Source organism: Pelobates fuscus, chromosome 2 (genome assembly GCF_036172605.1).
Source record: "Pelobates fuscus isolate aPelFus1 chromosome 2, aPelFus1.pri, whole genome shotgun sequence".
Lineage (NCBI taxonomy): Eukaryota > Metazoa > Chordata > Amphibia > Anura > Pelobatidae > Pelobates > Pelobates fuscus.
The window spans coordinates 318,530,681-318,602,769 of NC_086318.1; the positions used below are offsets into that span (position 1 = coordinate 318,530,681).

General features: G+C 43.9%; 1 protein-coding gene across 2 annotated transcripts; it reads left to right on the plus strand.

Annotated features, from left to right (window-relative positions):
* Positions 1-30,057: 30,057 nt before the first annotated feature.
* Positions 30,058-39,643, plus strand: OSTM1 (osteoclastogenesis associated transmembrane protein 1). 2 transcript variants are annotated; one of them, XM_063443532.1, is made up of 6 exons: positions 30,058-30,919; positions 33,574-33,691; positions 34,972-35,078; positions 35,954-36,088; positions 37,337-37,502; positions 39,074-39,643. In XM_063443532.1, exons 1-6 carry the CDS (start codon positions 30,572-30,574, stop codon positions 39,127-39,129), a joined length of 930 nt encoding a protein of 309 aa, XP_063299602.1. In that variant the 5' UTR covers positions 30,058-30,571; the 3' UTR covers positions 39,130-39,643. The 2 variants fall into 2 exon arrangements, with proteins under 2 accessions (XP_063299602.1, XP_063299603.1); XM_063443533.1 differs by lacking the exon at positions 39,074-39,643 and adding an exon at positions 37,613-37,653.
* Positions 39,644-72,089: the final 32,446 nt, after the last annotated feature.

The following is a 72,089-nucleotide window of genomic DNA, read 5'->3' on the forward strand; positions in this document are numbered from 1 at the left end:
CGCACGGACGAAGACTGAGGATGACGGCGAAAGATGTGCTTTTGATAGTGTTTATTTATATGTGTTTTTATATTCAGGAAGGTAGAGGTACCGACACTCCTAGCTGTGAGGTATGCATTAAGACTACGAGAACAGGTAACCATATTTCCCAAACCCTAATCTGGCATTCACAATACGAGTGTAAAGGAGATGTATCGAGATGTAGATACTTAAATATAGACTATAGTGTGTGCCATTTAGGAGTAGGAGAACCTAAGTGCTTCAGTCCGGAGTATCAACCTCGTACAATTTGGTTGACTCTCAGGAATGGAGATCCTCAGGGGACCCTAATTAATAAAACGGTGTTAGAATCCATACATTCTTCGGGTGTTCTGCTATTTGATGCGTGTAAAGCGATATCGAGTGGTAGAAAGCCGTGGAATGTATGTGGGGATCTTAGATGGGAGAGGACGTATGGGTCCAACGATAAATATATTTGTCCCAGTAGCAAAAATAAATATGTAAGTCCTAGATGCCCAAATAAAGACTATAACTTTTGCCCATATTGGTCTTGTGTGGGGTGGGCGACTTGGGGACAGACAGTAGATAAAGACATGATAGTGACGAAGTTGCCGACTAGCCCATATTGTAAGTCTATGGAATGTAATCCCATCCATATATTTATAAATAACCCCGACAAATTCTTAGACAAATATGGCAATTTATTTGGGTTTCAGATATACGGGACGGGTTTAGATCCTGGGACAATATTGTTTATAGGGATAGAGACTGATACGGTATCCTCCCAGACTCATCAAGTATACCATTCCTTTTATGAAGAGATGAGTATAGATAATAAGATCCCCCATAACGCTAAAAACCTGTTCATCGATTTAGCTGAAAGTATTGCCGGTAGTCTTAATGTTACCAACTGCTATGTGTGTGGAGGTACTAACATGGGAGACCAATGGCCTTGGGAAGCAAAGGAGGTAATGTCCGGTTCTGAGGCAGTTGACCAACTAATATCTACACAAGCCGATTATCATATGAGTGTTAGAGGTAAATCTGAGTGGAGATTAAAGACCTCCATCATAGGTTATGTTTGCATAGCAAGGAAAGGAATAATGTATAATACTTCTGTAGGAGAATTAACTTGTCTAGGGCAAAAAGCTTATGATGATGATACAAAGAATACAACTTGGTGGTCGGCTTCAAATGTCTCAGAACCATTAAACCCGTTTGCTAGATATGCCAATTTAAAGGATGTGTGGTTTGATCTATCCATCACATCAACCTGGAGAGCCCCAGCAAATTTGTACTGGATCTGTGGTAAGAAAGCCTATTCGGAGTTGCCACAGGACTGGGAAGGGGCATGTGTGTTGGGTATGCTCAAACCATCCTTCTTCTTGTTACCGATTGAAACAGGTGAGACTTTAGGTGTTAAAGTGTATGATGTGAATCATAGGAAGAAAAGGGGACCCATAGAGATAGGCACCTGGGAAGATAACGAATGGCCCCCCCAGCGTATCATAGATTATTATGGGCCAGCCACGTGGGCTGAGGATGGTACCTTTGGTTACAGAACCCCTATTTATATGCTCAACCGTATTATAAGGTTACAGGCGGTGGTTGAGATTATCACTAATGAAACATCACAGGCGCTCAATCTTCTAGCGAAGCATAACACCAGGATGAGGACCGCAGTCTACCAAAATAGATTAGCCTTGGATTACCTTTTGGCAGTAGAGGGAGGTGTATGTGGGAAGTTTAACCTGAGCAATTGCTGTCTTCAAATAGATGACGAAGGGCAAGCAATAGCTGAGCTTACTAGCCATATGGTTAAACTAGCACATGTGCCTACTCAGGTATGGAAAGGATATAATCCAAGTAGTTGGTTTGGTAGCTGGTATGAGTGGTTTGGAGGGCTTAAGGCAGTGGTAGGTGGAGTCCTACTAATTTTAATGTTGTGTCTACTCCTGCCGTGTCTTATACCCTTAGTAGTTAGGTCTGTGCAAAGCCTGATAGGAACTATAGCAGAGAGGAAGGCTGCTGCACAGATAATGGCCATATATAAGTATAAGGCTTTAGATCAGGGAGAAACTATGCAGGAAGATGAGTGTTGAAAAGATTCACATCATAAGATAAGTCTGGTCTGGTTCAAGGTAACTTGCGGTGTAAGCAAACCAAGGTTATGTGATGCCTCAAGTAATTGTAAAATATCAAGAGGCATCAAAGGGGGGAATGTGGTGGAATCTCGGTAAAAATAAATTTAGTAGGCCGAGATTGCCACGTGGCATGTGTACGTGCATATGCTGACGTATCGATCAGTTGGTTGCACGAGGCAAGATACGATCAGTAGTGTACGGAGCATGTGCAAGAATACAGGATATAGTATTCCCCCTCCTCCATTGTGCTGGACAAGCCATGCGGTCAAACAGGAAGTTAATTCTTATTTGTGTTGATTGGTCAAGGGAATGTGCGGGTGGAGCTTAATATGGGAGGAGTTATATGCCTATATAAGGAGCCTGCACTATTGTCCGGGGCTCAGAATTTGCTGTATTTTGGTGACGCTAGTCCCTCTGAGTCCCGATCGGTGATCCAATAAAGAATCTCTTCCTTCCTGAAGAAACCTGTGTCCATCTCTCTGTGCTTGGCTTCCGTCAGTTTCTCCGGTATCAATATCTGCTGCTCAGGTCTGCCTAAAGTCAGCTAGAAGTGCTTTAATGCCCTGCTTAGTGGCTAGATTGGAGAAGTCAGGGTAATTTGGGGTTGCTTGCTCATAACCCTGCTGCTCCTCCTGTGTAGGAGCCTGCAGTGCAGTAGTGGTTGTACCTGCTTCAGGCATCGCCATTTTGCTTTGGGCCTGTTTCTGGAGCATGGACCCAATGTCTCTGGAATCGCCTAGCGTCTCTGGAATCGCCTAGCGTCCCTGGCGGTGGTCTTTGCGATCTCCTCCCCATTTCGGGTAGAATTCTCGACACGGTGGCTGCAGCTGTCTGGGCTCTCACGTCCAGATCTGGAACGGATTCTGACACTCCTCGAGTGCAAGGCCTGGGGGGAGGTGGTAGGCTGCAAGCCTTTTTTTCTGCTGTTTCAGTACGGATTGCTGGAAGAAAGGCATGTACCGGCTCCGTGCGTCTCCCCAAGGTGAGTCTGCGGGTAGTGGCAGTCGGATGGGCAGTGATGCCCTCGATTGTAAAGGGATTTGGCTGTGTATCTCGGGAGCCGTAAGAAATGGCATCCGCTCCATGCTGCGGTTAAGCCCCGCCCCCCAAACTTTCAACCCTATTTTGTTTAAAAATATTTAAATATCAGTAAACATATCATAAAAAAAAATCAACACATTAAAAAATATAAAAAATAAAATATTACATTTCTTTTTCAAAATATTAAAGGATTTTAATGATTTAATGATTAAGGGTTATGCAAATATATTAAATCATTACAAAAAGTCTATCCACAAATATTAAATCAGGGCCAAAGTCTGTAGACTTAGAGGAAAAGCGAGATATTTTTCCTGCAATCAGTATTGAAACAACATTGGAACAGCAAAGATCACATAACACATAAAGTAATCCAAAGCACTTTATTTATGTGAGCCTTGTATTGTTTTGAAGTATTGGCTAACATACAATGAGGACACCTTTACTTCCTTTGTCAAAAAAGCAGTAATTGCCCTATTAGATTGATACAGGTGTACAGTTAAAAAGATCCAAAGCCCAAGTGAATGAGATTGACCAAACAAAGCTATTAGTGTGGTCTAAAGCTGGTGTAATGAATGACCTTAATTGGAGTGTGTGAAGGCAGTGATTTGTGTATTGAGTAAAAATGCATTTGAGTGAATAAGGCTTGACAAGCATGCAGGTGTGCTATGCTATTCATCATGCTAGTTGCTGGGTGTGATTACAAATGCAAAGGCCATAACACTATACCAAAGCCCAATCCAGCACATAATGTTCCTGTAAAAAGGAAATCGTACTTACAATACATCTTAATCTTATGGATTTTTTTAAAAATTAAATATTTCTATTTTTCTGATCGTTAGCCTGACAATAATAAGATCACTTTCTGGTTTATTTTGCAAAGACCGCCGATGGTGACATCGCCACTTGGGGAAGGGGTGGCCCATGGGTGCAGAAGACAGGTGAGTTATTTGTACTGGATGTTGTCCCATGTGAACAGTGCTATCTTAAATACCCATAGCTCCATTGACTCCTTGCTTTCCTATGGGGAATTTTGAATACATGTTACATGTATAGAGAAGAGTTTACAACACTTGTTATCATCTGTTTATGTCACTTAAGATCAACCACACCTCAGTGTGAAATGCATGTAAGAGACATTGCCAAAAAATAGAATATTTTACAAGAAGATATTCTGCGTACTGACGATTGGTCTTTGGAATCAACATTTCGTGATTTTTACATTAGATCTATTCAACATTTTGCAGGGAACGTTATTTCTCAACTTTAAACCAGCATAATAAGAGCCTACGTGTCTTAATAAAATGTCCAGATTTTACTATTAACATAATGCAAAGTCATGAAGGCAAGTATTATCCATCCCTCCTGTGCCTGGATGACTGTCCTGTTTGGGGTAAGTTTGTATTGACGGTAATTCTTCCTTTCTTTCATGGTGGATCTATATCCATTGATAATGATTGACATGCCCATCCTGCTTGCTTACATTGAATTTAATGGTTTATATCTTGTGACTGATAACGATAATGCAGGAACGTTACTACAGTTGCAAGAAAAAGTATGTGAACCCTTTGGAATGATATGGATTACTGCACAAATTGGTCATAAAATGGGATCTGATCATCATCTAAGTCACAACAATAGACAATCACAGTCTGCTTAAACTAATAACACACAAATAATGAAATGTTGCCATGTTTTTATTGAACACACTATGTAAACATTCACAGTGCAGGTGGAAAACGTATGTAAACCCTTGGATTTAATAACTGGTTGAACCTCCTTTGGCAGCAATAACTTCAACCAAACATTTCCTGTAGTTGCAGATCAGACGTGCACAACGGTCAGGAGTAATTCTTGACCATTCCTCCTTACAGAACTGCTTCAGTTCAGCAATATTCTTGGGATGTCTGGTGTGAATCGCTTTCTTGAGGTCATGCCACAGCATCTCAAGGTCAGGACTCTGACTGGGCCACTTCAGAAGGCGTATTTTCTTCTGTTTAAGCCATTCTGTTGTTGATTTATTTCTATGCTTTGGGTCATTGTCCTGTTGCAACACCCATCTTCGGTTGAACTTCAGCTGGTAGACAGATGGCCTTAAGTTCTCCTGCAAAATGTCTTGATAAACGTGGGAATTTATTTTTCCTTCGATGATAGCAATCCGTCCAGGCCCTGACGCAGCAAAGCAGCCCCAAACCATGATGCCCCCACCACCATACTTCACAGTAGGGATGAGGTTTTGATGTTTGTGTGCTGTGCCTCTTTTACGCCACACATAGTGTTGTGTGTTTCTTCCAAACAACTCAACTTTGGTTTCATCTGTCCACAGAATATTTTGCCAGTACTGCTGTGGAACATCCAGGTGCTCTTGTGCAAACTGTAAACGTGCAGCAATGTTTTGTTTAGACAGCAGTGGCTTCCTCTGTGGTATCCTCCCATGAAATCCATTCTTGTTTAGTGTTTTACATATTGTAGATTCGCTAACAGGGATGTTAGCATTTGCCAGTGACTTTTGTAAGTCTTTAGATGACACTCTAGGCTTCTTCTTCACCTCATTGAGCAGTCTGCGCTGTGCTCTTGCAGTCATCTTTACAGGATGGCCACTCCTAGGGAGAGTAGCAGCACTGCTGAACTTTCTCCATTTATAGACAATTTGTCTTACCGTGGAATGATGAACAGCAAGGCTTTTGCAGATACGTTTATAACCATTTCCAGCTTTATGCAAGTCAACAATTCTTAATCGTAGGTCTTCTGAGAGCTCTTTTGTGCGAGGCATCATTCACATCAGGCAATGCTTCTTGTGAAAAGCAAACCCAGAACTGGTGTGTGTTTTTTTTTTTTTATTCTTTATTTTATTTGTGCATAGTGAGAACAAACATGTTTGCACTGCCACAACAGCTAGTGCAAGCAGATACGTAAACATAATATTGTAACGTTGGTATGGCATCGAAAGACATAGCACATTTTTTGCGTGATAATTAGAATATGCAACAAGTCGTTCATCAAGCATTAAATAAGCTTAGTGCAGGCTAGCTTAGCTTGTCTACCATGGGGGGTCACTATGGGGTCTTTAAGCGTATTACAGTCCACTTACAATGGTTCTAACGTGTATACTAATGATTAAAGACTAATAAACACTGCCTAACTGGTTCAAGACAACTGTTAATGTCACTGCAGCTTTAGTAGATACGGCATCATCTTGGTAATCTGTCGACATGACATTAAAGCAGCGGACCATTTTGTTAACGATGAAGGCAACATAAACGTAAAAATTGTAAACAGGCTGCATTGCACATTGTTAAGGTTAAACAAAGATAACACTTTAGAGATTAGCCAGACACCCGAGTTACCCGTGTAGCTGACGGCAGGGGAGACTAAACATTAAGCATGGTCAGCCGTGAGAGAGAATAAGGGTTTCAAAGTGCATGGCCTTATAGTGCTCTAGCAGTGCTTGTGGGGAAAAGAATAAATTTAAATCATTAAACCTAACTGCTAAACAGCATATTGATAAGATTGCACTAAAGTAAAGAGAACAACAAAAAAGTATAATACTCGCTTGAAACTAGGCTAGTCTAAGTCTGGGTATTCTCAGCATTTAATCGATGGACTGTGGATAATACCCCCCCCGTAATCCCCCGTGCGAGTAGTCCAGAAAACAAAGTCACTCCTAGAATATGGATGCCAGACGACATACGCAGAAGTTCAGTTGGGGCATAGGAAACTGAGTGATAATCTGCCTGACATTGAGTCCAAGTCCCGTTGGGGTCAGCCGATGCCTTGTTGAGGCTGGATGGATGCCCCCAGTGTTGGTAGCTGCACCCGAGGATGTAGCATACGGGATGCATGTGCGGACGATTGAGTGCAGGTATAGAGCGTCTGTGGTACTGTCCCTGTAGTGGGTAAGTGGCTCTGCTGTGGCATTGTAGTGATATCTGGCAGTTCAGGCGCAGCAGTCCGTCATCTTCTCCTTCTGTCTGGCTGAGCTTTACCCTGCTTGAGTCTCCGTTGGGTTGCTGCTCTCCGGCGGGGCTGCCTGCGGCGCTGCGCAACAGGGATCCTCTTGTGTTTTTGAGCTTTGTGCAGGCTGTGTCCAGTTGCAGCATTGCACCGTTTGGGTGTTGTTGGGTTGGACCCTTTCTTGTGAGTGTCCATAGTAAGAGTGGGGTGTGTCCCGCTTGTCGCCTTGCTCTTACGCTTCCGACCTTGCAGCACACCGCCGGGTGAAGATCCCGCTTGTGAGGGCATCAGTAGAGCCTCTAGCTTCTCCCAGATTGCCTGGAATATACGGTCGTACCTAAGCTCTGTTTCCCTTTGGATCGTGAGCACAGCATTGGAGCACTGGCTGCCCGCCATTTTGTGGTCTCCGCCCGTCGTTTCTGGACTTTGTGGTTTTGTCACCTGGGCCTTGCGTGGCCGGTTAGTCTCATGTGGCAGGACCGGGATAACCCCCACCGGTCCAGAGGGGGGGAAAACGGTGGCTACCTCTCCTGCGCCTGCCATGCCAGTAGGCCTCACCGGCTCGTGGGGCGCATGTCGGGTCGGTCGTCGCTTGTAAGGTATCATATTGTGTGTCACAATTTCCCCTCACGCTTGGTGGCCCTAGTCTGGCTCTCAGGTGCCGTTTCAGTAGGGTTTTCACACTTTTTTAGGCGCTGGTCGCAGGAGCTGACAAGGATTGCTGCTGTTTAGCTCTGCGGTTCGGCCCCGCCCCCCCTGGTGTGTGTTTTTTATAGGGCAGGGCAGCTGTAACCAACACCTCCAATCTCATCTCATTGATTGGACTCCAGTTGTCACTCACTCCAATTAGCTCTTGGAGATGTCATTAGTCTAGGGGTTCACACAGGCCCGGACTGGCCATCGGGCATACCGGGCAAATGCCCGGTGGGCCGCGATAGCCGTGGGGCCGAGGCCGGCAGGGGAGATCACAGGATCTCCCCTGCCAGCCCCTGCAGGGCCAGCGCTACCCGAGCGCCGGCCCTGCTGTGTGTCTCCATGGGCCGGTGGGGAGATCAAAGATCTCCCTCACCGGCCCACAGGCATTGAGATGCGGCCGCCGGCAGGGGAGGAAGGGAGGCAGGAGAGAGGACCGGCGGAGCTCTGTCCAGCAGCTCCGCCGGGTCCTCTCGCGAGGTCTGAGCGTTGCCGCGGTTACCGGTTACCGCGGCAACGCTCAGATCTCGCGAGAGTGAACTCTAGCCGGCAGGTTAGAGTTCACTCTCACCACTGGACCACCAGGGAAGGATTGCAGCACCCTCCATGGCAGCATGGCACCCCACCCACAAGCAGAATGGATCCCCCCTCCCAGGATAAAGGTAAGAAGGGAGGGGGGGATATAACTTTTTTTTTTTTTAATTATTAATAAAAAAATATATATATTGAAATTTAAATAAAAAAATCACACTAACAGCCCCCTCACACACACACACACACACACACACACACATCACCCCCAGACACACATCACACACAGCACCCCCAGACACACATCACACACAGCACCCCCAGACACACATCACACACAGCACCCCCAGACACACATCACACACAGCACCCCAAGACACACATCACACACAGCACCCCCAGACACACACAGCACCCCCAGACACACACAGCACCCAGACACACACAGCACCCCAGACACACACAGCACCCCCAGACACACACAGCACCCAGACACACACAGCACCCAGACACACACAGCACCCCCAGACACACACAGCACCCCCAGACACACATCACACACAGCACCCCCAGACACACACAGCACCCCCAGACACACACAGCGCACCCAGACACACACAGCGCACCCAGACACACACAGCGCACCCAGACACACACAGCGCACCCAGACACACACAGCACCCTCACTCACACACAGCACCCTCAGACAGACAGCACCCACGCTCACACACACACATATATATATATATAAAAAATATATAAAATAACCCTCAGTGAGTTAACAGACAAAGAAAATTAGAAACCTAGAATGTGACGGCAGATAAAAACACCCTCACACACAGCACCCCTCTTACATACACACACACTGCGCCCCTCACACATACAATACGTCCAAACATATATATATATATATATATATATATATACACACACACACACACACACTACAGCACCCCTCACACTGCACCACTACACACATTACGCTCCAGATACACGCTAGATCCCTTACCCTATATGCACTCTTAATCCTCTATACACACACACACACACACAATCTCCTATACACACTAGATCTCCTACACACCCTCTCTACAACCCCTACACACACTACGTCACCTATACACACACACACTACAGCCCGTAGGCACACACTCGCTACATCCCCTATAACACTATGCCCCCTATACACACACTCTCAACAGCCCCTAGCCACACATATTACATCACAATCACAAATTAAATTGACCTATTTACACAATACCACACCACACTCTACACACACGCAATCCCACAAGCAGGCTCCAAACACATGCACCATACACTTTCCTGGCCCTTTTGTCCTCTGGTATCCCACTTGTGGAGACACCAGAGACAATTTGAAAGCAAACACAGCGCAAGCATGTTATTAAATTTGCTTGCGCTGCGCAGAACAAATACAGGGCCTTTTTCTAATGCCAGACCTCTTCAGCGGGGCTCTGCGCATTGAACCAACTTGCTCACTTTGAGAGGGGGCGTGCTTGTCATTAGTGATGACAAAACACACCCTCTCTGGCCCCGCCCCCTTCTTAGGGGGCCGCTCTGATTGAAAAATGCCCGGGCCTAATTTTGTTCCCAGTCCGGCCCTGGGTTCACATACTTTTTCCACCTGCACTGTGAATGTTTACATGGTGTGTTCAATAAAAACATGGCAACATTTCATTATTTGTGTGTTATTAGTTTAAGCAGACTGTGATTGTCTATTGTTGTGACTTAGATGATGATCAGATCACATTTTATGACCAATTTGTGCAGAAATCCATATCATTCCAAAGGGTTTACATATTTTTTCTTGCAACTGTATGTTAACATCTACATTCTACTTGGATATTACCATATTGTCCTCTCTCTTCCTGCTTGAATTTGAACTCAATTTTGATAAGTCCAGCAAGAGTTCTTCTTCAGAGTTAGTTTCCTGTTCCTGGAATCATCTTTGGATTTTTGTTTTGATTTGATCTTTGGGGTCGCAAGAAAGAGGAACTGATTATTGTATTCTGCCTATTATGCTGTGGTAAAGATGCTGATGGCTGTTCCTGTTGTTACACCTCTTATGTTACATGCGTGTTGTTATTCTGATTTTAATGCTATTTTTTCTTTGCTGCTGATGGAAATAAAGAAAGAGTGTAGCATAATACGTGCCTTTGTGTCATTAATAAAATCACGACTTTACGTCATGTTAATAGTAAAATCTGAGAAATATTGGTGAAATTACTGCCACTGTCTGTGCCATAGGTGATTAAACTACGGTAGTTAAAACAAACAAAAGAACATACTGTTGTGAACTGCAACAAGTGTGTCTTATCTACTATCTTCAGGGTTAGATAAAGTAAATATTTTGTGTATTACAGCAATTATGTCAAATGTAAGATGTCTTTAAATGAGGTAGTAAACTTTTAGCAATTCGAGGACAATGGCAATCAAAAGAAGTTTGCTTTCCCTCAGCTCAGCTTCAGAGAGTCCTCACTACTTTTTGGGTGCCAAAAACTGTCACTTGACAGTGAGGGTGGAGCTTAAAGTAAGGATATGATGTCGCATCTCACACTAAACTCAGCCCTCGCAGTCGAGACACAGACGGGAAACTCCAGTGCTGCTTGTGTCAGAACTAATGAAAGACCAGGGTGAAAGAAATTTTTTTGGGGCCAAACATAGATTCCCTTCTGTCATACATCTCACATGATGCACTGCTAGCTGGGTGTAAAGGATCCTGCTATCCGTGCAGCGCTAATCCTTGTAGCGTCTCCCGAAATCCAAGCTGAAAAGAGTGAAGTAGTGATTATAGCTCCCAATTCCCCAAACATGAGTCGAGACTTCATGAAGGGGTAAAACGAATGTGTTTATTGATGGCCAAACTCAGCCCTTTTATGATGGTCTTCCAGCAAGGACACTCCCACATGGGACCTTGTGGAAGACTGAAACAGAATATACAGAACCAATCACTGTACTTTACCACAGGAAGAGTGTAAACCCTCCTCTCTATCCTGGAGATAATTAACTTACCCCTCCTCTCTATCCTGGAGATAATTAACTTAAGTGGTTGCAGAGAACCTAATTATCTCCGGGCAGAGAGAAACATGTGCTTTTTACCTTTTAACAAAACTGTATTAAAATCAATAACTCATGTTTCGCTGAACGAAGTCCCCATGTTCCACACACCCCCAGATAGCTTGGATCTGAGCGCATATTATAAGCGAATAGCGCTCAGATCCCACGAACACAGTTCTCAATAACGTCGAGTAAAGTTTAAGTTCACCAGCTGTCCGTGCAAATGTACCCGAAAAGAGTTCCAGAGCGTCGACGACAAACTAGGGCTGAGTATTCGGCGATTTAAAATGGCCGCCACCACGTGTTCGGCAAACGAACGCCGGCCACCCAGGCATTTGACAATTAAGCTGCGGTTAACCGCAGCTTCTGGGTGGCTAACAAGCAGCACACTCCGTAGACCAGGTGGTCGGACCTTCGGCAGTTTGTCCGTCGGTACGAACAGCCTTAGTCCAGCTGTAATGGAAGTTAAACTACACGAACCCACATACGAGTGTAACAGGGGAAATGTACAATCCAAGCAAGTAAGGCGAACGATGTGATCCAGAGACAGAGGGCTCTGTCCCAAGTGCCTTAAGACCCCATGACTTAACGGGCCAGCATCCCAGGGTAAGAGGCTAGCAATCCGGCTCCTCCAAGAGACAGGGGGGCAGGGCAGTTTGTCACATGCAAACCCAGTGACAAAAGCCATTTTGTCACACTGGGAAGCTCAGATTTGCTCATCCTTGAGGTGTTATATTTGTGTGCAGTGTTTGTATGTTTGAATGTAAGCATGCTTTTGTATAGAGTATGTTTGTGTGAGCATAAGGGTCTATTTTTGTGTAGTGTTGGCATATGAATGCAGTTGTGTTTGTATGTACTGTTGCCATTTGAAAGCAGTGGTGTGGTTTTGTGTAATGTGTGCGAATGCAATGTGTGTTTGTATGCATGTATGTGTAGTTTTGGTGTTTGAACGCAGGAGAGTGATTGTATATAATTTTGGCGTTTTAATACAGAGGTTTGTTTGTAGTGTTGGTGTTTGATTGCAACAGTGTCTTTGTATGTAGTGTGGTTGTTTGATTGCAACAGTGTGTTTGTTTGATTGCAGGGTGTGTTTATGATACCGGAGAAACTGACGGAAGCCAAGCACAGAGAGATGGACACAGGTTTCTTCAGGAAGGAAGAGATTCTTTATTCGGTTCACCGATCGGGACTCAGAGGGACTAATGTCACCAAAATACAACAAGTTCTGAGCCCCGGACAATAGTGTAGGCTCCATATATAAGCATGTAACTCCACCCATAAGTAGCTCCACCCACACATTCTCTTACCCAATCAATCGAATAAGAACTAACTTCCTGTTTGACCGCATGGCTTGCCCAGCACAATGGAGGAGGGGAATACTACATCCGGTATTCTCGCACATGCTCCGTACACTACTGATCGTATCTTTGCCACGTGCAACCAACCGACCGATACACCAGTATATGCACGTACACATGCCACGTGGTAATCTCGGCCTACTAAATTTATTTTTACCGAGATTCCACCACATTCCCCCCTTTGATGCCTATGATATTTTCACAATTACGGAGGCATCACTTAACCTTAGTTTGCATATACCTCAGGTTGCCATGAACCAGATCAGACTTTGCGACTAATGACGTGAATCCCTCAACATTCTTCTTCCTGCACTAGTTCTCCCTGATTTAGAGCCTCATATCTATATATGGCCATTATCTGTGCAGCAGCCTTTCTCTCTGCTATATTTTCTATAATGCCCTGCACAGACCTAACTACCAAAGGAACAAGACATGGTAGGAGAAGACACAGCATTAAGATTAGCATGACTCCACCTACCAATGCCTTAAGTCCTCCAAACTGCTCATACCAATTACCAAACCAACTACTTGGATTATACCCTTTCCATACCTGAGTAGGCACATGCGCTAGTTTAACCATATGGCTAGTAAGCTCAGCTATTGCTTGCCCTTCATCATCTATTTGAAGACAGCAATTACTTAGGTTAAACTTCCCACATACACCTCCCTCTACTGCCAATAGATAATCCAAAGCTAATCTATTTTGGTAAACGACTGTCCTCATCCTAGTATTATGCTTCGCTAGGAGATTGAGCGCTTGTGATGTCTCATTGGTAATTATCTCAACCACTGCCTGTAACCTTATAATGCGGTTGAGCATATATATTGGGGTTCTATATCCGAAAGTACCATCTTCTGCCCAAGTGGCTGGCCCATAATAATCTATGATACGCTGGGGAGGCCACTCATTATCTTCCCAGGTACCTATCTCTAGGGGCCCCTTTTTCTTCCTATGATTCACATCATATACTTTAACTGCCAAAGTCTCTCCTGTTTCAATAGGCAACAAGAAGAAGGATGGTTTGAGCATACCTAACACACATGCCCCTTCCCAGTCCTGTGGTAACTCCGAATAGGCCTTCTTACCACAGATCCAGTACAAATTTGCTGGGGCTTTCCAACTAGATGTGATAGATAGATCAAACCACACGTCCTTTAAATTGGCATAATTTGCAAACGGGTTAGGTGGTTCTGAGACATTTGAAGCCGACCACCAGGTTGTATTCTTTGTATTATCATCATAAGCTTTTTGCCCTAGACAAGTTAGTTCTCCTACAGATGTGTTAAACATTATTCCTTTTCTTGCTATGCAAACATAACCTATGATGGAGGTCTTTAATCGCCACTCAGATTTACCTCTAACACTCATTTGATAATCGGCTTGAGAAGATATTATTTGTTCAATTGTCTCAGAACCGGACATTACCTCCTTTGCTTCCCAGGGCCATTGGTCTCCCATGTTAGTACCTCCACATACATAGCAGTTGGTCACATTAAGACTACCAGCAATACTTTCAGCTAAATCTATAAACAGGTTTTTAGCATTATGGGGGATCTTATTTTCTACACTCATCTCTTCATAAAAAGAATGGAAAACCTGATGAGTTTGGGATGCTACGGTATCGGTCTCTATCCCTATAAATAATATTGTCCCAGGATCTAAACCCGTCCCATATATCTGGAACCCAAATAAGTTACCAAACCTATCTAAAAATTGTTCAGGATTATTAATAAGTATATGGACTGGGTTACACTCCATAGACTTACAATATGGTTTGGTAGGCAACTTAGAAACAATCTTATCCTTATCTACTGTCCCCATGTTGCCCACACAAGACCAATATGGGCAATAATTATAATCCCTATCTGGGCATTTTGGACTTACGTACTTATTTTTACTACTGGGACAAATATACTTATCGTTAGACCCATACGTTCTCTCCCATTTAAGATCCCCACATACATTCCACGGCTTTCTACGACTTGATATCGCTTTACATGCATCAAATAGCAGAACACCCGAAGAATGTATGGTTTCTAATACTGTTTTATTTATTAGGGTCCCCTGTGGATCTCCATTCCGGAGGGTCAACCAAATCGTACGGGGTTGATACTCTGGATTGAAGCACTTAGGGTCTCCTACTCCTAAATGGCATACACTATATTCTATACCTAAGTATCTACACCTAGACACATATCCTTTACACTCATATTGTGAATGCCAAATTAGGGTCTGGGAAATATGATTACCTGTTATAGTAGTCTTAATGCAAACCTCACAGCTAGGTGTGTCGGTACCTCTACCTTCCTGAATATTTAAAAACACAAAAATACACATTATCAAAAACACTTCTTTCGATGTCTTCATCCTCAGTCTTCGTCCGTGCGATGGCACCTCAGCTTTCAGGATGTAAGGGCTGCAAGGAATGGAGTTCTGCTCTACCCTTCACAGAGGTCCCTTCGAGACACCCTGGCTATGACATGTGGGTAAGTGGTCAGGCTTTATTATGGCCGTCAAAACACTCACTTACTGATCTCTTTAAATACAATTGTAATCCCAATATCTCCTCGTCACTCCGACTGAGTCGTGGGCTTTAACCGGATCTTGCAGGGATTCTCTGGATCTGGTGTAGCTTGCCAAGAATCTACTGCTGCTGGTTTAACCCTGGAGTGATGAATCCACGGAGTCACTTCAGCCACCTTTATTGCTGTAGGGGTAGACAAAAGAACAACATAAGGACCCCTCCACTTAGGCCCTAACGGTATACTGTTCCACTCTTTAATCCACACTTGATCTCCTGGATGATAGCTATGAACAGGGGGATAAATATTCACAGGTAATCTATCTTGTACCCATTTCTGTACCTCCTCCATAGTTTTACCCAACTCTACAACCTGCTGCCAGGTAATTCCTTCTCCCAACTGACTCAAATCCCCCCTTAAGTTCCCAAGTACGGGAGGTGGACGCCCATACATGATTTCAAAAGGTGAGAGACCCATCCTTCTGGTAGGTGTACTACGAATACGTAACAGAGCTATAGGCAAACGAACATTCCACTTAAGCTGAGTCTCTTGACACATCTTTGCCAACTGGTTCTTAATAGTTCTATTCATTCTTTCTACTTTACCAGAGCTCTGAGGTCTATATGCCGTATGAAGCTTCCACTTAATACCAAGCATATGAGTCAGTTGTTGTAGGCACTGATGAACAAAGGCTGGACCATTATCCGATCCTATAGAGCATGGTAGTCCATATCAGGGTATTATTTCTCGTAACAGGAATCGTACAACTTCTCCTGCTTTCTCTGTACGAGTAGGACATGCTTCTACCCAGCCTGAATAGGTACACACAACTACTAGTAGGTAGCGATGTCCACCGGATTTAGGCATTACTGTACTGTACTGTATAGTCTATTTGAAGATCGGACATAGGGAGTCCCCCCATATACTGGACTCCCGGTGGTTTCACTGGTCCTTGCCTTGCGTTGTTCTTAGCACATATTACACATTTTCGTACAATGGCTTGAGTCAAGTTGGACAATCTTGGTATGTAGAAATGTTTTCTGAGAGATTCTTCCATACTATCTCTTCCAGAATGTGTCCCGTTGTGATAGTTCTGGACAATTTCTACAGCTAGTGATGCTGGAATGACTATTCTTCCATCTTCTAACTGATACCATTTGTTCTCCAGGTACTTCCCAGCTTCAGTCTTTAACCACTCTTCTTCTTGAGCTGTGGAGTCGGTATAAGTGGAGTCGGTATAAGTGCAGCTATATGTTCCTCATATTCCTGTCTTCCTGATTCAGCGGCACGCTTAGCTGCATTATCTGCCATCCGATTTCCTTTGGTTACATCACCATCTCCTTTCAGATGCGCCCGACAATGTAAAATACCAACTTCTTTTGGTTCCCACACGGCTTCCAGTAGTTGTAATATTTCAGCTGCGTACTTAATTTCTTTACCCTCTGAATTCAATAGTCCTCTTTCTTTATACAAAGCTCCGTGGGCATGAGTGGTTAAAAACGCATACCGTGTAGATGTTCACTCTTAAACCTTCAGCCAATTGTAACGCTCGTGTTAGTGCAATTAGTTCTGCCTTCTGTGCCGATGTTCCTTTTCACAATGGCCGTGCTTCTATCACCTTGTCTATGGTTGTTACTGCATATCCTGCATAGCGAATCCCTTCTTTCACATAACTACTGCCGTCCGTATAATACTGGACATCAGGGTTCTGGATGGGAAAGTCACGAAGATCTGGTCTACTTGAGAATACTTCATCCATCACCTCCAGGCAATCATGTTGACTTTCAGTAGGTTGTGGCAAAAGGGTAGCTGGATTTAAAGTGTTAACCGTCTCTAAATGCACTCTTGGGTTTTCACACAACATAGCCTGATACTTAGTCATGCGGCTGTTACTAAACCAATGATTGCCTTTATAGTCTAGCAACGTCTGTACTGCGTGCGGGACTCGCACATAGAGTTCTTGACCCAGAGTGAGTTTATCGGCTTCAGCTACCAGCAGGGCGGCGGCAGCTACGGCTCTTAGACAAGGTGGAAGACCACTGGCCACTGCATCCAGTTGTTTTGACATATATGCAACAGGTCTTTGCCATGATCCCAAGTACTGTGTCAGTACTCCCACAGCCATTCTTCTTTGCTCGTGTACATATAAGTAGAATGGACGTGTATGATCAGGTAGACCTAATGCTGGGGCACTCATCAAAGCCTTCTTCACATCTTCAAATGCCTTTTGCTGTTCAGGTGTCCACAGGAAGGGATCGTGTTCTGTACCTTTTATAGCTGCATAAAGAGTTTTCGCCAATATCGCATAACTGGGAATCCATATCCTACAGAAGCCTGCTGCCCCCAAGAATTCCTGCACTTGTCTTCTATTCTTGGGTATTGGTATTTGGCATACAGCTTCTTTTCTCTCTGGCCCCATTATTCTTTGACCTTCAGAGATATGGAATCCCAGATACTTGACAGTTGGCTGACACAACTGAGCTTTCTTCCTGGACACCTTGTATCCTGCCTTCCAGAGAATGTGTAGTAGATCATGTGTTGCTTGCTGACATATTTCTCTAGTAACTGCCGCTATCAACAAATCATCTACATATTGCAATAGTACACACTCTCCTGGGATGGACTTGAAATCCAGTAAGTCTTGACTTAAAGCTGATCCAAATAGGGTAGGTGAATTTTTAAACCCTTGGGGCAGTCTTGTCCAAGTCATCTGGCGTTTCGAGCCCGTTACAGCATCTTCCCATTGGAATGCAAAGATACACTGGCTTTCTGCAGCAATTCGAAGGCAAAAGAAGGCATCTTTGAGATCTAAGACAGTGAAATAGGTAGCCCCGCCCAGAATTAAAGCAAGCAGGTTATATGGATTGGGCACAACTGGGTGTATACTTACGACCGCATCATTGACTGCTCTCAAGTCCTGCACAGGGCGATATTCATCTGTACCGGGCTTTTGAACAGGCAGCAATGGGGTGTTCCAGGGGGAAGTACAGAATTTTAGGATACCATACCTTATGAACTTATCCAAATATGATTGTATATTCTTCTTGGCCTTTTGTGGGATATGATATTGCCTTAAGCTCACTGGATAGACCCTAAGTTTCAGTTCGATTCGAATTGGTGGGATATTGCGAGCAAGTCCTGGTGGGTTGTTCTCTGCCCACACTCCTGGTATATTAAACAAGGATTCATCACTCTTAGGGTTTTGGCTAGTCAATGCTGTATAAAGTCGCCACTCTTCTTCCTTTGGTACAGATATTGTCATTATACCTGAAGGTCCCTTGAACTTTAAAGATGTTGTTCCATTTGGTAGAAACGTTATCTGCGCTTGTAGTTTTGACAACAAATCACGTCCTAGCAGTTGGACTGGACATTCAGGCATATAAAGGAATTGATGTTTTACTACGTGGCCTCCCAATGTACAGAGTCGACTTTTAAGAACCGGTTTAGCAGCACTCCTTCCAGTTGCTCCTATTACGGTGATGGTTCTTCCAGATGGAGGAGCAACTAGGTCAGTCACCACCGAATGTTCAGCACCAGTGTCGATCATGAACGCACTCCTTTTTCCCCCTATTGATACATCGACCATAGGCTCCGCTCGGCCAAGGGGGATAGAGCCCGGTCGGTATCAATAGTCCTCCATGACCGTGTCAGCCAATCCTACAAAGTCCCTATCTTCTCTATCGCGGGATCTCTGCGCTGCTGGATAATACCTGTCTTCTCTAACACTTCCTCTATTGCTACCATTATTCCCTCCAGGACCTCCTCTACCTCTCGCTCTGCCTCTATAATTACCATATCCTGCCCTAGGTCTGTCTCTCTCATACTGTTCCCTTTGTGGACACTCACTTCTCCAATGCCCTTCTTCCCTACAGTACGCGCACTGATTCCTACTCAGGGGTTCCCTATTCCTTTATCTGCTCCCCTATACACCTCTTTCTCCCTTCTATCTACGCCTGTGATCGCTACCGCTAGCATATCTGCCTTTCTACGCATCTTGCGCTCTTCCTCTTTCTTCGTTTCTGTTTCCCTGTTCATATACACTTTATTCGCTACCTCCATTAGTTGGGTTATGGACATCCCTACGAACCCTTCTAACTTTTGTAGCTTGCGCTTTATATCTCCGTAGGCTTGGCTGACAAAGGCAGAGTTAACCATCCGGGAATTCTCAGGGGCCTCCGGATTAAAGGGGGTATACAAGCGGTATGCCTCCAATAATCGGTCATAAAAGACACTGGGCGATTCATCACATTTCTGCAATACCTCAGCCGTCTTAGACATGTTAATCGCCTTCTTTCCTCCAGCTTTCATGCCAGCAATAATAGCGTCCCTATAAGCTTTTAGATGAACCAAATCTGCGCCATTGACATTCCAATTTGGATCGGCATTTGGATAATGGGCTGTGGCCCATGCTGCTGGGTTGGCCTGATTTTGTGTACGGGCCTCTTCTTCCAGCGCTTTAATTGCCGCTTGATTTATCCTAGTCCTTTCCTCGTTATTAAACAATGTCATTAATAATTGCTGGCAATCAGCCCAAGTGGGATTGTGTGTCTGGACTATTGAGGTAAACAGATCCTTCATGGCTTGAGGCTTTTCGGTGTAAGAGGAGTTATGGGTCTTCCAATTAAAGAGATCGGTGGTCGTGAAAGGGACATAGACGTAGACTGGATCAGCATATTGTATCTGGCCGTCATCGTTAATGTGTGTCGGGCCAGGAGTCAATCGAAGTGGCATTTGATAATGTCGGGGTTGGAGAGTACCGGTAGTTGTCGGGTTAATATGGGGCTTCGTAGAGATGCGTCAGTTAGGGGTTCCGGTCGAGGGGTAGTAAGGCATGGGGATGGGGAAGTTTTACTATGGGGAAGGTTGGTGAGTAAAATATTCCGGGCCGGGCTAGGGGGAGCCTGACCGGAAGCTAGATATGGCGCCAAATCTGGGTATGTGGAGTTAACGGAAGCAGGTATCGGAAGGGGAGGGTTTGAAACAAAGGGGCTGGGCTCTGAGCTAGAGGAGGAAGTAGGTGGGGACAACGGGGCAAGGGGAGGAGCGTTTCCAGCAGCAAACTCTTCCGGTGGAGGAGGAGTAAGGGGGCGGCATAGGGATCTCAGACTCAGGGGGCGTGTCCAAAATGGGCGTAATTACGGCCTTAGTGGACAAGCGAGTCCTGGCCACCATGAGGCGACATTGTTCCTCGTGGCATACTCGGATCCATTTTGGCGAGTCATTTACGGCCTGCCTCCAACAATCAATATATGGAAACTGGCCGTAAAGTTCAGGCCTACCTGATACAAATAACAAACAGAAGATAGTGCGTAGGCGCTTCACTGAAATTTTGACAGTTCTGTATCTAATAAAGATATACAATGAATGGTGTAACCGGTAACCTAGTGCTTCCCCAATGTACCAAATTTACATAATACAAAAAGAAACATTTACCAGTATATACACCTCCCCAATGTGATCACAATAAAAATTTTTGGTAATATTACCAATATAGGACCAATATGGGACTGGACTGTAATACAAACAGCGTGGAACTGGACTTGGGTATAAACTAAAATAGAAAAACAATAAAAAACAACAACATAGTGTAAACTGTATAATAAAAAAATGTGTAGTAGATAAGTATGTGACTCTCACTCACATTCTCCAGAGCCGTGCCAGGCTCAGGGGTGCCAATACTGGCTAACGATCCAGGTGATCCAGATAGATGCGACTCCAGAATTTGGATGCAAAATATATTTATTGTATAAAATTATTTTAAAAGGTATAGGCACTAATGGGCACTATGGGGGTGGAACCCAAAACAGACAATAGTGTATATAGCAAAATTGGAGTTCCACTTACCCCTATCTTTTAGCAGCCCAGAGTGTCAAAAATACACATAAAATAACAAATATAAATATGCAGAAGATTGAAGCAGACGCGTTTCGGCTAACAGCCTTCCTCCAGTGCTTGTCTTCATGTTCTGTTGGGTCTTCTTTTATAAGTCCTATCTGTCCCGTTCACCTGGATTCAATTTCGTACCGGCGTCGCGTCACTTCCGGTTTCGCGGGTGACGTCACTTCCGTTTTTTCGGCCGGCTGGAACGCACGCTGAAACGCGGCGTTCAGGATGTTGGTTGCTCTTAATTGTTATGATTGAGTCCCCATAGCAACCTTAACCTCCATATTTGCAGGATATCATAACGAAATAAGAAAAATAAAAATTAAAAATATGATCTATAAATGGCTTACACATTGCAGGTATTACATTAGCTGACATCAATCTCTTTATGTTTAAAAATAGAGCAATGTATTCTTAGAAAAACTATTTGATTACATACATTAAACAATGCTATGTGTAACCTCAGAGACTTTACATTTAGATAACAATTAAACAGAAAGCCAGTATAGCCTTCTAAACCTGGTAATTCAAATAGAATAAATTAAATACATTCTAAAAAATATTTAAAAAATATGTATGTATGAATTCTATAAAAAATGTATAAACTCAAAATCTAAATTTAACCCCTTCGGGGATAGGGTATTAACATAAAAAATCCACTTGCCCTCTATCTTCGCTAGCTCTGATACAACCTGATACAGCCACGTGTACACGCTGTACCAGATTAGGATCCAAACTGCCACGTGGTGGCCATGCGGCAACCAAAGTAGGCCATTCCCTACTACACAATGTAATCAGGCGTGCTGGAGACATCTTTACCCCAAAATCACATGCTTTGTATCCCTTTTTAAAATTCTTTATCATACATCCTAAGGGATCCAAAATCGTCGAATCCGACGCGCCCATACTTAACAACGGAGCGTCGTTTCCAACAGAAACTATACAAACACTCTACCAATGGTCACACCCGTTCCCTCGGCAACAGCACCACGTGGTACAGTTACTAAGTGAAACGCACACAACAAAACACTCAGGGAATTCCCGTACACACACAGCTGTTACACCAGTCACTAAGTAACTAATACGGCGAAACTGGCGAAACTATACGGTCACCCACGCTATAATTCCCTATATTTGAATTACCCGTCTATAACATACCCCAGTAACATCGTCTTTACAAACAGTAGTTACAGTACGGTTAGCACAGGTTAAAGTACAATTTAAAGTCACAGTACAATTAGTAGTGGTTATGGTGTTAAACATGCAACATAGACGACAATTATTAGTACTTATTTACAGTGTCAGTAATTATACATGGTTATGGTACCGTGCGCTATAATACAGTTACACACTATTCACACTCTCGCTAGACGGCAGAGCTCACGCTATCTAGCAAGATATACACGCTACTACAACAATCTTTAACACATATACAATTCCCAACTAATCTATTGGCCAGTACCTTGATGGACTACCTAAAACTATCTACAAAGGTTTTGGTTAGCCACACTGCCCAAGCACCACATATAGCGAACTAGAGGGCGGAATTTACAACAGTACCCTCTTAGTCTATCTACTCTATCAATAGTCTAGTGGGTTCCAAATTTACACGCCTTCCCACTTAGCCAAGATAGGTTGAGATCTAGCGAACCGAATTTACACAGGCGCCGCTTAGTCTCCCGGTCCCTCCGACCTAGCGAATGAAATATACACCCTAGAACGCTAGTCTAGACAAGACACCGGTGTCCGGCTAGGGCTATTTACACCAGAACCCCGCCTGACTCCAAACCAAAATTAAACGGGCTTACTAAAGGGCGTTTAATTGAGCGGTGCTCCTTCGCTCCTTCCCTCCACTGGAGGGGGCAGATTCAAAATAACCCCTTATGGGCCTACCGCACAATCGGTATCCAATACCCCTAGTGGGTCCGCCGTCTAAAACAGCGGTCGTCTTACCTCCTCGTTCCTGAACTTGAGTTCACACTCATCGACGGGGACACCCCAGCACTTACTACGTAGAGGCCGATGATCTCCTGGACAACAAACCAGTGGCGCCGAGACGAAGGGAGGTCCACGCAGAAGTTCAGGGGTGCAGCCGTAGAGAACGTGGGCAAAGATAGACTGTCTCATGCCTCTGCTTCTCAGCTACCGTTGAACGATGAGCATCCCGGCCAATGCACCAAATAATACCGGAGAAACTGACGGAAGCCAAGCACAGAGAGATGGACACAGGTTTCTTCAGGAAGGAAGAGATTCTTTATTCGGTTCACCGATCGGGACTCAGAGGGACTAATGTCACCAAAATACAACAAGTTCTGAGCCCCGGACAACAGTGTAGGCTCCATATATAAGCATGTAACTCCACCCATAAGTAGCTCCACCCACACATTCTCTTACCCAATCAATCGAATAAGAACTAACTTCCTGTTTGACCGCATGGCTTGCCCAGCACAATGGAGGAGGGGAATACTACATCCAGTATTCTCGCACATGCTCCGTTCACTACTGATCGTATCTTTGCCACGTCCTACCAACCGACCGATACACCAGTATATGCACGTACACATGCCACGTGGTAATCTCGGCCTACTAAATTTATTTTTACCGAGATTCCACCACATTTACATGTAGTGTTGGTGTAGGATTGCATGTAGTGTTGTTTGATTGAAGTGTTGTGTTTGTATGTAGTGTTGATGTTTGAATGTAAATGCTGAGATCTATGCATATATACACATATGCAGTCACACACACAGTAACACAGATACTCACTAACACACAGATAAATACACTGACACACATATACTCACACTGATACACACACACACAATGACACATTTATACATCCACACACAGATATACATGCGCACTGACATACACACAAATCTCAGTTTAGATATTTTTAGCCACCTCCCTACTACCTTTTGGGTGAAGGAAGGTGACTTCCTGCGCTAGTTGAGGCTGATGGGAGACTGAATCTGTCCAGGCTTTCTGTCTGCAATGGGCTCCCTCCTCTCTCTCTGTGCATCCTTTGTCCTCCTAGCCCAGTGATGGCTACCCTTGACACCATAAATAGTTTCTGGGCTATATTTCATGATGCTCAATTAGCTTTTAGACTCTAAAAGCTAGCTGAACATCATGGGAAATGTAGTCCAGAAACAATTTATGGTGTCAAGGTTAGCCATCACTGTAGCCTTTGCGGCCTATAAATTGGGAGGAAGTGACAGGACAGCACTGCTGCCGACATTAAAGGGGTCCAGTCGCGCTGCTAAAGGGCAGTAGTACCCAACCAAGCCCCTTATTACATCTGTCTGCCTTTTGGGATTGCCCTATGTGAATGGGCTACTTGATGGGCCCCCAATGCCTGCATCGTTTGAGTGCTGCCCTGTGCATGGCTTAATATGTCATAGATCCGCAATATAGTCCGGACACCAACTGGACCACATAGAGTTACACGGCCCATGTGGGCCCCAGAGCACAGCTGGGCCTCTTACAAGTGTAAGGGTTGTCCCCCTCCCAGTGGCGTACATATGATCCATGGGGACCCGGTGAGAAAACTGATCCGTGGCCCCCCTCCCCCAGGTTACACCACAAGGGCCGGGCCGCAACACATGGCGGCGGGCACCCAGTCGCAGGGGTCCGCAGGGTGGCCGGGCCTCCTGGAGTCTCTCCAGGGTGCCCGGTCGCAGCTGCCACCCCTGTATGTATGCCACTGTACACACACACACACACACACACACATACATACAAACACACACACAGATACACATATATACAGATACACACATACATACAAACACACACACAGAGAGACACATATATACAGACACACACATACATACAAACACACACATGCACAGACATACACACACATACATACAAACAAACACATGCACAGACATACACACACATACAGACACACAAACAGAGAAACATTCATACAGACACACAAACATACATACAAACAAACACACACATATACAAAATATTTTAGTCGCCCTCCTGTTTCCTACCTTTTAGATGCTGGAGGGTGACTTCCCTGGGGTCCATTGGTGGCTCAGCCTGATGGGAGTCAGAGTTCCCACTCTGAATCCCTCCTCTCTTCCTCCCTCGCGGCTCTGTCTGATAGCTAGGAGGAGTGACCGGGACAGTCATTTCCTCCCAGCGTCTGATGTCATCTCAGGGGGCCCGGTTGCACTGTTAACGTGCAGCAGCGCTGATTGGGCCCCCTGGTAAACCATAGCCATCGGGTGGCCCTAACAGCATGGGCCACCCGATGGGCCCCTTCACGTGCGGCACCAGCGGTTTTACCATGCGTGCCGGGGCCGCAACACATGGTGGCAGGCACCCGGTCGCAGGCGTGGCGGCCCGGTCTCAGCTGTGACCCCTGCGACCCCTGTATGTATCATTTCCTGTGATGTCATATTCCGACTCCCAGGCACCACTGCGGGGTGCGCGAGGGACCTATACAGGAAATGCGGATCAGGATCGGAGCTCCCTCAGAGGAGCACTGGGGCAGCCTACTGGACCCCAGGCTGTGGATACACTCCAATTCTCCAGAAGGTAGGGAGACGGGGTGGATTGAAAAAACGAGAGTGACCTGACCCTACACTCAACACCCACATTAGATAGGGACACGGTAGAGCTCCTGGACGCGGAAATAACACTGGAGGAACTGGCCCTGGCAGTAAAACAGACGAAAATGGGCAGAAGTCCGGGCCCAGACGGCCTACCGATCTGCTATTACAAAACATATGCCGATATATTATATACTCCACTTGTAAATACATTTAACGCCTTGAAAGAGGGAAGCCACCTCCCCAAGCAGTCCTTGACAGCGCATATCACAATACTACCTAAGGACGGGAAGGACAGGGAACACTGCAGGAATTACCGTCCTATCTTGTTAATAAACAGTGACCTCAAGCTACTGACCAAAATACTAGCCACCCGACTCCAGACACACATACCCACCCTGGTACACCTGGACCAGGTTGGATTCATAATGGGACGAGAAGCACGAGAAAACACCATGCGCACCCTCACACTGATGCACAGCGGTAAACGCGCCCCAAGAGGCCTTCTCCTGCTGTCCACGGACGCGGAGAAGGCATTCGACAGGGTAGGATGGAAATACATGTTCCACACACTCGAGCACATGGGACTGGGCCCGGGACTTAGGGGATGGATAGAGGCCCTATACACACAACCCTCAGCACAGGTGATTGTCAACGGTGCCCTATCGGAACCGTTCGACATAAAAAACGGCACACGGCAGGGATGCCCTCTGTCCCCGATCCTTTTCGTCCTGGCCTTAGAACCACTGATGGTGGCCATCAGGAACAACCCAGACATCACAGGGATGCTAGAAGGTACAACCCACCATAAAGTCGCGGCATATGCCGACGACCTACTGTTCTACATAACCAACCCAGAAATCACCCTCCCAAACATACTGAAAACATTCCAGGAATACGGGCGACTCTCCAATTTAAAAATTAATCTAGCCAAATCATTCATACTAAACGTCAGTATTCCAGAACACAGGGCAGAACCACTACGCCAACATTACAAGTTCCAGTGGGCAACACATAAAATTAAATACCTAGGTATATGGCTAACGAAAAAGGAAGGGGACCTATACAAGGAAAACTTTGTGGCCATGCAGACAAAAATGCGCGCAGAAATGCAAGAATGGGCATACCCCCACATCTCTTGGCTGGGCAGGATACAGGTGGTGAAAATGAACCTCCTGCCACGCCTACTCTATCTTTTCCAAACTATCCCCATCCTGATCCCCCGCTCATATTTCGCCTCACTGCGCACAGCCCTAACCCACTACGTATGGAATGGGAAAAAACCCAGGCTCCGTCACGCTCTACTGACCCAACCAAAAGACAGGGGAGGGCTGGCATTACCAGACTTCAACCTCTATTACAGGGCATGTCATTTCATGCGGATAGTGGAATGGACCAAATCAGGCACACACAAACTTTGGAAACAGGCGGAAGAACAGGCAGCGGGCACTCCGGCCGCGATACTGCCATGGTTGCCACCAGGTGCCCCACTGGGAAACGCAAAACAATCCCCTTACACAAACGCAACCCTATGGGAATGGAATCGCACAAAAGGGAGACACGGCCTTACTACATACCCCTCCCCCCTCCTGCCACTTACACACAACCCTGACTTCCCACCGGGAGCAGACCCAAGAGCATTCAAAGACCTAATTCGGGACCCGCTACCCAGACTTCTACACGTCCTCACAACGACAGGCACTAAGACATTAACAGATTTACGGGGCACCATGGAACACACACTCCTGACACGCCTAAAATACCAGCAAATTAGGAGCTATATCACCTCCCTCCCACAGGGACCGATACTGACGAGAGCGACCACCGCTTTCGAGAACCTTTGTTTAGACCCTCACCCATTGACACACGGAGTCTCCATACTATACACCCTTTTACTAACATGCATACCGACGGAACACCCGCGATTTATGGGAAAATGGGAGACAGCCCTGGGCCACACGCTAAATGATGAAGAATGGGAAAAGATATGCTATCTTACTCACCACTGCTCCAATTTTAGCAAGACACAGGAAACGGCCTACAAATTACTGACACACTGGTACTACACTCCAGCAACACTACATGCACGAATCGCCTCACACCCCCCTCAATGTTGGCGATGCGAAGAGGCAATGGGCACGCTCCTACATATCTGGTGGGAAGGTAAAAAGATCACACCATACTGGAAAGAAATACATAGAATACTAGGCCAGTACTCGGATGATCCACCTCCATTCAGCCCAGCAGCCATGCTCTTACATCACACCAAGGCTCCCAGAACAGCATATAAACGTTCACTCACCATACGCATTCTGAATGTAGCCAAAGCTATCATACCCCAATATTGGAAGCAACAAGTGACCCCTCCACTAAAAGTCTGGTTCACACAAATGGAGGAACTAAGATCCCTAGAGGAACTCCATAACTCCGCAAACGACACCTCCCAAAAATACCTTGACACTTGGACACACTGGATAATACAAACGTCCAAGCCAGAATTCATTAACACGTTAATGACCCTGCCTTAAATATGACACGTAGACACTTCACTAACATTGAGTCAGGTTAACGACAGCCCATACAAATAACGAAGCCTCTCCTCGCAACCTCAGCACACCAACGGAGAGCTCTCCACCGTCCACCCAAGCAGAAATAAGATACATAAGCACACGACACCCTAAGCGCACCACCGGCGCGGGGACCACATAGGGGGATACAGACTGGTTAGCTAAGCGGACAACACCTCAGAGGGACAGAGGGGATGAGGCGCTATAACCGAGACACCCACTAACCAGACACCCATGGAAGCTGGGAAAGGGGGCAACTAGACCAAAAATAGGACACGTGATCAGTAGAATACAGCAACCCCGTAGACATACGGAGTAGCAGACACCCGGGCCTCGGCTGTTGCGAGACCTACCCCACTACACACCCCCACAACGACAGGAACACTACACACGAATCACTATCATTGGTATGAATATGAGGACCTGCGAGTCCAACGAAACTGCGGGCCTGCGAGCCCATCTGATACTGATATTGATAATAATACCGATATATACAAGAATCAAATGGCATGCATATATGTAGACGAGCGAACTTCAATATATATTTACCATGGAATGCAAAGTCAAACTTTACTCAAAGAGGGACCTGCGAGTCCTACATACTGCAGGGCATCTGCGCCCACTAGACAACACGACTGTATATGGCTAATACCGTAATCAATATCTACTATTGAGGCGACCTGCGAGTCCCACTATACAATATTTGATACATGTTGAAAAATCAATAAAAATTATATTTACAAAAAAAAAGAAAAAACGAGAGTGAGAGAGAGAGAGAGTGTGTGTGTGTGTGTGTGTGTTCCACTCCTCCACAATACTGTCCCTCCCTCCTACCATAGCCCCAGTCCCCCACAATACTGTCCCCACCCCAATACTGTTCCCTTCCTCCCACAATAGCCCCAGCCCCCATAATGCTGACCTGTCCCTCAAAATTGTTCTGATCCCCCCACAATGCTGCCCTACCACCCCACAATACCACCACTGCCCCCATACTGTTCCTATCCCCCCAACATAGCCTCAGTCCCCCACAATAGTGCACCTGCCCCCCACTAAAGCTCCAACCTCCACAATACTGTTCCGATCCCCCCACCATAGCTCCAGATCCCACAATACTGTTTTTATCCCCTCACTAATGCCCCTGTCCCACACAATACTGCCCATATCCCACCACACTAAAATGCCAAAAATACTTGCACCTACCCTGCATGTATGTGTAAGTACCTATGCATGTACTTGGGAGCGTGTGTCTGTGTCTGTAAGTCAGTAGCCTTGTGTTTGTGTGTCTTTCTGGCAATATGTGTCTGGGTTTGTGCATCCAGCAATGTTTATCCTTTATTGTGTCTGTAATGTATATCTGTGTTTGTAAGTGTGTAACTCTATCTCTGGGAATGTGTGTGTGTGTGTGTGTGTTGGAGGGGAAAGCAACTTGGTGATTGTAAAGGGCCCCAATAATTATAATTACAGCCCTGAACCCCTAAAGTGAGTAAGTTTAAGCTTCCTAACATGCATTTGCTGAATTGATAAGCGCTCAGAAAATCACTATAAAACCACATTTCCTCAGTTCTGGAAGCAGATGTAACCTAATGTAATCAAGTGTATCTATTCTAACATATTGACTGAGAAGCTTTCAGCAAGCTAACTCAGCCCTGATGATTGAGGCTGGCAGTGAAAGGGTTAGGCTTGTTTGGCCCCGCCTCCTCCTCCCTGAATGCGGAAGTGCTGGCAGCTAGTGGTCCCTGATGTGTGCATGTTGTGTGAGCTAGACCCATGATGGCTGCTGGCTGTCTTGTGACTCAGGACTCCTTACTGTGACCGTGTTGCGGTACCATTGTGTGTCTTTCTCAGTGTGTCAGTATTGCACTAGTAAGAGCTTACTAGTAGTTTGCATTTCGTTGTCCAAGTTGTGTGTTGTTCAGTATTACACTCAGTTTGTATTGTAACAGTCAGAGTAAGCTTGTTTATCTTTTCTCAGATATTGGATATATTGCAATAGCAGCATTGTCCCTACAGGGATAGATAGCTCTGGGATGGTGTGCTGATGTAGTTGTTGTTGTTTTGTGTAGTTCTGGTACTAATAGTTTGCTGTGGTGCACCGAAAGGTTAGTGACTCTTACTTGCATACATATATACATTATATACAGCTCTGGTATAGGACTGTACAGCTTTTAGAGGGTGTTATTTTTGTCTAACTGTGTGTACAGCTGTGTGCTTCCTGCCTGTAGTGTATTTTAATGATGGCCCCCAGTGACTACATTGTGTTGTGTTTTTTATTACGTTGTGTGTGGTTAGTATCAAGCTGGTCTTCAAGCAATGTTGATGGAGTAGGTGGTTCTGACTTGTTGCCCAAGTCACTCTGGGCAGAAGAGCTGTCACTCTCCCTTCTCCCATCCTACTACTCCTCTCCAGATCTCTCTAAAGACCCAGATGTCTGTATTCAACTTCTACATGAATATGCCAACAGCAGTGCTGCCCTCAGTGGGTGCTTGGTGAAGTATGCAAGGCCAGTGCGAATATGCCAAGGGTGCCATAAAGAATATGTGTATCTGAAGGCGGTCATGGCTAAGATTACATCACAAAAGGTCTGTGGGACTGGTCGGGCATATGGGGCACTTAACACATGGCAAATTGTTTTCTACTGCACTGTTTGAACCTTGTATTTGTTACATTCTTAAAGGAACTTGTCAAACACCATAACCACAACAGCACACTGTAGTGGTTATACAGGAAGAATGCCCTGCTGCCCCCTCATGTAAGTAGAAACTTCTTACCTGGGGTGTGCCTGGTGCCGCTCCCTACCTCCTCTCAAAAGCCCAGAAAGATAGAAGCCTCTGCATAAAAGGTTCTGCTTGCTCTCCTGAGCTAAGCCCTACTGATTGCTCTTTGCCAATTGGCTAAGCTTGGCACTGAAGAGAAAAGGCAGGGAGAGGCAACCGGTGGACCCCAGGTAAGAAGTCAAACTAATTAAAAACAATTGGACTTACCTACAATGGGGAAAGGGGAGCAGAACACGTTTAAGTGGTTATGGTGCTATGAGTGTTTCTTTCACCATCTGGCGATTGTGGGTCGGACATTTAACTATTCATATACCTAAACCTTCATTAAAAGAGCGTGGCAAGAGCATCTTAAACTGTTTGACGGGTGGTACTAACAAATAAGTGTATTACTGGTTTGAATTGATCTGTTAAAATATATCAAACCTAAAATTTCAGATATCTAAGAAATTGATGCAAGTATTTACAAATTGCTTATCGTGTTTTATTTCATGCTACGACTCCAATCAGGTAGCTACAATAAGATACATATACCTATGAACAAACTGTCCTACCTTATTCACTCTTACTCATTTTTTTTTTTTTAAATCTTCATACATAGTTATTATTTCCTGTTTAAACCAGCCATAGGCATTTTGTTGGTAATCTTGAATTCTTTTGGTATGTCATCTATGGTGCTAGTTCATGTGGTGACCTTGTCATATGTACTCAGTCATCGCATTAATAGTTTTTACCAGGTACTCTTTACGTGTCAGATTCCTTTAAATCTCGTGATATATTAGAATAGTGTAATGCTGTTTTTTTTTATGTTTTTTTTTTTTCCCCCTTCTCTTTTCTTGTCATCATATTGATGTGACGCGTATTTCTTTCCCGCTGATTCAAAATACAATCTTAAAGAACTAAGAAAATCTATTTTTTTGTTTTTTAAGCTTGACGTATTCCTTTTATTATTAGAAAAAGTAAAAAAATAAAAGCAGTTAAGCTTATCTCTAAGCCAGTGTCCTATCTGCAGCCAATATGCCTTCTGTGAGATCATCAGTCATAAAGAATTATTGAGAGGACACAAGGAGCAGCAGTTGCCAATCCAATACTCCCTATCCAGCGCTAGTAGCGTCAGCTAGGATCTTACCTGAGCAGCCACCGTACATGCTCTTTGGTCCGATGCTTGGGAGAGCAGAAAGACCGCCTGAGGGAGGGCACAATATTTAGATAAAATTGGATTCTCTTTAGAAAAAGAGCATGAGTTATAAACAGCTTGACCGGTGCAGGTAGCTTAGGGAAAGGTTCTAGACAAGTTGAACCATAAAGAATTATGTACTGTGCAATTTAAAAGCAGTCAACACAGATATATTGCACTGGTAAAAAATTAATAATTTCTAAAACAAAACCAAAAAAACAACAACAACATGATTGATGTATAATAAAATCCTGTCGCACCACCTATGACATTCCTACTTTCAAACTCAAATTTGCTTTAGAGATTAGTGAATAAGCCTGTGTGTGAGCATTTTTCCCTGCACAATGGTGGAGTCAGCATTTTTATTTATAGTACTGTGTTCTCTTCACAAGGAAAGAGGAAGTGCCTGCTTCTGGCTGCAATATTTCTTTATTTCAGATGACATTCTAGTTTCTCTGGAAACAGGAAACTGTTAGTTTGTCCAGTGAAAATGTATTTCCTTAATTTCTGAAGCACACAGGCAATGCTTATATTCCATGCAGGAAATCTAAGGTATAATGTTATGTAACTATCAGCCCTCCACATCCCAGATGTGAATATCTTCTGCACTTCATTCCTGTGAGTGTGCATTGAACAAGGAGATCTTTGCTTCCATCACCTTCCAATGCAGAATGCAAGAAGTAGAAGTAGAGCCACCAGTGTAGGAAATATGGAGGGGGGATAAATCACCCCAGCCATGTTTTTCAAATAGTAAACAGCAGTGATTGTGACAGGAGTGCCCTGGCACCATTCCACGGTCATGGGAGCAATGGTCTGCCTCTTACCTGGGTACCACCTGGCGCTGAGCCTCCTATAAGGACGTGTGATGCACATCTGGCTTCTGTAGAGCTGCAGAAATTGGATGCCAATCCTGACGGCCAATTGCTGGCTGAAAGTGTCAGCTGAGCAGTCTCAGCCAATGAATGATTCTTTGTGCAAAGAATATGCACACAATTGACATAATCCAACCTGTAACAAAATATATTTCAAAGAGCTGGTTATCTCCTCTACAGATAACTTTTAAAACCATCACATGGTCATGGCTAAAACAGGTTTTATGCGATGTGATTGTGTTTTTTTGTTTTTTTTATTAATTCACCAAACTAAAATGTCTATATGGAAATATAAGACTTTTGTATACATACCCGGTTCCATGTTCATGTGACAGTATTGTTTTTGTAATATTAACAAAAGTACTGCCCCTACAAATCTAACAAAACCACATTTTTATTTCTGTCTTTTAAAGTACCCACTGAATAGTACGTACAGTTGTGCACTGAGTCTCCTGCAGTCAGACCGGGTCCACATGCTTGTGAGCCTCAATGATTTCTTTGATGACACATGGGATGATTGCAAGTGTGAAAGTAAGTGTTCCTCAAGCACTTTACACTCCATCAGAAGAGAATTGTATAACATTGTCTATATATTCATTTTGCTAATGGTTGTACAACCCAAAAATGAAGAATCTTCAATATTGCATAGATCAAGCATGTTGAAGATGTCAGATGCAATGGAAAACCCAACAGTCTGATTCTTGCTCAACATCTATCATATTGTGACACCAAATTACAACTGTGAGCAAAAGTCTTACAAAAAATAAATTTGTTGGGTTAAGCAATAACTATTAGAAAAACATCACACAGAATAGAATGCACAGGCCCAACCAACCCTATTTTTACAGGACCTGTACCGACTGTTTCCATATGTCCCACTTATGAAGACACATGGGAACTTTCCCCAACAAGCATAGTGCAAACGCATCGTTGGGCACGGCTGCGCTATGCTCAGGGTATTAGGCCCTTGCAGAGAGTACTGAAACTGTTTTCACTGCATAGTCTGCCCTTGGTTGGCTGGCCTACTTGACTACTGCAGACTGACTTATCATTGCTATGGCCAGACCTGCCCCCTATGGCTAGAGCCAGTGACACAAATTGTGTCATTAGCCAGCCACGAGTATCTTGCTTCACAGGACACTGAAGTTGGGAGATATGAATGTAGAACATAGTGGAAGTCCAAACTTGAAATATTTGATTTTATTCTTTGAATGCTTGGATCTCCCTCTGCCCCTAAAAATAGTAGCACTTTAGCTCTGTTTATCAAACCCCCCCTTTTTTTTTTTTTTTTTATTCTTTGTTTCAGAGAAAACCACAACAACCTTTACAGAAGTTGTCCTCAAACGTAACAGGGTTATTTGTCCCATCTGTCAAATATTGCATAACGTGAAATAAAAAAATAGGAAAACAGTAAATTTTTACAATAAAAGTAGGTAGCGAAAAAGAGGGCAGGGGAAAATAGGGGGTACCACTGCGATGAGATCTGATACGTCTGATTAACATCCATATTTAAGCTGAAGAGGTGAAATCCCACCAAGGATCACAAACTTAATAGAAAGAGGGTTGTGTGTTACGCACCATAGCAGCCAGCAGACATCCTTACTTGGTTTTAAAACTGAAAGAAGTCTTTGTATTCATCCTTTATGTTTACAGAATTCTTTATTTTTTATTGAATGCTCAGATAAATGGCTTTAATTGTAAATATCTGGGTAGGCAAAATACTTTTTTGTATATTTGTGTTTTGTAGTTACATGAAGTTGTTTTTTTTTTCTATTTTTTTACTTTTTACTTTTTTCTTTTTTTCTTTTTAGGTTGCTTGCAGAACAATAACACAGAGGTACGAGACACTACCATAGAATTTATGGGGCTGTATAAAGAACTGAACACATGCTTTATTCAGTATATGCAGAACATGGAGGTAATTCTTTTTATTTTAATTTTTTTTCATTTAAAAAAAAAATAGTTCTACCATTTTGTACATTGAACTTCAAATTTTAATTAAAACAGGGTAAGTAGGGTGTATCTAAAGTTGTTGAAGGGGTATACATGCAGTGCTTTATTTCATAGGTGTGTAAGTTTAACTTGGAAGTTTTGGTTGAGACCTGGTGAATGCCAACTGCTAATGTTGTCTATAGACAGAGTGAAAGGCTTTTGAGGCCATTCAGTTGTTGATATCACTCTATTCAGATAAGCATCCTCTGGCAACAAATCCAGAGTGTTGAAGTCATGGGTGAAGGGTTTCCATGCAAGGTCCACAGTGTTGCAGGTGGCCAAAGCTAGGTGGGACTGAGAAGTGCGTATTAACTTAACAGCGCCAAAGACAATTAAATATATATTTTGTCTTCATGATAAACTTTATACATTGCTCTGGGAGCTGTTCTCGGGAGCTGTACAAATCTGCATTCATAACGCTATAGTGTCCTGTCCTTTCTCCTATCCAGGTCACTGAACTAGTGCAATAAAGATTTAATAAAGTGAGATTTTACGCACGTTTTTCCAGCCCTGAGACTCTGTGTCCCGCAATTTCACGGATGAGGCATGTCCAATACAATGCTCCTCATAGGGTGGGGACCTATTGCACATGCTTATGCAGATAATGAATACATTTATTTCCTTTTTATTTTACTTTTTTTTTTAACATTATTTGTTTCTGGGGTTTTGTGCGCTGTCTTGGTTTTTGCCCCCATTTCTTTCCGGTGATGTGTTTTTTAAGATAGAATTGCTGTACAATTCAGTTTGTTTCATCTCTTTATTTACAAATTCTTTTAATTAATATGGTTTATTTTATTTTAGGAGCCTCCATTTCAAATATCAGAGGGCAATTACTCAAAAGTGTGCCAGAACTGTAATGGGAGTTACAAAAGTCTCAACACTCAGTATAGTAACCTGGAACATTCAAAATCTCTGTGCATTGACTTGGAAGATGCTGTGAGTATGTTTGGAACACATTATACTTGTTAATTGGCCATGTATAAATGTTTGCTGTAGCACTCCTTCCACATGTATATTTTACTTCATTTATTGAACCTGGATAGGCTTTTTGTACTGCCGTTGGGTTCAATATTAAAGGGGTTGTCAAATGCAAATTTGCCAAAAAAAGTAGTTCCCTGTTAAAATGTACCTTGCTGCACTGCTTTGTGGATTTGCATGCAAGCAAAGAGATAAAAAAAAAAGCCAAACCATGTGACTTCCACTCTGTAAATTGTCAAGAGATTAAGTTGTTGTTTCACCCAACAGGATAGAACGCACAACTTTGGCTGTGGTTTAAGTGTTTTACCCAGTGAATCAGAAACAATTAACGTCCTGGGATTCTCCTACCCTCCAAAACAAATAAATAAAATAAGTTAGTTTTTTTTTTTTAAATCAAGCAATCAGCACCTTTTGGCACAGCAACATTTGTTCAACAAAACAAGCAACAAATACTCAAATGTTGAAATTGCCACACTTTTATAGCAATGGTGTGCACAAGGGCTTACCTAAATGTATAGCACCTGTCATGTTGGAAGCCCCCACCTGTCAGCCAAGACAAGGGAAATGAGACTACAGTGGGAAGTCAGGCAGATGGCAACTAGAGCTGGATTTAACCCTGCAATATAAATATTACAGTTTAAAAAAAAAAAAAAAGCAATGTTTTACAATGCAGGCTTAAAAGGACCATACGAGGTGATTGAGGAATAGCAGAACAATGCCAGAAAGCTTATTCAGAAAAGCATCCAAAACATTTTTCCACAAGAATCTTTGTAAGTTTTTAAAGATTAGGGTAACTTGTCTGAATCACCCTAGTAAGTAGAAGCGAGAGATGAATGAAGAATAATATCTTTGAATTTAAGCGCAACTGTATCAAGCGCAGGAACAGAATCTTGTATCCATCATGATCACATGGCAGCGAGGGTGATTTTGTTAAATAACTTTTGCTCAGCAAACCCTCCACTGGTTTTGCTAACAAGTAGAACTAAGGGTCAATCATTAAAGCTTACGTTGTTTTTGGTGTTTAGTGTATCTTTAATCTTTTGATTGAGAAGTATGTTATGATTGCATTATATTCATCATCAGCCTTTTCTTGGCTGCTTCTTGCTACTGAGTAGTATTTTCCTACATATACATATATTAAATATATATTTGCATTGTTTGCTATCCTGCAGGAGAAGGGATAACTGTTCTATTTTGGTATTTCAGATGAACGGTACTCGAATACTTTGGAGCAAAACATTCAACTGCACTGTACCCTGTACGGACACGGTTCCAGTGATTGCTGTGTCTGCGTTCATTCTGTTTCTACCATTCATCTTCTATCTCAGCACTTTCCTGCACTCTGAGCAAAAGAAGCTAAGACTTGTCTTACGTAAGTAGCTATTGTAGATTTAAATTTTTTTATTTTTTTTTAACTACATTCTTAAACAACAAATGTGTTAATGCAGCATAATAAAGGAATACGTTTTTTTGTTTGAGCAGGTGAAGGCTGAATCCCATGAAAATTTGTCCTAACGATTTTGAATAATGCATAATGTTTTTTTTGTTTGTATTAAGGTTTATTTTTATAGCTTAGTTTTGTATTCAAAAATGCAGAAGCCCCCCACTTCACTTATCCACTTACCCTTGATTGATATCACCTTGTTAACTATATAAAACACTGCAGAGTGATACTGGTACAGCTCCATGCTTGTATAACATCGTTAATTCAGAGGTTTATACTTTTTCCTTGTTGCTGTTTTCCTGTTGATGTATAAAATTCTAAATAAAGAATTGAAAAAAAATGTGGAAGTTTTGTACATAATAATATAGTTCTATTAAAATACATGATACAACTTCTCTTCCACATTTACTTAAATTGGGGCACATTAGGCCGACAAACTCAGGCTGTCATTGTTATCTAAGTTGGATTAAATCACACATTTTGGGAATACTGAAGTGTAGTTTTCTGCATAATCATTGTAACTGAAGAGAACGCGGACTGTGGGTCCTGGGGTTCATGAGCACAGACCTTCAGCTACATAATCACTACAATGAGCTATCGTTGCTATGGTTATTAAAGGTATGCATACCCCACTTATTCATGCAAGATATATCCGATTACAACAGGTAAATTGCATCATGAAGGGCCATTCCTAGAACATTATCTCCTCAGTCACATACACAAAACAACAAACACTGAAGATGACTGCAACTGTCAAATTATACCAAATAATAACCACTAATTTCTAAAGATCACAAAAAAATAAGTTTTGTGTTTTATCCTATATGGCTGCATAAATATAATCTATATAAATGCAGAATTAGAAAAGAAAATGTTTTAGTCAAAATTACAAAAATTGTGCACTTTGGTTGTACTACGAGGATACGACTAAAATAAATAAATAAAGCATAATCGTGCATGTCAAACACAAAACATTTTATAGTGAGAAAGGAAAAATACACTTGACTCCGTGTAATCAAACTGATGTCACCACCAGTATTTGGACCAAAATTACATTAGATGCTCTGATACCTATATAAAAAATAATAATAATAATAATCTCAAATCACTATTATTACAAACCAGAAAAAAAAGCTTGACTACTAGTATAAACATAAACCGGTATAACTCCTGGTTAGTTTTAAGTACAGAGTGGGCCTATGGAGCACAGCAAAGATGCTAAGCTTCTGTTCATGAGACCTATAAGTGTGAGTGTGGTTATAATTTTCTCCAACCATTGTGGTCCCCTGCTGTCAGACTTCAGGTAATAATGTGCAGGCTGTCCTAGATTCAGCAGCCTCAATAGTGTGTGTGTGTGTGTGTGTGTGTTTGTTTTGCCTACTGTGGGATCGATACAATTTTTTTTCCCCCTAGTAAATAATATCAGTTTACAGAATAAATTAATATTTGTCTTTCTAATTGCATTTTGATTCCAATGTAATATTTTTTTTTTTCCCCAGCCAAGAGATTTGCATCAAGTGCGAGCTTAGCACACATACAGGATCTCAATAACTGAGCAGCAATACTGAGCAAGCCAGCATTTACACTGGACACCCAACTGTATTTGGTCTCAAGCAGAAGGATTTTCAGAGAGGCCAGCCTAATATAATCTAAAGTTTCCCTTCTAAAATGATGAGGAAATGAAGCCTGGGAGCAGATAACTTGTTAAATGGACTGAGTAATTGTATGTGGATTTACACGCACATTTTTTGTATTGTATGGTCTCTACTTTATACTGAAATCCCAGGGCTAGATTTATGTACAGGTGAAGCCTTGGAGTTAAACAATGCACGTGTTGTTCCAAGGAACCTCATCTTGATGTTTCTAAATGTTATATGAAAAGATCATGGAAGATAACACTTTCCACGTTTTAATTTTTTGTTTGTTTTTAAACTGTGACTGGTGGCGAGTTGACAGCTCACTTCCACGTCTAAAGAATTACTTCCAACTCTGTTTTTTTTTTTTTCCTTTTGACAATCTTCTCAGTTCACTCTTTAGTAAATGAACATTTGCGTTAATCTCAGACAGTTCCAGTACACCAATACTGTTTGTCTTTTAGTATTTGGTTTGCTTGCTCAGGAAGTATTTTGTAATAGGAGGTTTAGGTCTATTTGAAGGGCTTTCTATAAGATTTTCATCTGCCATATTTTGGAAAATGTATTTTTTTTTTTACATTTTATTCCTGTTGCAAAATTAGATGATATATATTTCAAATGTTTTTTCGAAATATGTACAATAGGATTTATAGATCAGCCATTTTTAAGTTTCTCTCCATCAATTTAAAGAGCCTAGAGTATGAGTAGTAACTGCAGTGTGTTGTATTCAGTTTGCTCAAGTGAAACATCCTTTTTTTTTTTTTTTTTTTAAGGATTTATTAAGTTATGTGTAATATTATATAGATTTTCTTTGTATAACGGTATATTGTTTAGTTACGCTTGATTAATTTTGAAAAAAAGTTTTACACAAAAGTGCAGATTTCAGTAGATATTGGCACTTTTTATAAATGTACCTTGTTACATTCCATTGGCTTTCAAGCAGACAACCAGTTCTGTTGCTTCCTGGTTTGGTTAGCTCAGTGGAGCTAAACTCAAGAGACAGCAATTGCTCAGAGCACCTGTATTGTAAAGACCTCATTGAGCTGCACTGGAAAGTCTGTTATTGGATAGCCACAGAAAGTCTGGGCAGGGTTACAAGGGGAGGTCTTGCAAAGGCAGCAGACAAGAGATTTTCAGCTTTTGCCAGTGGTTTTTCGTTATACCCCAGTGAGAAAATGCATAATTAAATGCATGCATGTTTTAATTTGGGCTATATCTACTAAATAATTATCTTTATTGGTTTTGTATTTGAGAAGTGGGATCACCCTTTAATTTTCAATCTGATAAAGAGTTTCCTGTGTAAGTAGTTATAGCCAAAGTAGCAACAATGTTCACACCTTCATAAATAACCTAAAATATTAGAAACGGGTATCAGATCCTTCAGTGTTTTTTTTTCTAATTATATAGATCTTTCTATTTCCTATATTCTAATCCAATACATTAGGTGCTTTTTCACCATTTCTGTGGGATTCTACTCATACACAAATGATTCTTCCATTATTCTATGTACAGAGCTATTTCCAGTTATCTTTTTTATTGAGATGGAAACGGTTGAGGATTTTAGGTGACCCCCATTACTGCCCCAGGAAGCACCCCTAGTAGCCATATGAGGAGTGACCAGTGGAGGTATTCCATTGCAGTAATGCAAACACTGCATTTTCTCTGAAAAGACAGTCTCTACTGCAAAAAGCCTGAATTGAATGATTCTACTCTCCAGAACAAATACAAATATCTGTAGTTGTTCTGGTGACTAGTGTCCCTTTAAGTATATACCTGGAGTATGTCTTTTTAGTTTAATCAAATTTGTAATATTTATTTTCCACTCTTTTTCATAATGGTCAGGGGGTAGGTGACAGTAGTCCACTTATGCGGGACATTTAATGTTTGAACGACAGAAGAAAGCACTGTTTCTATTCATTGTTGCTTTGTGATCATCTGAAACGAGAGATGAATGTTCTGAATTGGAGGTTATTGTTTTGACATCCATTGTGCTCCAATTTCAACTAATTTGGATTAGATCAGCTGCTGCCTGCCATGCAGACTCTGAAAGCATTACCTTGATTTGGTGAATCATATGATTGAGAACTGTTCAAAGCAATCTTTCATTTATGCTTATAAAAGCTGGTTTATATCTGCCAACTTACAGAATGACAGCTTTGATACAGTAATCAGTGGCTTTTTGAGCATATTCATGCTAAGTAGGTCTGAAAGTCATTACTATAGGATTGGGCAGTTAAGCGCTTTACAGGGGAAGCCGCTTTCCAGAGTTTGTGGCCAATTAATCATTGTCCTCCCATGTAAAAGCTCGTAAATAAAAGTGTTCAACTTTCTTAAACAATATAAAATCCCTGGTTTGGTGAGAAATCCAATTGTTTTATTAGCCTGTGTGCCACCTGTTATTTATTTACATATTTTGTTATTTTAATGTGTTTTAACTGTAAGGTAGCTTTGAAATTGCAATGACTTGTAGTTTTTCCAAAAAATATTGACTTATAATGTTTACAATTACTGGTTATTATCTCTCAATCACTTTTCACTAATAGTTAAAGGGTTACTCCAACCCTTTTTTTTTTTGTCTTTATGCCCTTTGGGTCAGTATTCTGTAGCCCCCACCCCACCCCAATAAACTCTAAATTCGTTTTTTTTCAGACTCCTACCACCATGACCACTTCTAACAGCAGAAGTCATAATGGTTGGAGTAACCCTGAAAATATAAAGGGTGTCCTGGAGTAAAGTTTAAAAAGAGGAGTATTTAGCAGGAACATTTATTTGGTTTCCATGGTAATCATTTTTAAAACCCAGAACTGCACTTTGCTTATAAACTTCATAAAATGAGTAGGAAAGGGGCACGGCAGAAAAAAAAAACATGCATTATGTTTTATATTGCCAATTGTATTGCAAGCAGTGTCTATTTAACCCCTTAAGGACACATGACGTGCCTGACATGTCATGATTCCCTTTTATTCCAGAAGTTTGGTCCTTAAGGGGTTAAGCATAATCAGATATGCCTGGAGACTGACCCTCTCCCCCTAATTTATTTTGTATTAATTAAGCTATATTAAAAATCCTCATCTCAGAACTGTTTGCACGACCCTACTGAAATTTTCTTTAGAGCATTGCCATTGTTGATAGTGATAGGAATTGCTTTTTTGCATTTTGAGTCCTGTTTTACTCTCCTGGATTGTTATTTGACCATGGGTGGCCAACAGGTACATTTCTGGCTGTTGTGGATCAATAACTTGTTTTGCATATCTTTGGCTTGCAAGGCATCATGGGAGATGTAGTTCCTTAACAGCGGTAGAGCTACCTGGACATTCCTGAAGACTGCTAAGTTGCTTTTAAACTCAGGATTTTCGACTGTAAATGTTTACGTCCAACACAGTTTAACTCTTGTTCAAATCAAATGCATATGTTCTAGACAACTCTATTTTGTTAAGTCTGAGAAATATATTAAATACATTTTAAGTTCAATTATTCAATTATATTTTCTTCACTTTTTAACCAGATATATTTTGGTTTATTAAAATATAAAAACTGTGCATAAATAATTTTTTCTTTCATAGTGTCATGTATTGACTTCTTCCTTTTCTGTCACTCTGTGTATTACGTGGTAAAAGAATACTATAACACTAGTGTATTAGTCACTGTTTAGGTGACCAGATCAGTGCTACCAGGTTTAAGAAAGGTAGTTTACTTACCTTTTTCTCCCTTGCAGAACCGGTCTCCAAGATTGGTTGAGATCGATGATCTCAGCCATTCCAATACTTTCCCATAGGAATGAGGCTGGTGCACAATCAGATGGTCTCTGTGAGACCATCTGATTAAACTACAGTTTGACTTTATTTCACTCAATTGACTGTAATGGTACTTTATATTGACTAGAGGCAGGTTAGCCCTGCAATGAAAACATTCCTGGAGAATGGCAATCTTTTCAGCTGCAGGGCTAAAACAGGTTCTGTCACCCTCTGTCATGATAAAATACTCAAACACTTTGTTGGAACATCGCTGAAATTCTAACACAGTCAAAACACATCTTAAGACAAAGTAGGGACTACTTGATCTTAAATATTTTTCATAGCTTGACAACAGGTGGGACTACTTTTTGTCAAGTCCTCACGTGATGGCTGGGGGGAACAAGGCTCTTTCTATGGAGGTTCCCATGTACTTGTGGAATCCTCCATAGACATCAATCTTGTACCAGAAGAAGACCTGGCAGAAGATGACAGCGCCCATGAGGGACAGGATTAGGTAAGTTAAAAATGCTCTTCCCTGGCATCCTTGAGCCACTGCAATATAAGCAGATTAGTTGCCATCTTGGGTCTTTGCAAAAGGTAACAGAGCTGCTTTATTTGGTAATTTTAATAACAAGGAACCAGGCTTCTAGCTCCCATTTATATACTTCATCAAATAAATGAAGAGTAATGGTTTAATAATCATTGGTTGCATAAAAATGCACACCTGCTTGTACACTCTCTTGCATATGAGAGCCCAGGGCAAATAATGCATTTCACATACTGTAGGTTAAAAAAAAAAAGTGTTTGGGCAGAAAGCTGCACCCCCCAATAGTTTGGGTGTGGAATAGAAGGGTGTAACAACTCCTTCATTCCACCCACCCTTGTGCCCTGGACATCAGGGCCGATGGCTTCTCATTGGGTTATTATAAAAAGTTCAGCTCCATCCTGATTACTAGACTAATTTGGGCATCTGATTTGACAACTGGAGGGGGAAACATGGAAGGAAACACAACCAGATGCTAAGAAAGCTTTTAACCGGGTATATTAGGCTTTCATGCGAGCTATTCTCCTGAAAATGGGAATTGGAGCAAAGCCCGGTCCTGCAAAACAGCCCTCTATAACTGCTCTACGAGTTCTTCTCTTGTACGAGTTCTTATAGGAGTATCTCGTAAGAGTTCTATTAGCTCACGTTATCATGACGTTAATTACAAACTCCTGTCTGTGGTACCGCATTCATCAAATTTTTACACAAGATTTTCTTATTGGTTCCACCAAACTGTTAGAGCTTTGGAGGTGGGATAGGATTGATCCCACCTGGTTATACAACCTTATTGGCAGATGGTTAGTGTAGCGGAGGCCTGGTATTCCACAGGTAAACTCCACTAAAGATCCCAGTGATGCTCAGGAACAAGTAGTAAAAATACCATGAAGTAATAATTCCAGCAAACAAAGTAATCCACGAATATCCCCATACAGATCCCAATGACTAGACGACACACCGCATCAGGAGCAGAACTGACTTTTTTTAATTCACACAACCTCCTTTTAAAGCATTCTCCCATGCAAGGGAGGGATTCACCATAATTAGTCCAGTAGCCAATAATATAACAGTTACCTCCCACACATCTCCTCCCCTCAGTGTGACACATAATTATTAAACATACTGTACTTTTCCCTGAATTCTAGATGTACCCCAAAACACGTAGTGAGTATAATAATTTGACTAACATATCCAAAATTCACTCAGATCGGACCAGGGGTTCGGGATTTAGGTGGAGGGTGTAATTTGACCGACCGCACACGAGGTGGTATCCGAAAAAGCATGGAGCCTTGCGTGAGTGAGTTTTGGCCTTGCGGTCGGTCTCTGTTCGGGAGTTAAAACACACAGAAATACCTGCCATCCACAGCTAATCTTCCATTCGTATTAATTCCCTTGTTCGATACATTGCTTTTACCGAACAAGGGGCTTCCTAGTCTCTCCGTTCGTGAGTTATGGATCTCTGGAGGTCTCAGCGGTGTTCGGTTGTTTGTGTCTGATTTGAGTTCCAGACACTCGACGACCAAACACCAATGATATTTTCATGCGTAAGATGGCCGCCGCACGTGGTTCGTATGCCGAACGGTGACCACACAGGCACATACAATGAAACAATTAAGCTGCGGTTTGCAGAGTGTAAACGCTTAACGAGGCGCACACTTCTCACTGGGGTGGTCTGATGGTTCGGTAGCTTCATTCGTATGAAACTACCGAACCATCATACGAATACTACATACACTTTACATTTACTATACAGGGAAACAATTACACGAATATATTTCTTATACGAATCTCTGGACAGCATCAATACAATCTGCTACACTGCTTCCCCTTGCCCACAAGCCAGCATACACAGTCTGATCCAACACGGATCGGCTTGGGGATGTCCGGGGGTGCTCACGGATCATTTCTCCAAGTCTGTCTGTCTCGACAACCCGTCAGCGTTTCCATTTTGTTTACCCAGGTGGTACTGAATATTAAAGTCAAAGGGATGCAGCGCCAAACTCCAGCGCAGCAGCCTGGCATTGTCCCCAGCCACCCGGTTCAGCCATACTAACGGGTTGTGATCTGTGAGCAAGGAGAAGGCCTGTCCATACAAATATGGCTGCAACTTCTTTAGGGCCCACACCACAGCCAGGCATTCCTTTTCGATGACTGCGTAGCTTACTTCTCTGGGTAACAACTTGCGACTGATGTAAGCCACGGGATGTTCTCCGCCATCGGCCCCGACTTGGCTTAGTACTGCCCCCAATCCAAACATAGAAGCGTCTGTGTGAACAAGAAAATGTTTAGTTGGATTGGGAGCTGCCAAGACAGGAGCATTGCTAAGTGCATTTTTCAGATGTTGGAATGCCTGCTCACACTCCGGGGTCCAGGTTACTTGGCGGGGAAGGTTCTTACGGGTCAGGTCAGTAAGGGGTTTGGCTAGGGCGCTATAATTGGGGACAAACTTCCTATAGTACCCCGCTGTCCCTAGGAATGCTAGCACCTGAGTCTTAGTCCTAGGAGTGGGCCATTGGTCTACGGCCTCTACCTTGGCTGATTCTGGTTTCTGCTTTCCACAGCCCACTAATAATCTACCAGATTCTATAAGCCGAATTTTAATTTGCCTAAAAAGATATCTTATCTTATTCAGAGAAAATCAATACACCTGGATAAAAACATCGGTATGCTAACACGTGATATCACATTAATATATAATTATTCTTAATTCCACCTGCAGAATGGAATGTTTATAACTATATATTCTTTAGTTAACTAAGATTTCTAATTATTGAAATCTGACCGTGATTTATTCAGTCATATATCATGCTATTAGATTTTAATTAATTTAGATTAATTAAATAAAACCAGCATAATTACCAGTTAAGTAGATGTTCTCATCAAATGCTCTTAGGTAGTCCCAGGAACTTGAATGCGTGTATGATTGGTTGTATGGAGGTATGTAAGTAATAGTAAAAGTAATGTTGCTTAGAAAGTAAGAGTAAAATTCTAAGTGTCCAGGAGTGTTTCTTGGATGTTAGTCTCAGAGTGAATATCTGTCATGGATCTCTCTGCATGTCCGAATCTAAAAGCCCAAACTTTTCTCCAACTTCAACTCTTTCTCTTCCCTTTGTCCTAACTTTTAAAGGGCCAAACTCTCTGTACGTCATTAGTTGATAAGGCCAATAGGAAACTGAAGGTGTGGTCAATCTGCAGATTGCAATTTAGGTATTTGGTCCATAGAGAGCAGTCTCGCCTCACTAAACTTTCCTATACAGGAAAGAGTTAACTTTTCCTGATGACGATTTTGACGTCATTTGGCTTATCTAAAATAACAACCATAACTTAAATTTACTTGTCAGTTCAAAGCGTTTCTTTGGATTTTCTCCAGACAGTGCGTTGACAATTCCTGTTGTGATTTCTAAAACTGACAGTTGTAAACTTAATGTCACCCCTTAATTACAATGGGACCTTGTAAAATTTAGAAAGTAAAATTAATTACTTTTCTTCTCTGTTACTAATGTCTGTGTTTAGAATTATTTTTATTCCATTAACATTTAGACAGCCTTCCATCCCCCTGCTTCATTGCTGATCACTTGGCTTGTTTATATAATGCATTCCTTAGTTCAGGCTCAGTGGTTAGTTATAGGATAGACATTTTATGTATCTTTGTTAGCCTGAAGATCCAAAATGGAGTCTGCTCTGTTCTGAGTGACTCAGGCAATATACACTTTTAATTTCTATTTTAGCACAAAATGTCTGCCGATATAAATATCCTGACAACTTCTTTCCCTTAAAAAACTCTTTGGTTGCTTTTGCAGTATGCTTCAGGTCATTGTCCATCTGCACTGTGAAGCGCCGTCCAATGAGTTCTGAAGCATTTGGCTGAATATGAGCAGATAATATTGCCCGAAAGACTTCAGAATTCATCCTGCTGCTTTTGTCAGCAGTCACATCATCAATAAATACAAGATAACCAGTTCCATTGGCAGCCATACTGTCAGGATTACAGAATGATCCAGCATGTAGAATTGTGTAACACAGAGGACTGATAGGTAATGTATACCAGACCTTAGAATGGCCGGACTAACGTTCTAAAGAATAGTCAGGAATAGCCGAGGTCAAGGGAAACAGAAAGAGACACAACGATAAGGAAAAGCCAGGAGTCAGAGATGCCAGAAAACAGGGAAGTCAAAAACAATGCCAAAGTCAAATAACCAGAATAACCAGAATCAATAACGCGCTCTCGGACAACCACAAGGGAAACCACGACAGGGCACTGAGCAGGATGAGAACTGGGCTTTAATACCCCTCGTCTAGATCTGATAGGCTGTAACCAGCCTTTGACCCAAAGGCAGTTACCAGGTTCCCATTTGCATAATTGCTGCTCAGCATTAACCCTTCTGTGGATTTGGTTGCTGCTCGGCACAACTTTTCATTTATGGACAGTAAATGCCATTAACCACATTTTTATAAGCGGATGAATACGTGACATTACCCCCCACCTGAAGACCAGGCTTGAGAGGAAATTTGGCATGAAAATAGCGAATCTTGCGGCCAGCATATATATCAGATACCGGAACCCAAGAACGGTTGGCTGGTCCATAACCTTTCCAATCCACCAAGTACTGTAAAGTGCCCCGAGGAAACCTGGAATCAATTATGGAGGAGACCTCATACTCTTCCTGTCCAGAAACAACTAAGGGAGGAGGAGGGACACTTGAGACAGTATATTTATTGCAAACAAGAGGTTTGAGCAAGGACACATGAAAGGTATTAGGAATTTTCAAGGAGGCCGGAAGGGCCAGAGAGTACGCAACAAGATTGATCCTACGAAGGACACCAAAAGGTCCGAAGAACCTAGGAGCAAATTTCATGCTAGGGACTTTGAGCCTGATGTTACGAGAAGATAACCAAACCCTCTCACCCACTTGGTAAACAGGGTTGGCACCTCGACGTGTATCAGCATAATGCATGAAACGGTCAGCAGCAGTACCCAGAGCAGATTGAACTTTATCCCAGGTATCATGGATGGAAGCCAGACGGTCATCCAAAGCAGGAATAGCCGTATCAGAAAAAACAGCCGGTAGGACAGTAGGATGCCGTACATTATTAACAAAAAACGGACTATGCCCAGAGGAATCATGGTCAGCATTGTTCCTAGCAAACTCGGCCCATGGTAATAATTCGGACCAATTGTCTTGAGTGCTATTAACAAAACAACGCAAGTATAACTCCAAAGACTGGTTAGCCCTCTCAGCTGGGGGTTAGTCTGGGGGTGGTAAGAGGATGAAAAAGACAATTCAATCCCCAATTGCTTATTAAAGGCCCTCCAAAACTGGGATACAAACTGAGAACCTCTATCAGATACAATATTGTGAGGAATGCCATGCAGACGGACAATCTCACGTATAAAGATCAGTACCAGGTCTTGAGATGACGGTAATTTCTTGAGAGGGATGCAGTGAGCCATTTTAGAAAAACGGTCCACAACCATGAGAATGGTGGTATAACCGTTAGAACTAGGAAGTTCAACAATGAAGTCCATGGACAAGTGGGACCATGGGACCTCAGGAATAGGAAGAGGTTGTAAAGAGCCACAAGGGAGTTTATGAGGCACTTTGGAAACCGGAACAAGCCTGCACATATTCCTTAACATCCTTCCTGAGGGAATCCCACCAGAATGACCTCATGATAGCAGAAGTGGATTTATTAATACCTGGGTGACCAGCAGACACATTGTCGTGAAACACCTTCATGATATTAACCCTTTCCCCCAATGGAACGAACAGTTTGTCCTGAGGTTTACCGCAGGGCGCCTGAGACTGAGCCTCCATGATGGAGCCAAGCAGTGGAGAGGACAATGAAAGGACAGTGGACGCAATTATACATTCTGAGGGAATGATATGGGACGTTTCTTGCTCTAGTATAGCCTCAGTATCAAACTGCCTGGACAAGGCGTCGGCCTTGACATTTTTAGAACCAGGTCGTAGGTGATAAGAAAATTAAAGCGAGAAAGAAATAGAGACCGCCTAGCTTGTCTAGAAGATAATCGCTTAGCATCTCCTATGTAAGCCAGGTTTTTGTGATCAGTAATGATCAAAAGGGGGTCCTTGGAACCCTCTAAAAGATGTCGCCACTCCTTGAGAGCTAGAATAATGGCCAACAATTCTCTATTGCCAATATCGTAATTGCGCTCAGCAGGAGACAACTTTCTAGAAAAGTAACCACAAGGATGTGACAGAGTTTCCTGGCTCTCCCTCTGGGAGAGAACTGCCCCTACCCCTGTCTCTGAAGCATCAACCTCCAGTATGAAAGGCTTACTGGTGTCAGGATGTATCAATATGTCGGTGGAGGCAAACCGCTGTTTGAGAGTTTCAAAGGCTTCAATTGCCTCCTTAGACCATATCGTACTACTAGCCCCCTTGCGTGTCATATTGGTGATGGGGGCTATTACAGAAGAAAATCCCTTTATAAACCTTCTGTAATAATTGGCGAAACCAATGAACCTTTGAATGGCTTTCAACCCAGTGGGTAAAGGCCACTGTAGAACCAATTCCAGCTTTTTAGGATCCATCTGAAATCCTGAGGCAGAGATATTATATCCCAAAAACTGTACTTCAGATTGGTCAAAGATGCATTTTTCTAATTTACAATAAAGTTGATTCTTTAACAAGGTCTGCAGAACTTGTCTAACGTGATCGTGGTGAGTCTGAATGTCAGGAGAATAAATAAGGATATCATCCAATAGACCAAGACAAACGAGTAAATGTAACCCCTGAGTACATCGTTAATGAAATCTTGGAAAACCGCTGGAGCATTGCACAACCTGAATGGCATCAATAGATATTCATAGTGTCCACTTCTGGTATTAAATGCAGTCTTCCACTCGTGGTTTTCCTTGATTCTCACTAAATTGTAAGCGCTTCTAAGGTCAAGCTTAGTAAACACTTTAGCGCCCTGGAGTCTGTCAAATAATTCAGCAATAAGAGGAATGTGGTAGGCGTTCTTAATCGTGATTTTGTTCAATGCTCTGTAATCGATACATGGGCGCAACTCACCATCCTTTTTAGATACAAAAAATAATCCTGCACCAGCAGGCGAGGATGATTTTCGTATATGGCCTTTATTCAATGAATCTTTAATATATTCCTCCATTACACTACTCTCCTGAGGAGATAGAGCATAGACTGCTCCCTTAGGTGGCATAGCGCATGGTAGTAAGTTAATGGAACAGTCATATGGTCTGTGAGGAGGTAGAGTATTAGACTGAGTCTTGCTGAATACTTCTTTAATGTCTTGGTATTGTATAGGGATCTCTGGATTTTGAGGTGTAATAGTGGGTAATTCAATAGTGCCCACTCTTTTGGTGACATGCAATATGCACCTTTCATTACAATCCTTACCCCATTCTAATATTTCCCCATTCGCCCAGTCAATATGAGGGTTATGCTTGCTAAGCCATGGGAATCCTAATATAATAGGACAAGAAGGAGATGCAATCACCTGAAATGTAATCTCTTCCTTATGTAAGGCACCAAAGGAAATATTAATGGGTAAGGTTTCATGCGTTATCAATGGTTGTGAGAGTGGTCTCCCATCAATAGCTTCAACAGCTATGGGTTATAGTCTCTCTTTGATAGGTATAGTATTACCTTTGACAAATTGAACGTCGATGAAGTTTCCAGCTGCACCTGAATCCATCAGGGCTTTGCATGAAAAGTAATTTTTGTCAAAGGCGATAGAAATGTCATTATAGAGACATTTCTAGAATACCCTCGCATGGTGGAGGTCATTCCGACTTGTTACACAACTACTTTGAGAGCACTCCATCCCATCCCATACAAGTGGGCCCACACCAACTGATGGCAGACAGGAACAACAAGACGCATCTCCTGCTACACGCCTCGGAGGCAACAACCTTCCTACAGTCCCTAAGTCTACCAGTGGTGACCATTTGGAAGGACGGACAACCATCTTGGACGGTGGAGAGAATCACTTCATTTGTGCCCAGAAGAGCAGCACTGGGGTCTACTGACTCTCCTACCTGATACCTAAGGTGGCTGATATCAATGTCCTATATACCATTGTTCAGTTCTTTATAGTTTATGTGTCATGCATTATGTTTTCCATACACCCTGGCTCAGTAAGCTTTTGGCTTGCACATTAGTCTAGCTATTAACCCCTCCTCAAGTCACATTCTAACGTGCCAAGTTACTCATTCACTGAAGTGCACACTTCATTATATGAAGCCCATGGAACAGTGAAACAGGGGAGTGGGCCTTGACAAGGCCAGGAAGTAGGCAGGTGGAAAGTTATGGGATGTTTAGGGCGGGACTAAGTAGGGGAGGAGTCAGGTAGTGTAAATAGGCGGCCATCTTAAGTGAGGAGCCAGTTAATCTGAATTGCACTGACCTGTCACTTGTGGCTGGTCGGCGGAGTTCTTTTTCTTTTTCTCCCTCTGCAGGTAATGGCGTCCCTAGAGGAGATTCTGGATGGAGTTCGGGCGGCGGTTCGTGATAGAGGGCTGGCGTGGCTGCATGAACAGATCGGGGCGGCTGCCACCCACGCGGAGGGACCGGAGAGGAGGTCGGCGCGGAGGACCAGGCCGCCACAGAGGTTGAGCCCGGGGGAGGCCCCTGCGGCCCGGCGGCGGAGGAGCCCTTCAGCGGTCGGCGGGTCGGAGGCTGGACCGAGTACAGCAGCGGAGGAGGGAATGCGGCAGGCGCCTTCGGGCGGACCCGCCGGGCAGGCGACTGCGGGCGCAAAACGGAGGCCACGAGGTCAGAAGGCGCCCCGCGTAATGGCGGCCGGCGGGACAGCAGGAAGCGGGAATGCTGCAGCACCAGCGGACCATGCGGCTGCGGATGGCTTCACCCACGCGGCCAGTGGGCAGCGGACTGAGCGTCCCGGTGAGTCAACCTCCAGCGGTATCACTGAGGGGCAAAGGGGGAATGCTAGTCGGGTTACCACAGCACCAGCGGTCCGCCAGGCATTGCGGGGAGACCAGGCCAGCAAGGGATCCGGAGGGGCGGCCGGAGGGAGGGCCAGGACTGAGCTCAGTGGAATAGGAGGAGAGGACAGCGGAGCGGGTCGGGCGGCTCAGAGGGTTTCTGGAGCTAGGAAGGCGACAGGCGGCTTATCCTTAGGAGTTATGGCGGAGTCAGACGGGGCGGCCGGTGGGGGGCCAGGCGCAGCGGCTGTGGGAGAGCCTGTGGTTTCAGCACGATACCGGGGAGCAAGGGGTGGCAGTATAGAGCGGGGGGGCCCATCCGGCTGCCCTCAGATACGGCCTAGTGACAGGGATGCGGCAGTGAAGGGCCAGGGCGGCCAGCGGCGCAGCAGCAGCGCCAGGTGCAGCAGTGACAGGAGCTGGTCAGGAGGACGGGAGAGCAGGGACAGGAGCCATTCACGGCTAGGCCGCAGCGAGTCCAGGTTCAGCGTCAGGGAGAGGAGAAGGAGGTCCAGGTCAGAGGAAGGGAGGCGGAGCAGAAGGCACAGTGCATCGAGATCTTCAGAGAGGAGCTTCAGGGAACAGCGGCGGGGAGCGCCCAGCAAGGGAGGTCGGAAGGAGCAGTGGAGAGGATCCAGGGCAGTCGGAGATGAGCGTAGGGAGGAAGGGCGGGTAGGGAGCTACTCGGGCAGACTACCCAGGATGTCTTCTCCTTACAGGTCGCGGAGTAACTCACCAGCGGTTCTGAGGCGGGACCAGGCGGGCAGGAGTCGGCGACTATTGGGAGCTCCAGTGTCAGAAATGGCGGATGGAGGGACAGCAACCCCGCGGCCTGCGGCGGCCAGGGGCATCAGCGGTGAGTCTTCCTCTACACCACACCCGGGGACATTCATACACTGTTTGAAGTCATTCATAGATTCATGGTCAGAGGATAGGGAGCCGCTCAGGTTCGATAGGGTTTGGTCAGCAGGTGAAGGCAGAGGGTCGGGGTTGGTGGGGGTATCCTCAGGAGTGACAGGTGGTAACAGGGAGGAAACGCGGCCCACTGATAAGCCTGACGGATCATCGGTGGGGGATGGGGTACTCGACGTGACGGGTGGGGACATTGCGGAAGCAGCGCGTCAGAATGTACATGTGTCCTTCGCGGGGCCGTTAGGTTGCCATTTGAAAGGGGAGGTGAAGGAGAAGATTGCGAAAGGGGAATTCGTGGAAATATTTTCCCTTCTTCCCCTGGAGGAATTCTTAGATTTAAAAGAGGAGGACAAGAAGGAAGGGGAGGAGAAAAGGCGGAGGTATCGCAAGATACCGAAGACCTTCGGCAACTGGCTGCAAGCTTTTTGCATTTTGGCCAGTGTTATTGGGGAGAAGCGGCCGGAGTGCTGCTCTCAGTTGTTTTGTTACTTGGACGGAATCGGGGACGCATACCGCACCTATGGGGGGTTGGCATGGTGGAGGTATGATGAGCAGTTCCGTCAGCGACTGGCGGCCAACCCTTCCATGCGCTGGGACCAAATGGACCTGCCGCTTTGGATGCGGTTAATGATGGCGCAAAAGAATGCGCCCTTTCCAGGGACTGCCGGCACCGCTCCCGGGGGGGCGGTGGCGGCAGGTCAAAAGAAAGGTACCTGCTGGGCCTTCAATGAAGGACAGTGTAAGTGGGGATCCGCTTGTAGATTCCGGCATGAATGCTCAGGGTGCGGCGGGACCCACGGGGTTAACCGGTGCTTCAAGAAAGGTAAGTCGGCCGCAGGGGGCGGAGCAACGGGAGCGGCCGCTCCCACAGCTCCCGCTGGGGGTATCACCAGTGAAGGTAGGCGCGATGTTGCCTTGGCTAAGGCAATACGCTGATCAAGCCGTGGCAGAATTCCTTCGGGCGGGCTTTGCCGGGGGTTTCAAAATTCCCTTCAAAGCCACGGGGCCGGGGGCACCTTGTGAGAACCTCAGGTCGGTCAGGGAACACCCGGGGGTGGTGCGGGAGAAATTAGCCAAGGAGGTCCAAGCAGGGAGGATGGCGGGGCCATTTCCGGCCCCGCCCTTGGCGAATCTGAGGTTGTCACCATTGGGGGTGGTCCCCAAGAAGGAAGAGGGAAAGTTCCGTCTGATTCATCATTTATCGCACCCGAAAGGGTCTTCGGTGAATGATGACATCGACGCCGACCTATGCTCGGTCTCCTACACGTCATTCGACAAAGCCGTCGAGCTGGTTAGGAGAGCAGGGCGTGGGGCGCTGATGGCCAAGGTGGACGTGGAGGCGGCTTTTCGGCTGCTGCCCATACACCCGGACTGTCACCACCTGTTGGGGTGCCACTTTGAGGGTGAAATCTTCGTGGACTTGTGTCTGCCTATGGGTTGTTCCATCTCTTGTGCTTACTTCGAGAGGTTTAGTACCTTCTTGGAATGGGTGGTGCGCACGGAATCGGCGGGGGGTGCTGTAGTGCACTACTTGGATGATTTTCTGTGTGTCGGCCCGCGGGACTCTGAGCGGTGTGCTCAGGTACTGAGGGTTTTTCAGCGGGTGGCGCATACCTTTGGGGTGCCGTTGGCTGGGGACAAGACGGTGGGCCCCACCACGTGCCTTAGCTTCTTGGGTCTCGAAATTGATTCGGAGCTCGGGGAATGCAGGCTGCCTAGGGATAAACTGCGGCATCTGCGACAGCTAGTGGACGTGGTCAAGGGGGCGAGGAAGGTGACCTTGCGGGGGCTCCAGTCCCTCGTAGGGAGCCTTAATTTTGCGTGCAGGGTGATCCCCATGGGGAGGATATTTTGTCGGAGGTTGGCGCAAGCAACAAGTGGGGTGCGGCGGCCGTCGCACTACATTCGGGTGTCGGCCGAGATGAAGGACGATTTGGGGGTTTGGGAGCAGTTTTTGGGCAACTTTAACGGGACAGTGTTCTTTCGGGAACCGACGGTGTCGTCGGCCGCGATGAAGTTGTTTACAGACGCTTCCGGCAGTATTGGTTTCGGGGCCTACTTGGCAGGTAAGTGGTGCGCGGAGGCGTGTCCGGAACCGTGGAAGGTGAGTCCTCTGATTAAGAACTTGGCGTTCTTGGAGTTGTTTCCCATCGTTGTAGCAGTGGTACTCTGGGGTACGGAGTTGGCTGACAAAAAGGTGGTATTCTACTCCGATAACATGGCGGTAGTGCAAGCGATCAATAGCTTGACCGCCTCGTCGCCCCCGGTAGTACGCCTGCTTCGACAATTAGTGCTTAGTTGTATGTCATTCAACATAGTGTTCAGGGCTAGGCACATCCCGGGGCTCCAGAATGTGGTGGCTGACTCACTGTCTCGTTTTCAGTGGGAACGCTTTCGGGCGGCTGCGCCGGACGCGCTGGCCCAGGGACAGGAGTGCCCGGGTGTGATGTGGCATCTCGGGACGGCCTGCTTGGAGACTGTGTGAGGAGGTCACTGGCGCCGAGCACGTGGGCGTCTTACGTAAAGGTTTGGAAACTGTGGGACGAGACGGTGGCTCAGGTGAGTAGCGCCCCTACGGAGGGGCAACGCTTGGATGCACTTTTGTGGTTGCTCTGTCGATTGTTCGCGGCTCAGGCGTCGCCTGCCATGGTGGATAGGCATCTCTCTGCCTTGGCTTTCCTGTTTAAGTTCAATGGCTGGGTTGATGATACCAAACACTTCCTGGTCCGTCAGGCAGTGAAGGGATTCAAGAGGGGGAAGAAAACGGTAGACACGCGTAGACCAGTGTCCTTTGAATTGTTGCGGGAGCTGGTGGGGGTTCTGCCGGGCGTTTGCAGCTCCACATTCGAGGTGTCGTTGTTCACGGTGGCATTTGTGTGGGCCTTTTTCGGGGCTTTTCGGATCGGGGAGTTGGTAAGCGCAAACAAGATGGGCCTTGGGGGTCTTCAGCTCACAGATGTGGAGGTTCGCGAGGACAGGGTGCAAATTCAGTTACGCCGTTCGAAGACGGACATTTTTGGTAAAGGTTGCACAGTTGTGCTGTTCGGGTTGCCTGGGTCAGGGGTGTGCCCAGTTGAAAAAGGGTCAGAGTACAGGGCATTGCGCCCGGGGGGCGATGGTTGCTTCTTGGTGCACCAGGACGGCTCGGCCCTGTCGCGCTTCCAGTTCGCGAGGGTGTTTCGGATGGGGGTAAGTAAGCTGGGCCTGGAGCCGGGGCAATTTGGGACTCACTCCTTTAGAATTGGGGCGGCAACCGAGGCCGCACGGCTGGGACTGGGGGACGAGAGGATTAAACGCATAGGGAGGTGGGAGTCCTTGCGTTTTAGATCATACGTTAGACCAGATAGGCTGGTGTGAGAGGGGCAGTGTTATGCTGTGATGGAAGCGGAATCCATCTGTTTGGTATTAACGTGTTTTTCTTTGCAGGATGGAGAGTGTGGATCTGGGGCCACTCGTATGTCTATTGGGCTCGGAAGAGGGCTGCTGTTCGGAGAAGTGGAGCACAGCTGGGTTTTCCTCAAGGAGAAGTGTCGATTTCTTGGTTCGGCTTTAGGGGGTTTAGCTGGCAAAGCCTCAGTAGTACGTTGTTTAGCAGGTTGGCCGGAGGGTCTGCACCAGACATAGTTTTATTACACGGGGGTGGGAATGATTTGGGTCTGATTCCGCAAAGGGAGTTGGTTAGACGGATGAAGAGAGACGTTGATCGGCTGTTGGACCTGGTCCCTGGCGTGGTGGTGGTTTGGTCGGAAATGGTCCCCCGTTTCACGTGGCGGCACGCCAGGGATCCAGCTGCAGTGGCTCGATGCAGGGGCAAGGTTAACAGGGCAATGGCGAGCTTTGTGCGGCGAGTGGGGGGCATTGTAGTTCGGCATAGGGAACTGGAGGACATGCTGCCGGGCTATTTTAGGAGAGATGGGGTACACTTGTCAGACGTGGGTTGTGACTTGCTCAATCTAGGCTTTCAGGAAGGGATTAGCTTGGCCCTGTTTCAGGGTGGTGGGGGGCGCACATGTCCTTAAGGGATCAAGTCATGTGCTATGGCGGAACAGGGCGTGTTAAAGCCAGGAGTTAGCTGGAATTGGGAATGGACAGGCCAAGGCCTAGGCTGGAGTAGGCCAGATGGATTAGAGTGTTGGTAGGTTCAAGCTCTTCGGTGGCTACGAACCTAGGGGGTAGGGGTGTCTGGGTACACCCCTACAGTTAACAGATGGTTTTGGGGCCTCTCTGGTAGGCCGTGTGTTACTGGTTATATGTTAAGTGAATGTTAATTATTGTTCAAAAGATAGGGTCATTGTCAGGGGTATTGTGCGGGGGGATAGTAATATAATGTTTGCTGGACAATGACCCTAAATTGTTAATTTATTTATTTATATATTTAATAATTAATAAAGCTGTGGACGTTATAATCCAACAGATAAATTTGGTGTCAGTGTTTTATTTAAGGTAAACTAAAATAGCACCTGCCGAATAACGACGGTGCATATGTCATGTTCAGTCTAAGATCAGACCCTTTGTTCTTAAATACCCTCCTGGCTGGAGTCAGCCACAGTTACAAGCTACTTGAAACAGGCACATAATGCTTTGTACCAGTCCCCCTTAATTCAACGCTACAATTATTTATACAATTATTTATACTTTGGCATGCAGTGTTAATATACATTTAAAAAATAGGTCGATACTATACTTGTGACATTGTGACCACTTCTTTATGCATTAATATTTTCACTTTACACTTGTGATGTATTGCTGACCGCAAAAATAAAGAATTTAAAACTAAAAAATAAAATAGATTGAGATTCCCCTCACCCTATAAATCTGTAAAATAATAATAAACTTAAATGGAATCCAGTGCTGGACAAAGCATTTGATTGGACCATTCTCCCCACCTTACAGTGCATGCACGTACTGTGAGTTGGGAGGCGGAGAGACAGAATTAAAAACAAAAGAAAAATTTATTAAGAAGGGGTCATTGTCATTTTCCCTTGCAGGCCTTATCCCAATACTGCCTGCAAGGGTAGAACACTGAATTGTCTTGTCTGGATAGAAAATTCCAGGCTAAAACAGACAACAAGCTATTACTAAAATCCAGTTATACAGGGTTATTCACTAAAGTGAGATTTCAAAGAGAATTTCAAATTCAAGGTAAAAATAGCTAAATTGGAAACATTCTCTAAGTCATGTATGCTTCCAGTTCAATTATAGACAGTTACATTATTTTTCCCCTTGAAAACAAACCTATAATGGGGGTGTGCCAGCAAGGGTGCAAAGCATTACATGTATTCTACACGAAACCTACAATTTTGACAATTTATAAGGACCAATGTTATTTCATACCGTCATCACATTCTGGTCCATAAATATATATATCCTGTGTACTTAGGATCATCAAATGCCTGCACATATTCCATCTTTCAGTGAGTTCGACATTGCATTTTGAGATAGGATCTTTAAAGGGATACTATAGTGCCAGGAATACAAAGCTTTATTCCTGGCACTATAGCTCCTCTGCCTCACCCTACCTGCCTGGGTAAATAAAGTGTTAAAAACCCTTTATTTATTACCTTATACCAGTGTCAATGTCCCTTGCTGTTGGGTCGCGTCTCTGCCCCTCCGATGTCCTGCAACTAGTGGTCGCTAATGCCGCGCACACATAAGACCTTCCTACAGGAAAGCATTGAATCAATGCTTTCCTATGGGGAAAATCTGATGCTGGATGTCCTCATGCTGAGCATGAGGACGTCCAGCGTCAGATACAGGACCAAAGGTCCGTTACGATGCAGGGAGACAGCCACTGGAAGCAGACTTTTCTCTGGAGCACTAAGTGCAAAAGGGACAGTGCACCCAGACCACTTCAATGAGCTGAAGTGGTCTGGGTGCCTATAGTGTCCCTTTAAAGTCTGGTTTATTACTGCAGAATTGTGCCATCGGGGGTTAAATTGTAAATACATTGTGACGGAGAAGCAACAAATGTTCATTCTACACAGCCTTTATTATAAAATCCAGCCTCAATTAAAATGAGTTTGCCTTTGTATTATAAATGTTGTGCTTGAATACAATTCTCTTCTTCGTGGTTAAATCATAATGCATTTCCCCAAAACATTGTTTCACGGAGGTCAGATAAATGTCAAACTTATCTCAAACTATCAGTTATTTTTTAAATCCTTTTATTTCATTTTATTTTCCATTTGAAACACTCAGTTTTCATTGAAAGCCCATCTCTCCCAGCTGTTGCAGTCTGCCGTCTCTGCCTCTCCATGAGCATCATGTAAGAAATGTGGTTTCTGAGAGGTCAGATGACATGCGAGTGGTTTAGGTGGGCTACTTGCATTGTTAGTAGAAGTATTGGCTGCACATGGATTTCAAATTTTCCTATTTTGCTCTCAGCACTTTGCAGTCTAAACCATGGGCTGTTTGTTAACAGAGAAGCACTTCAATGACAAAGACATAAGTCATACAGGGAAGGGGTTGACATGTGATTTTACAGAGTTGATGTCACTAACAGCTGACCTATCATGAGACTCATTGAAAGAAAGCTTTAAAGGGGACTTTATTTCTGTGTGCAGAACCATGCTCATTCCTGCTTGGAAACAGACTTACTAACATAATGGAGTGATTTTGTAATCAGTCATAAAACCATAAGCTTCTCATCTAGAGACTTTGTCCCCTTACAGGTATAATAATGACCTCTTTATTCGATTACATGCGATCTCCAGGGTTGTACAAATATAGTATTTCTTTTGTTTTTGTCTTTTTTTTTTCTTTCTTGCGTTCTTTCTTTTCATTTCATATGCAAAGCAAATTTGTGTTCACTGAAGTATAATGAGATAATTACCGTATTTATCGGCGTATAACACGCACCTCATTTTAAGAAGGAAATTCCAGGAAATTTCCCCCCTCTCATCCCATAGTGTTCCCCCCCCTTTCCATAGTATTCACCCCCCCTCCCATAGTGTTCCCCCCCCTTTCCATAGTATTCTCCCCCCCCCATAGTATTCTCCACTCCCTCCCATAGTGTCCTATAGTGTCCCCCCCTCCCCTTGTCCCATAGTGTCCACCCCTCCCCTTGTCCCATATTTACTTACTTGTCTTGAAGCGTGGGCCGGCTTCCTTTCAGTCCCGCCGGAAACCGGAACCTGAAATTGAAGTTCCAGTACCGCGGTGCGCGCTGAACACCGGCCCACGCTTCAAGACAGGTAAGTAAATATGGTATATCGGCGTATAACACGCACCCATAATTTTCCCCCTATTTTCAGTGCGTGTTATACGCCGATAAATACGGTAGATGATAAAACATTGTATATTATTACTCCAGTGGAACAGCATATATAGAATGAGGATTGTGATAAAATAAATGACAGGACTTGCGGGGTAGTTGTAATAAGCTTAAAGGACCACTATAGTGCCAGGAAAACATACTTGATTTCCTGGCACTATAGTGCCCTAAGGGTGCCCCCACCCTCAGGGTCCCCCTCCCGCCGAGCTCTAGGGGGAGGAAGGGGTTAAACTTACCTCTTTCTCCAGCGCCGGGCGGGGAGCTCTCCTCCTCCTCCTCGGCTGAATGCGCATGCGCGGCAAGAGCCACGCGTACATTCAGCCAGTCTCATAGGAAAGCATTTACAATGCTTTCCTATGGACGCTGGCGTCTTCTCACTGTGATTTTCACAGTGAGAAGCACGCAAGCGCCTCTAGCGGCTGTCAATGAGACAGCCACTAGAGGCTGCTGTATTAACCCTAAAATAAACATAGCAGTTTCTCTGAAACTGCTATGTTTATAGAAAAAAGGGTTAATCCTAGCTGGACCTGGCACCCAGACCACTTCATTAAGCTGAAGTGGTCTGGGTGCCTATAGTGGTCCTTTAAATTTAAACAAAGGCATAACCCGCAAAGACATAGTATGTGAAACTATGGGTTCTATAAGAAAAAAAAATGTGGAAGCAATGCCGGTAAGCTAGAGAGGCCCCACCCTGTCACAATTCACAGTCAGACGAACAGTAATATTTTCAAAGATGGCAGAAGGTGTAAAAAGTCAGTTAGACAGATATTGACATTTGAGGGTAATGGCTTACTGAATATGACAATATTCCAAAATGCATTCTATAATGTAAAAACTGTAAAGTAGCAACTCTAAAACTTAGCAATAGAAAAAATTAATTAAAAAATGTATAGCTATAGATATAGCGACAGTCCGCATAACTAGGTAACCAAGGCTAATATAGAGTTACAGAATGGTGGAGAAAAAGGGTATGGGCCTAGATGGGCTCTTGTTCGGAGTCACCAGTTGCTTTGTAGTTGACAGGTTGCATATTAAATATCACATACCACATACTGTAAGTACAGATGGATGGCGAAAACCAGGCATCTGGAATATATAATATTATCCCTTCATCCATCCATACCAGATATTTATTTTTGTTGTTGCCACTTGCCAAGGATCCAAATTATATGACTTTGGTATGGCAACCATTTTTAAATTCTACAATGACCTAAGTCACACATTGTTTAACTGCCATGTAATGTATAACAAAATGAAGACACATTCATTGAACTCAGAGGGATCACCATTGCACTTATAAAAACAATGTCGCTACAGCAAGCACATTATTGTGAATATAAGCGTGGACCTAATGAATACGATGATATGTGTTCCAAGCATCGGAGACTCATAGAAAAGGCATGGGGTCCCAATTTGTGGTTCTCACTCATGAGTTTAGAACTACTGATCTATATAATACACATATGCACTTCAGTGTCTCTCCTCCCTCCTCCATTCTCACTGTAGTTTTGAACCTTACAGATCTATTACAATGCAGAATATAGTATATTCATAGGGACTGACCAGAGTCTTAATGGAAACATTTTTGTAATACACAAGTCAAAACCATTACTGGAGCAGAGGAGAAAGTAAATGAGCTTTTTTTTTGCATTGCCTTGCAAATTGCAAAGACTACCACTTAAAGATCGGCATAGTTTGGAAGAGCGAGGTACCAAAGAGGAGAGCTTCAGCTAATGGGACACTATAGTCACCAAAATAGCGTTATCTTAATGAAGCAGTGTTGGTGTATAAATTAGGCCCTTGCAGTCTCACTGCTCAATTCTGCCATTTAGAAGTTAAATCACTTTGTTTATGCAGCCCTAGCCATGCCTCCCCTGCATGTGACTTGCACAGCGCTCCTAAACACTTAAAAGTGAGGTCTAATGCCTAAATATATTTTATTGCATAGTCTGTTTCATTTACAATTTATGATCCTGTGCTGTCAATAGCCTGCTAGACCTTGCATGAACATGAGTGTGCTTAAAGTTAAGTTTACAGACCAGAAGATAAAAATGTCTAGGGGAGACGGAGCTAGCAAGAGAGCGGAGCGGTTGCACTCACCAGGAGCTCCCGGACTGAAACAGTAAAATACGACCTAAAAGGAGATTTCGCACAGCCACCCGGGCTCAACCACCCTTACCCGACACGGGGAATAACCATGGGTCGTAAAAATAAAAAATCCAGGGCCGATCGGGACCCCGCCACCCACGACATCGGGGAACTTCACCGGCGCTCGCAGAAGTCCGCATGGGACAAGATGGCGGCGGGAGAGGACAGCTATTCATACTCCTCGGACGATTTCTCCATAGACCCCGCGGAAGGTATGGCACCTGCTCCACCACCCAAACTGAAGCCCTTACATACTCCTGCAGAGGAGCCGGTCACCGCTTCCCTACTTAAAGGACCACTCTAGTGCCAGGAAAACATACTTGTTTTCCTGGCACTAGAGTGCCCTGAGGGTGCCCCCACCCTCAGGGACCCACTCCCGCCGGGCTCTGGGGGGAGGAAGGGGTTAAACTTACCTCTTTCTCCAGCGCCGGGCGGGGAGCTTTCCTCCTCCTCCTCTTCTTCCTCGCGACGTCATCGGCTGAATGCGCATGCGCGGCAGGAGCCGCGCTCGCATTCAGCCGGTCGCATAGGAAAGCATTCATAATGCTTTCCTATGGACGCTTGCGTGCTCTCACTGTGATTTTCACAGTGAGAAGCACGCAAGCGCCTCTAGCGGCTGTCAATGAGACAGCCACTAGAGGCTCTGGAGGCTGGCTTAACCCTCAGTATAAACATAGCAGTTTCTCTGAAACTGCTATGTTTATAAAAAAAAGGGTAAAAGCTAGCTGGACCTGGAACCCAGACCACTTCATTAAGCTGAAGTGGTCTGGGTGCCTAGAGTGGTCCTTTAAGAGCATGCTGGCGGAGTTTAGAACAAACATAGCGGCCGACATGGCCTGCATAAAAGAAGCAGTGGAGGGGGTCACCACCAGAGTCGCAAAGCTGGAGGCCTCAGCTTGCACCCATGATACAAGGATAACATCCCTAGAACAAGCGCTGGATGCAATGCAAAAACAGCAAAGAGTTTCAAACAATTGGATTAATACGCTAGAAGACCAAAGACGGTGCTATAACATAAAGATTCGAGGCATCCCAGATTCTATAGGCCAGACAGACCTGCCGCACTTCATTAGGCGCCTGCTGGCCGACCTATTACCCCCCAAACAGGCGAAAGCTGTGCGCCTTGACGGGATGTTCCGTCTACCTAAGCCCACAACAGCACCAACCACAGCACATACAGACCTGATACTCCGCTTTCAAACCCTGCAAGATAAGGCCCACCTGCTGGCAGCGACGAGAGGGAAAACCCCCTGACATTCGAAGGTGCCACGATATCCCTCTTCCAGGACCTGACTAAAAGCACCGTAGAGTGGCGCAAGACCCTACAACCACTTCTACATCATCTCAGGAATAAAAACGTCCAGTACAAATGGGGGACACCGAACATGCTCACCTTCACGCACCAGGATAGAACATACCGAGCCCGGAGCTACTCTGAACTGGACGCACACCTGCACACAGCAGACCTGATGTTACCCCCTGGAAGAGAGAGCTCAGACCTGGCCCGATTGGACCCAGCCACTGTCGCTGACTTCATCCCAGGGGCGCCCACCCGACCATCGCACCAATGAAAGACAACCTGACGACCAAAAAAGCGGGGAGGGTTCCCGCTACAACCACAGGGACTGCTGACACCGCACTCCTCAGAGAATGGCCTCCAACCTAAGATGATCCCGCTCTGTTCCGACACAAACTTTTATACTGTTGACCTCCGAGTTCCTCCTAATTACTTTTGGTTAACCTAAGTTGCATTTTATTAGACACTAACAGTCCGTACAGGTCCCCCCAGCTTAACCCCCACACACCCGAGACAGCCACGCAACGACAATCACTACACCCCACCGGGGTACGCTAACACCCACGACCAGAGGCACTCCCAACAGTGCCTGCTCCTAACTCGCCTCCTCAAACGATGACAGCAGACGCAGCTACCGACATACACATGGGGATAGGGGGAGAACCCCAGGCGAGAATCATGCACCAGCTTAGGGTGCACCCCGCTCAAGACAGAGCTCACCCTCGCACACGGGGGGCAGAACAGACGAACACACTAAGGGGACCTGTGGGACTTCTCCACACACATCATTGTACACCTCTATCGCCTATTTTAATGCAGACCTACTAAGCACTACGCATGCCCAGATACGAGCACACAGAAGGCACACACACAGACCCCTCAGAATTTGGACATGTCAGGCATACTGATAGACACCACGACTATATCCTTAATAATTAAAATGTGCTAGACCTATCTATGCCACTGCAATGTTAATGTTTGTTGATATACGTGCCTACAAAAGCTGTTGTGGCAATATGGACACTTATGTTGAATCTGCACAATAAAATAAAGAATTAAAAAAAAATATGTCTAAAGTAAGTTAACATATGATTAAAACAAAACCTTTTTTTTCATGCAGGCTGTGCGAGTCAGTCAGGGGAGGCGCGGCTAGGGCTGCCTAAACAGAAACAAAAGTGATTTAATGTATAAAGGCCAGGATTAAGCAGTGAGACTGATGATCTACCCACCAAAACTGCTTAATTAAGTTAATATAGTTTTTAAGACTATTGTGTCCCTTTAACCCCTTAAAGACACATGACATGTGTGACATGTCATGATTCCCTTTTATTCCAGAAGTTTGGGGTTAAATTTATATACCAAATATATACCAATATATTGCCAAAAAAAAAAAATCCTGCAAGTTACAGTACTGTTTAATTTTTATACGTAATATATTTTGTAAATGTCTCCAGGTTTATAACTACTCGGATTATATGAGGCATCCATTAACAATGAAGAGCTAATTATTATTTGTTATTTCACATGTATATGTATTCTCTGCCCCAGGATACCCTGCTCCTCCTCTGCCCCAGGCTCTCCTTGCTCCTCCTCTGCCCCAGGCTCCCCCTGCTCCTCCTTTGCCCCAGGCTCCCCCTTCTCCTCCATTTTCCCAGGCTCCCACTGCTCCTCCTCTGTCCCAGGCTCCCCCTGCTCCTCCTATGCCGCAGGCTCCTTCTGCTCCTCCTCTGCCCCATGCTCTGCCTGATCTTCCTCTGAACCAAATCCCCCCTGCTCCTCCTCTGCTTCAGGCTCCCTCTGCTCCTCCTCTGTCACAGCGTTTGATTGCAAGGCTTTGTTTGCATGTAGTGTTGGCATTTGTATGCTGGGATGTATACACATATACACATACACTGCCATATACATACAGTTGCAAGAAAAAGTATGTGAACCCTTTGGAATGATATGGATTTCTGCACAAATTGGTCATAAAATGTGATCTGATCATCATCTAAGTCACAACAATAAACAATTACAGTCTGCCTAAACTAATAACACACAAAGAATGAAATGTTGCCATGTTTTTATTGAACACACCATGTAAACATTCACAGTGCAGGTGGAAAAAGTATGTGAACCCCTAGACTAATGACATCTCCAAGAGCTAATTGGAGTGAGATGTCAGCCAACTGGAGTCCAATCAATGAGATGAGATTGGAGGTCTTGGTTACAGCTGCCCTGCCCTATAAAAAACACACACCAGTTCTGGGTTTGCTTTTCACAAGAAGCATTGCCTGATGTAAATGATGCATTGCACAAAAGAGCTCTCAGAAGACCTACGATTAAGAATTGTTGACTTGCATAAAGCTGGCAAGGGTTATAAAAGTATCTCCAAAAGCCTTGCTGTTCATCAGTCCACGGTAAGACAAATTGTCTATAAATGGAGAAAGTTTAGCACTGCTGCTACTCTCCCTAGGAGTGGCCGTCCTGTAAAGATGACTGCAAGAGCACAGTGCAGACTGCTCAATGAGGTGAAGAAGAATCGTAGAGTGTCAGCTAAAGACTTACAAAAGTCACTGGCAAATGCTAACATCCCTGTTAGCGAACAATACGTAAAACACTAAACAAGAATGGATTTCATGGGAGGATACCACAGAGGAAGCCACTGCTGTCCAAACAAAACATTGCTGCACAAGTACAACACAATACAACACAATACAACACAGGATTATACGCACACGGGATTACATCCCACCTCCACTTTTTATCCACAACATATGAAGACCGACTCCATCAAAGTATTTGAAAGAATGGTGGAGAAAGATTTTAGAAAGAATATTACGAACAAGATAAAAAGAGACAATCTGACAAAAAAAGAGAGAAACTCATTGAAACAACTTATGAAATTAGACGATATAACTATCAAATCAGCAGACAAAGGAGGTGGATTAGTCATCCTGAACACAGAGGACTATATGGAGGAGAACCAAAGACTGTTGGGAGACATTTCTACGTATCTAATATTAGAACAGGATCCCACTCCACATTTTAAAGAGAAATTGAAAGAAATATTGGATCAAGGAAAAGAGAGAGGGATCATTAATGATAGAGAATACCAATATATATTTACCCAATTTCCAAGGATACCAATATTCTATCACTTACCCAAGATCCACAAGCAACTGATCAAACACCAGGTAGACCAATTATCTCCGGAATCGGATCCCTCACAGCAAACCTTTCCGAATACGTTGATCAATATCTACAAAAACTGGTACCCTACCTCAAATCCTACCTAAGAGACTTCACGCAGATTTTAAACCTTTTAGCTGATTTCCATTGGACAGAAGATATGTTTTTAGTAACAGCAGACGTCACTTCGCTTTATACAATAATCGAACATTTACAACGGTGCAAGGCAATCCAGTACTCTCTAGCAGTACATTCAGAGCTACAGAATGATCAAATCGACTTTCTGATTCAATGCATTGCATTCATCCTTACCCATAACTACTTTTGGTGCGAGGATCAATTTTACCTACAGATAGAGGGTACAGCCATGGGGACACGATTTGCGCCAAGCTACGCAAACCTATTCATGGGCAAATGGGAAGAAGAATTTATATGGAACAACTGCCCATTTGACGCAAATCTGTCCCTGTGGCGCAGGTACATTGACGATTGCTTTTTTATTTGGAAAGGGGACTTAGAATCCCTGGAATCATTCAAGAACTACCTCAATAATAACCCATACAACTTGAGATTTACGTTTAATCATTCTCAACAACAGATTGAGTTTTTAGATCTGAATGTTTATATTGAAGACAAAGGAATACACACAAAGACTTTTAAGAAATCAGTGGACTGTAACAGTTTTATCCCTTTTAATAGCCACCATAAACACACCTGGTTGAAAAACATTCCATATAATCAATTCAGGAGGATCAGAAGGAACTGCTCGAAAATGGAGACATGCGAAGAACAAATGGAGGAGATGGAACAGAGATTCTTGGTGAAAGGATATCCGACAGCACTACTTACTGAAGCCAAGAAAAAAGCTCTGACCATCCCAAGAGAGGACACTTTGAAGAACAAAATCAAGACCACTGACACATATAAATCAACACCTGCTTTTATAACCAAGTTCAATCACCAATCCCGCACTATAGAGAAGATTTTAAAGAAACACTGGAACATTCTCAGAAGCGACTCCACACTTATGAATATTTTAGACCCTAAACCAAAAATCATCTTTACCAAAGCCTCCAACTTACAACTCATGTTGGCTCCAACTCTAAAGTCATCTCACGACATTCAGGACAAAACAACCACCAAAGGCTTTAGAAGATGCACTAAATGCATAGCATGCAAAAATAACCCGTCACTAGAATTGGAACTCACCAAATTCAAATCCACAACCAACATGGAGGAATATAATCTACAGACGAACATGAATTGGAACACAATAGGAGTAATCTACCTCATCACATGTCCTTGTTCCAAACAATATGTAGGACGAACTAAGAGATCTCTGAAAATCAGAATAGCAGAGCACATTCGTAACATCAAAAGAGGACTACAAACACACAACCTCTCCAAACATTTTCAAGAACATCACGGGGGAGATCCTACAGGACTGAAATTTATGCCTATTGAAAAAGTAAACGTACATTGGAGAGGTGGGGACTTGGAAAGGATTTTTATCTTTATTTTCATTTTCATTTCTCTCTGTTTGGCCGGTTTTCTTCTTTTCTCTTTTTCCTCCTTCTCTTTTTTCTCTTTTTCCTTCTTCTTTTTTGTATTACTATTTCACCCAACTTAAATACTATTTTAGACAATCACTTTCTGCTCTCAGCAGAACTTCAGTCCGAACTCCAGGTTTAAGTCTAAGTTGGAAAGTAACACTTCTTCGATACAGATATTCTAGGATTATCTATACCGAAGCTGTTCACACGCCACTCAATTCAATCAAAACATTATTCCGAGACCACTGATTCTACTATTATTCCCCAGATGTAACTATTTATGTCCCACAGATATTGGAGTACACTATTTGCTATCTAATTTAGTGCTGCTAAATTCGGCACATATATAATGTATATCCATTTGAACGTAACACTTCTCTGATACAGATACTCTGAGATTATCCACACTGGAGTTGCTCACATGCTACTTAAGTAAATTGGAATACTATTTCGAAACAACCATTTTCCCTATACAAAGTTTCAAGTCTATTATATCCCAGATGTAACCATACGAAATTTAAAGTTTATCATTTCCCAGATGTCACTATCCATGCCCTCCATATATATTCAAGTTCACCACCTGATGCATAATTTGATGTTACTAAATCGGCACACATATAATGTATATACATTTAAAGTTTCTTATTTGAAGTTCCAATGTGTAATACAATTGAATTTTCCGCTACTAATATCTCTCCCTCTCTCCACAGCTCTTTCAGATTTTATATTAATTTTGATATATCTGCATTTTCATTTTCATTAATTTTCCATATTTCATATTTTATATTTTACATTATATTTTATTTATATTTATTCATTCATCATGTATTTCGATTTCGATTTTTATTTGTTTTTATTCCTATATACATATGTGTGATGTATACTATTTATTTATGCACATATTACAACACTGTATATTTTATCCATCACTGTTATGCAAGTTTTAAATACATTCTAAGTAATATAAATAATTTTTGTATATGAGAATATTCTTATTATATATATTTTGTTTTTATAATGTATCTCTGTATTATGCACATTTATCATTATACTGCTCAATGTACTTATGCACTAAAAGTTAAAGATTCAGAAAAAAACTTCATGAACGATCCCCACGCTGGAATCCAATTGTAATTAGCCAGATGTGTATTTAAACCAGTGGAAACGATTGAATCACCATTCCGTCTCTGATGAAGTGGGGCTGACACCCACGAAACGCGTTAGACAAGTTCAGATAGAGCAGGATTCGGACGCAGATTTTGGAAACCGGCAACAAGGGATCTTTTTCTCCCTTCCACCGAGAGTGCAATCACCAAAGGTCTGGGGACCGATCGGCCAACAGCGTGCATCACCCAGAGTGAGGTTTGGGACGCACGCCAACCTCACAGCCGACAGCCAGAGCTTACAGTTTTTTCAACACTGTATCCACATCCATCCTGGACGGTCCCTGCGGTTAATTTGATTTAAGAACTGCCTAATTGCTGATTTAAAGACGTATACACCGAATATAACTGCAAACATATATATCCATATAGGAAGCAGTTCCTTATACTGTTTTCCTATACAACTTGCACAGTCTGAATCTTTAACTAAAAGTATAGTATCTGGGGTGTAGGAAGTTTGACTCTGCCTATAGCAGATTTAAAGCCATACACCCCATATATATAAGTGTTATCTTTCCTGGACCAGAGAATACACATAAAGCCTTTTTGAGTGAATTGACTCCTGGACCCATTGCACCTGATTTCAGGTGCTAAACAAACCAGTAAAACATTGCTGCACGTTTACAGTTTGCACAAGAGCACCTGAATGTTCCACAGCAGTACTGGCAAAATATTCTGTGGACAGATGAAACCAAAGTTGAGTTGTTTGGAAGAAACACACAACACTATGTGTGGCGAAAAAGAGGCACAGCACACCAACATCAAAACCTCATCCCAACTGTGAAGTATGGCGGTGGGGGCATCATGGTTTGGGGCTGCTTTGCTGCGTCAGGGCCTGGACGGATTGCTATCATCGAAGGAAAAATTAATTCCCAAGTTTATCAAGACATTTTTCAGGAGAACTTAAGGCCATCTGTCTACCAGCTGAAGCTCAACAGAAGATGGGTGTTGCAACAGGACAATGACCCAAAGCATAGAAGTAAATCAACAACAGAATGGCTTAACCCCTTAAGGATTAAACTTCTGGAATAAAAGGGAATCATGACATGTCACACATGTCATGTGTCCTTAAGGGGTTAAACAGAAGAAAATACGCCTTCTGAAGTGGCCCAGTCAGAGTCCTGACCTCAACCCGATTGAGATGCGATGGCATGACCTCAAGAAAGCGATTCACACCAGACATCCCAAGAATATTGCTGAACTGAAACAGTTCTGCAAAGAGGAATGGTCAAGAATTACTCCTGACCATTGTGCACGTCTGATCTGCAACTACAGGAAAAGTTTGGTTGAAGTTATTGCTGCCAAAGGAGGTTCAACCAGTTATTCAATCCAAGGGTTCACATACTTTTTCCACCTGCACTATGAATGTTTACATGGTGTGTTCAATAAAAACATGGCAACATTTCATTCTTTGTGTGTTATTAGTTTAAGCAGACTATGATTGTCTATTGTTGTGACTTAGATGATGATCAGATCACATTTTATGACCAATTTGTGCAGAAATCCATATCATTCCAAAGGGTTCACATACTTTTTCTTGCAACTGTACATACTTACAGAGATACACATACACATTGACACACACAAATGCACAGGCATATAGATACACTGGCACATGAATACACGGACATATATACACTCACACACAGACACATACACACTCACATATATATGCACACACTGACACATATTCACACACACACACACACACACACACACACACTGACACAAAGAAATTCATGCAGACACAGGCACATGCACCTACAGACACACTCACATAGAGACACACACAGCCACCCTTCCTGTTAATATACGTTTTATGTGCAGGACATTAGCATTCTGGGTGAGTCTGATAGGAGTGTGGGTCTGGAGCTGACTTTGTCCTTGCTTCTCCCCCTCCTGCCTGCTCTTTGCCTCCCGTGCATCTCACTTCCTCCCAGAATCGTCGATATTACAGGGGCCCGGTTGCTCTGTTAAAGGACCCCTGTGCCTGACCAGGCCCTTGTTCAGAAATACCGTTGGGTGTCCCATGCATTTAGGGCCACCAGATAGATTGCCCCAGCTGGCGGCCCCAGTGCAGCCGCACCGTCTGCACCGCCAGTAGTTTAGCCGCTGGTTCCATCATTATTGAAAAAATAATTTCGAGGAACGCATGCC

Coding starts and splice junctions, on each gene's coding strand:
- OSTM1 (XM_063443532.1), top strand. CDS start 30,572: ATGATGGCCCCCAGTGACTACATTGTGTTGTGTTTTTTATTACGTTGT. Junction 36,089..37,336: donor GCATTGACTTGGAAGATGCT/GTGAGTATGTTT, acceptor TTGGTATTTCAG/ATGAACGGTACTCGAATACT. Junction 37,503..39,073: donor GAAGCTAAGACTTGTCTTAC/GTAAGTAGCTAT, acceptor TTTTTTCCCCAG/CCAAGAGATTTGCATCAAGT.